At 37.5% G+C, this 72,089-nt stretch overlaps 3 protein-coding genes across 5 annotated transcripts; all 3 read left to right on the top strand.

Annotated features, from left to right (window-relative positions):
- The first annotated feature begins 32,779 nt into the window (after positions 1 to 32,779).
- LOC127806253 (LEAF RUST 10 DISEASE-RESISTANCE LOCUS RECEPTOR-LIKE PROTEIN KINASE-like 1.1) lies at positions 32,780 to 66,911 on the top strand. Of its 3 annotated transcripts, none has more exons than XR_008024378.1 (5): positions 32,780 to 33,809; positions 34,024 to 34,053; positions 34,153 to 34,398; positions 34,516 to 35,854; positions 66,774 to 66,911. XR_008024378.1 is itself a non-coding variant. In XM_052343433.1 (4 exons), the coding sequence occupies exons 1-4, from the start codon at positions 33,038 to 33,040 to the stop codon at positions 35,487 to 35,489; spliced, it is 1,878 nt and encodes a 625-aa protein (XP_052199393.1). In that variant the 5' UTR covers positions 32,781 to 33,037; the 3' UTR covers positions 35,490 to 35,705. The 3 variants fall into 3 exon arrangements, 1 of the variants encoding a protein (XP_052199393.1); XR_008024379.1 differs by lacking the exon at positions 66,774 to 66,911 and having other exon boundaries at positions 34,516 to 35,555; positions 35,672 to 35,705; XM_052343433.1 differs by lacking the exon at positions 66,774 to 66,911 and having other exon boundaries at positions 32,781 to 33,665; positions 34,516 to 35,705.
- On the top strand, positions 50,323 to 51,698 carry LOC127805529 (uncharacterized). The gene is made up of 3 exons (XM_052342291.1): positions 50,323 to 50,466; positions 50,605 to 50,725; positions 51,094 to 51,698. The coding sequence occupies exons 1-3, from the start codon at positions 50,323 to 50,325 to the stop codon at positions 51,696 to 51,698; spliced, it is 870 nt and encodes a 289-aa protein (XP_052198251.1).
- On the top strand, positions 63,744 to 66,623 carry LOC127806252 (LEAF RUST 10 DISEASE-RESISTANCE LOCUS RECEPTOR-LIKE PROTEIN KINASE-like 1.1). The gene is made up of 4 exons (XM_052343432.1): positions 63,744 to 64,757; positions 64,936 to 64,965; positions 65,071 to 65,316; positions 65,434 to 66,623. The coding sequence occupies exons 1-4, from the start codon at positions 63,983 to 63,985 to the stop codon at positions 66,405 to 66,407; spliced, it is 2,025 nt and encodes a 674-aa protein (XP_052199392.1). The 5' UTR covers positions 63,744 to 63,982; the 3' UTR covers positions 66,408 to 66,623.
- Positions 66,912 to 72,089: the final 5,178 nt, after the last annotated feature.

Raw genomic sequence — 72,089 nt, 5'->3', positions numbered from 1 at the left:
GGATAAATTATACTTAGCACCCCAAGATTTTAGGTAAATTATACTTTTACCCGAACTTCAGTATTTATGATTTTGCCACTGGTTCAGAAATTGAACCTTTGTCTCAAGGCTTCTATAATCCCTTGAAAGAACCTATTTCCTCAAGTATTAGAACCTAATAACCTCAGGTATTACATCATATTTGAGTTTGAAAATCCGGGATATTACATCCTCCCCCCCTTAAAAATAAATTTCGTCCTCGAAATTCCACCTCATTCTTTAACATTATGGTGTCCCCAGAACACCTTCCTCAAGAGATATCATCTCACTCCTCAAGACTCAATTTGGTGTGACTTATCCAACATGGTTGCCCAAACTTCAGGCCTTAGGCTCCTGAATTCAACTTAGAAATCAAAGTATTTCTTCAAACAAAAACGACGTCAGTGTTTTTGACCCATTCCCAATTGACTCCCTTCATAAGTCTTATCACGAACACTACTATTCTTGGGAATCCCTTCGCCTGGAACTATGAAAATATGGTGGGAATAAACCCAAACGTGATGCCACATGGTCTTATCAGTCGTCATAGGTCTCCTCTTCTGACGAACTGCTTATGGTTGGGATCAATATTCAGTCTATGTGGCATCACGTTTGGGTTTATTCCCACCATATCTTCATGGTTCCAGGCAAATACGTCTAAATTAGCCTTAAGAAAATTAATCAATTGGGACTTTACCTCGAGGGAAAGACCCTTGCCCAACTTGAGGCATCTTTCAACATCGATGTCACTGACCACAATGTCTTCCAACTCATCTATCGAGCTGGCAGCTCGGTCATAGTCCACCTCGGGTGGGTTCAGGTCGTGATTAACTCCTTTGCTATTGATGACTCGTTCTTCCCCTCCAAAGACCATATTGATCTTTTTTCCTTTGAGTCTTATTTTCAATGCCTCCTCATAGCAGCGTCTTGCCTAATACTACTTGCCCCTTACGCATCCGGTCCCATTTGAAGTCGGGAACTTTAATGCCAGGGCTCTAGTTGAGATAACTAGATTCAAGTCGTTCATGGCAAGCCTCCCTATGATGACGTTGTATGCAGAGGGGCTATCGATGACAAGGAAGTCTGCCCTTATTGTGGCCTGAGAATCTGATTCACCAACTGTGAGTGGGAGTCTTATACGTCCCATCGAAATTACTGCATCACCGGTGAAACCATAAAGTGGCTCTGGGGATGGCATCAGCTAATCTATCCCCAATCCCATCTGGTCAAAACACCCCCTATACATGGCGTTCACCGAGTTGCTCGTATCCACTATAACCCTTTGCATTTTCATGTTACCAATTTGAGCTCAGATCACGAGGGTATCATTGTGTGGCTAGTGCACATCTCTAGAATTTTCCTTGGTGAAAACATCATCGTCTGAGACCACTCTAGCTCTCTTGGATGGTACTTCTTGGTCGCCACACCCAACGAGTAGAAGGTGATCAGCTTCCCGAACATACCGTTCATGAGATCTATTAGAAGTCCCTGCGATATGAGGATTTGGATGTGCTGGATGCTAGGGCTGCTAATTTCTTGGCCACACCACATAATCATGCAAGCGCCCCTTCCTGATTAACTCTTCAATCGCGTGTTTTAATGTCCAACATTCAGAGGTGACGTGCCCTGCCTCATTATGATAGGCGCAGAACTTATCCCTATTTTTGAATTTGCTAGGGGTCTTTATGGGGCTAGGCTTCCCAAAATCTTCCTTGTTCCTTTCAGTGGCGAAAATCCAATCCTGAGAATCAGATGGGGCATTATAAATTTCATATCAACTTTAGTGTGGAGGTCGTTCCCCTCCCCGCTCATTCATGGCCTTCTTAGCAACCTAATCATTGGGACTCCGCCCTTGGTCTCCTTTATGACCATCGCCATTACCTCTCTTCTTGTTCTGGTTGGTGCCTTCTACTATTTTTTTTTTTTATCACTTGACTTTTTTGAACCAAAGGCTTCCTCCCACCTATCCTCCTTCACAGCTCGCTTGTAGAATTCGCTCAGGTCCCCTACGAGGGACTTATAGATGCTCTCGTAAAGCTTCCCATCTTTTTGAAGTCCAGCAGAGATTGCAGTTGAGATACTCTCGTCCAAGAGATTTTCCACTTTATTGACCTCGCGTTTGAACCTCTCTATGTAATCCTTCAAGGACTCGTCGGACTGCTAAAACACTGTAGCGAGGTGACATGTTGGGGAGAGCTGTCTCCGGAGCAATCTATATTGGTTGATGAATTTCCTCTAACACTCCTCCTAACTATAGATACTGCGAGGATGGAGCCTTCTCAACCATGCCTGAGACATGTCTCCTTAGGTTGCGGGGAAACTCGACATTTTGCCAATGAACTAGAAGTCTGCAGGTTCATCTGGACATTGAAAGCATCCAGGTGGTCATATGGGTCTCTATCCCCATTATACTGAGGGATGCTGGGGACCTTAAATCTACAGGGGAAAGGCTCATGTTCTATTTCCCTGGAGAATGGCATCCTTTATTCGCAGCCTCCTCTTCGATCATGCGCCCCATGTCTCGCCTCCAGCAGTTGGATCCTCCATAGTAATTCCTCCACTGTGGGATCCTGATTCGTAGATCACCCCATGAGATTGCCTCTCCCATATAGCGTATTGCTCTGGCGAATAACGATCTCACAGAAGAGGTAGTCTCCTCATCTCACGATCTGGCGAGTTGCGGTGGGCGGCGCAACTTGGATTAACCCCGACTAAGCTATCCCCTCGATGTGGATCCCCACGTCTTCGACTTCCTTCATAAACCTCTTCACGACGATATCTGCAAGGACTCACGCCTGCCCTTCGTTCAGTGGGATGCACCCCCAATTCATCATCATAATGTTATTGTTCTTCCAACCTTTGAGACTGCAAGTTTGAGGAGCAAACCGATCCAGCTTGCCGTAAGTCTCTTCTGGATTCTCTTTCGTCTAGAGAAAGTCTTCCACTCAGAGGTCGAGGGGCTCCTACAGGTGGCATAACCTCCACTTGCATCTGGGCTGCTTGAACTTGCGTTTGGGCTCGTGCTCTAACCGCATCAACGAGTTGGATGATGGTATTCTCCAATGCTTCTTGACGCTACTGCCAGGCCTGCGTTGCCTTTAACCCAGAGGTAGGGGCCGTAGATGGGCAGGGAACCCATGCGGGGATGCCAAGGATGGATCCAGCCAGTGAGGGTATAGAAGCGGATGCAACTGTGCCCCCAACTTGCAGAACTTCCAGCAACCGGTTAGCGTGGTTCGTAAGTTGGTTAGTCAATACTTCGGAACCTTTTGTATTTCTCATTCTCGACATTGACATTGATTAGAGTGGCCCCTTCCTCTAGCACCAAAATATCGATATTTGGAATTGGTCAACCGTGATTCGTTGGTCCGCACTGATGTAATGAATCCGAAAGGGAGAAGGATGTGATTTGGTTTTTATTGATCCGCCGGTCGATTAGCCCCTGCAAAATACTCTAACGCTCAAGTGAGTAAGCAAGTAAAAAGGTGTAGAGTTTCAGCAAGTTGGCAGAGAGAGCATACTTTGGCTCTGAAAAGAGTTGGCTGATATATAGGAGGATGAGATGTCCTCCTGCATGCGTCATATGTTTACAGGTGATGGGATTGAATATCCGGTGCCGGCGCCGGTACCTAGACAGCAGCATGGTGCCGACAGGACCCTCATTAATGTGGATGGAATCTGCCAATAATGAGGATGGGATCTGAGGTCAGTGCATGAAAACCCAGAAGTGGCTACAGTGATGCTATTGCAAAGACCGGGATGGGACTGGTATGGCCCAAACAAATGGGCCGAGAGGATGGGACCAGGTTGGGCCTGGAAGGCCCAGCTAGGACAATACCTAGTCCACCATTGTTCTCTAGTTACTCCGTGGTCTTCTTGTTACGTGAGCTGATCATTTACGCCAACGAACTGGAAGTATTGTTGGGAGCTCACTGGAAGCATAGCCGAGAGCTCGCTTAATCCTGCAATCTGAGCTAGGGTTTCAGTGATGTGTGAGCCTACCTCAACGAGCTCATCTTTGAGCCCACTGGGCCTTAAGCGATTGGGTCAGGCTACCGGGTTGAGTCTAGCCCATAAGGAATAGTGCAGGAAATACTCGTAACAGAGATAATTTAAAATAGGTAAATCCTGCATTCAATACACTTACAATGGTCACACTTATGTATTCTTATTTACTATCAGAATCAGCTTTGGTTTGTCAAAGGAGAGTATTCTTCAAGGTAATTTGGTTTCCTAAACATGAACAAGGTGGGCACCTACGACAAGGTTGGAGCTCACGGCCAAGGGTTTGCGACATGAGCTCGCGGCAAGGGCTTGTGGTAAGAGTTTGTAGAAAGAACTCACAAAAAGGGCTGAAGCCAGAGCTTGCAAGAGAGCTCGCAGTAATTAATCATGGCAAGAGCTTGTAGGAAAGAGCTTGTAGCAAAGCTAGCGGAAAGCTTAAGGTAAGAGCTCGCACAAAAGCTTACAGCAAAGGATGGCGACAAGAGCTTGCGAAAAGACTTGTGGCTAGAGCTCGAAGAAAAAGCTCGCCGAAAGGCTTGAGGTTAGGACTCGAAGAAAGAGCTCGCAGAAAGAGTTCAGCAAAGGGTTGAGGCGAGAGCTCGTGAAAAACATGAGACAAGGGTTCGCGGTATGAGTTTAAGGAAGGAGCTTGCAGACAGAGTTCGCAGGGGTTGATTTGAATAGATATACATAGGCTATTTAAAACAGGGGTATCTATACCAAGCTGTTTGTCTCGAATACATGTATATATATATATAAGGAGCTATTCGAATGGGACTTATATATGTTATTATTCGGATGCATCATTTAGGCTTCTTCGAGCTGTATTTGGCCATATACATACTCGATTAAGCTCAAGAAGATATAGAAGCGAATAGGACCTTGTATCTATATCTAGACAAATAAATTACCATTCATGAATGAAACTTGGGGTGAGAACAAACCCCATTTTGAGACCACAAGGAGATCCACGAAGAGATACAGAAATAGAAGTTGAACATAGTGAGCTAAAATGAATACAGTGAGCTAATATGAACACAATAATTGTAACAGTAGAAAAAAGATATAGGCTAGCTCACACAAGGATATAAGATGATGTATAAGAGAACTTGCATTGAAAATCAAAGGAAAGTGCAAGAAGAACTTCTCTAATGACTTCGCTACGCAGAAGAAGCCTCTCTTCCTGAAGCTGTTATCGACCAACACTCCCTAATGAGCAGCCAAGAGGGAAAAAGAAGAAATAAGAAGAAGAAGTTTCAGATGAGAAAGGAGAGTATGCATAAGAGAAAGGTCACCGATGCAGGCGCAACACAAAGAGGGAAATGCACAGTCTACACCTGCAATTTGGTCAAAATGACCTAATTACCCTTCACCTTTACAATGGTCAAAAGGAAGACCAAGGGTACTATTGACATTTGCTGGCCAATTTAATTCATTATGATTTTCTTTTAAAAATTTCAAATTTCATTTCTCAATTGGGTTGAGCTCATGCCGTGGGCCATTCCATGGCCCAACTCACTAACCCAAATAATTCTCAACATCTAAGCTCATTCATAATATAATTAAAATTCTAAACGCAACTCAATGGCCCAATTCACTTGGACTTTCACCACAAATTATGGATTCCATTTAGATAGGCTACCAAATTCTCATTTCCACTTACTCTATAATATTCCATAAGCAAAGAAAGATATTTTCAACCCTCAATTAATTAAAGCAAAAATTTTTGAGCCCAAAATAAATACCCAAAAACGCCTAGACCCCCTAATGGGTCGGTACAAATGAACTATCTCATGTTTAACCCTCCAACTTAACACAATCCACAATCTTATTCTCACTCAACATCTCTTTAATTGCACACAAATTAATTAGATAATTAGATATGCAATTCAATTTATTGGGACAAATAATATATAAAATAATTTAAAAATCTTAAACTTATAATGAATTTTGAATTCAATACAAAAATCCTATTTCAATTTGAATTTAAGACAATCTAACACTATAAAGATACTAATAGCATTTTTCATAAAAACAAATATTCATTATACCAATGGAAGTCATAAATTTGCCCCTTGATAATAAGTAAATTTCTAGCATGGTTAGGGATGGACGCAGGTCGAATTTGTTGCAATTTTTAAGATAAGTGTAACCTAAATTATAGCATAATATTCGTAACCATATCCCATAGTTATAGATTTCCTAACCATACTAAATAAATAAAATTATAGCAATAGTTATAAATAAGTCAAACAACAACTTAAATAGATGAATAAAATAATCCAAGCAAAAAATGAATACCTTATAAATACCTCTATATTATATCACAAAATAGCCTTATGAAATATCATAGATATTGTTAAGTTATATTAGGGTATACTATGGATATATATCCCTATATTATCCCTATGTTATACCACAAAAAAAAATTATGTTATATTATAGATACATTAAAGTTGTACGCTGACTATGCCTATGTTATACCACAAATACTCATGTTATACTCCAAATACACGTATATTATATGACGAATAGCCCTACGTTATAACAGAATGCACCTACATTACACCACAAATACCCATATGTTATTCAATAAATACCCTTATATTATACCACTAATATTCCTAAGTCATACTGCAAATACTCATATGTTATTGTTGTGGGGTAGTCCTTGGGACAAATGTCGATAATTCTCAGGAAGTAAGCTCATAATTTTCTGGAAGCATGCCATGATCCTCGAGAAGCGTGCTCGTAGTCCTTGACAAGTGTGCCCATGACTAGACATTTGTCCTCCGGGATACCACCCTTCGAAGCCAAGGGAAAAAGCCAAAAATATCATATATATATATATATATATATACATAAGGGAAGAGAAAGGAATGGCAAGGTGGTTGGCCCTATAAAAAGGGTCAGTAGTGCCCCAGCACCTCTTTTTTGGACCTCTAGGGCCCTACGTGCACTAGCCAACATGCATGTCTTCTAGATGTCTGGGATACTGCCTCTCCTGGGTGCCACAAAGACCCTCCCAGTGCCCAGCCTTAGCCATATGTGGCCCCGCAGATCTATCCAGCCTTGAAGCCTCCCAGCCTTTTGACCCCAAAAACTTGGCGATTAGTGCATCCATCTTGGCCATACGTGGCAATGCAGGGCCCTAAAGACTCTTTCAACCCCAAAAACTCTTCTTGGGTCCCCTGAAAACCCATCCAGGTCACCCAAAGACCCATCTTGGTCATCCGGGGACCCGACCCCAGAGAGTCCCTAGCAAACTGAACCATGCTGCGCCCTATGCAGCCATGCACGACCATGTGTGGCCTCGTGTGCACCCCAATGCACTAGCCACGCCTTTACCTTGCTCGGCCAAACTCCATACACCATGCGACGCCCCCACACTCTAACCGTGCCCACATGCGTGATAATAACATTTTTCACTATTAAGATACTAATAGCATTTTTCATAAAAAAAAAATATTCATTATACCAACGGAAGTTATAAATTTGCCCCGTGGTAAAATGTAAATTTCTAGCATGGTTAGGGATGGACACAGGTCGAATTTGTTACATTTTTTAAGATAAGTGTAATCTAAATTTGGTGTAATATTCATATCCATTCCACATAGTTATAGATTTCCTAACCATACTAAATAAATAAAATTATAACAATAGTTATAAATGAGTCAAACAACAACTTAAATAGATAAATAAAGTAATTCAAGCAAAACATGAATACCTTATATAATTTACGTGCGCCTGAAGCCTCCTAACCTTTTGGCCCCAAAGACTTGGCCATTAGTGTGCCTGCCTTGGCCAACCTTGGCCATACATGGCCATGTAGGGCCCTGAAGACCCATCCAGGTCCCTCGAAGTCCCATATGGGTCATCCAAGGACTCGACCCCCTGAATAGTTCCCTTCAGACTTAGCCATGTTGTGGCCCTGTGTGCACCAACCACACCTCTACCTCGCTCAACCAGCCTCCACGCACCATGTAACGCCTATGCACACCGCCACGAGCTAACTGTGCCCACATACGACCCCTGTGCGCCCCCGTGAGCTAACTATTAGACCGGGAGGAGCTATGGCACACACCAAGAGAGGGGTGAATTGGTTATTTTAAAAACTTAATTGAACTTGAAAAACTTTTTGATGGAAAATTTGATGCAAGTAAGGATTATTAAATGCTTGAAATAATAAATGAAACAAAAAGTACAAGCAAGAGATGAACATAAGGATTTATAGTGGTTCGGTTTAACCCAAACCTAATCCACTACCACTACCTTAGCTCATCACTAAGGATTTTTCAAACAATCCACTAAAATCTCCTACTTAACCAAGTAGGCCCTCTAGTCCAAGATTAGGAAATTACAAATCTCTTGCTTATACAAGCAAGCCCTCTAACACCTAGCTAGGTATTATAACCCCTTGCTTCAACGAGCAAGTCCTCTAGCACATCAAATTAAGAAAATAAGAGTGATACAAATGAAAAAGAGAAGGTAAGAGTTAACACTCTTAGTTACAAGTTCTCTCACAATGAAAACAAATCTTAAAAATAAATTTACAATGATAGAACGAAACCTTGGAGAGAAAAATATAACAATGAAAACACAGACTCTTGTAAAGCTCGAATAAAATGATTTGTAATCTCTAGATCAATTCATTTCCATCCATTAGTCTCTTCTTGATCGCCTTGATTTGTATTTATAGGCTTCCCAAAAGTTTTGCTCGAAACTAGCCCTTTTTTTGAGCCGTTGGAGAACAAGAAAGTAGCCGTTGAAGACTGCAAGACACAAACTATCGACAGACTAAAGAGGTTAGTCGACTAATTATATGAACAAAAATAAGACATAGTCGATAAAGCCAGACCAATAGTCGACAGAACAAAAATATGAAGGAACTTCTTCTAAAAATACATACTGATAGTCGATAAATCAATTTTAACAGTCAACAAAACAAAACATAGTTGACAGATGAAAAGCATAGTTGATAGATGCATGGCACATAGTCGATAGATTGAAATATGTAGTCGACAAATGGAAGGGTTAGTCAACAGTTTGAAGGCACTCATTCGACAGATGAAGACTTCGAAAATACAATACATTACAACAACATATTTACAACAAAACATAGTCGACAGATGAAGTAAATGTCCTCATTTTCTTTAATTTATATTTTACCTTCCATTTACTTTAATACATAAATGTAAATAAGAAAGTATCCCCTATTTGGATTCAATAAAAATATCTAAAAAATCAAAATCCATAACTATAAGAAAATAGAATTTTAGTTTCAGTACAAACTCGAGATTTAGCAAATTTGTCACTCTCAAAATTCATACCTTCTATTTATTGAAAAATTCAATAAAAATCATTTTAATAGCAATGAATACTAGCTATCAAAATACCGGGAGATAGTTTTTCAAAATAAAAACATTTTCTTATATGACTCCTTATAATGCACTAATCTTCTAAACTTAGAAAAATTATATTAAAAGTAAAAACATCCACTATCCAATTATTCAAAACCAACTTGGTGAAATCATTTAGGAGATTCTTTTAGATCTTAAAGCTTGTTTGTGCAAATCTCCATCTTAAGGAATAAATTGATTTTGTTTTTCATCATCAAAACCAAATACAAGTGTAAGGGCCCACTTTTGAATATTCCCATTTAACATAGGATATTCGAAAGAATGTCATTACAGAGATGATATAGAATAAAACTGAACTCAATTAATAACTCATTTCATTTATAGCAGCAGAATTTAAATTAAGGTTCAATTACATTTTCAGAATCTCATAACCCTAGACTCGATGGCCATACAAAATAATAAGAGGCTCAAATGCCAATAACATAATAGATTCTCATCACTATAAAACCTTACCAAATCACTAACTAGGATCTTTGAAGTTAGGACGCGTCTCCATACACCACTATCCTTGGGCTGCAGTCCTACTGGACTTGCCCCCAACAACAATCTTTCCTTTACTAGAATGGCAAAGAAGATTAAGTGAGCCACAAGGCTCAGCAAGTTCAAGAAACAATGGACAATATATAGGATCCAAGAACATGATGACACCAAGAAGAGTAATCAAGGACTTCACAATTATATACAAGATTCATAATTCATGAATTTATCAATTCAACTTAATATATCATGTCACCATGTATCAGTATGCAAATGTGAATAAAATTTCAATATCATTATCAATTCTCATAAGCTCATAAGCCATCAATCAATACATGCAAGAGTGCATTATTTCATTATCAATATCAATTTTTTCGGATCTCAAGCCATAAATCGATGCATGCAAAAGTGCATAAGTTCCATAAAATCTCACAAAGAAATATGGAGCCAACCTTCCGGGCTATGGCCACCTCGTCCCGCACCAGGTGCTCTAGGGTACCTTTTCTCCCTCCGCACAAAATAATAGGTGCGCAAAACATATATATATGTAACATGTACATGTATGCATCATGTATGCATTTGACAACCATATGTATTTCAAGTCTTGTTTCTGCGATATTCATAGTTTCAACATCACTTACCCATACCGGGCATTTTTCCATCATCAGATAAATTCAACATATCTTACTTCATAACGTTTTCCACGTTTAAGATGTAAATTATAACCTAGAAGTAATTTTGGGAGATGCTATTTAAGGTTAAAGCTTGATTCAACATTTGGAGAGTATTAAAGATTTAATATGTTATTTTTCTCTTCATATAATTTCCTTGAATTCATTTAACTGGATCCAATATACAACTACTTGCATTTATGCTCATATCTCAATCATAATAAAGAATGGCAACCCAAAAATATTTTCATCTCACAAGCTATTGCCATACTTATATATATTTTATGCCCATCTCACAATACTGGATAGCTGTTCACTCATCTCAAGTATGCACACGCTACTGTAATTATTTCAAAAATTCATTAAATCAATTGATATTTTACTCTTGAAAAATAAAATAGTTTTGATAATGACTATATGAAAACCAATCTTCAAATTTATACATGAGTTTGAAGCAAAGTTATGAAAATCAGTCTTTCTTGAATTTTATAGGAAGTAAGGTTGAGTGTTAAGATTCAAAATTAATAACCTTTTGATAATCTCAACTTGCTTTCAAAAGAAACGAAACTAGGAAATGTTAAGTGTTCAGATTTTCCAAATGGATAATTGACTATGGGATTATGGTCTGTCGACTATGCCTATGGATAATTGATTATGGGATTATGGATAGTTGACTATGGCTTATGGTCTGTCGACTATGCCTATGGATAGTCGACTATGTATGTGGGCTTTGAATATATATAAGTGAATGTAAATGGGTTTGCTTTGAGCAGAGAGCATCTAGTAACTTGGGTGTGGGTAATTATATGTACATATATATATGTGTGTGTGTGTGTGTGCTTCCAAATATGCACAGGGGCTGGGTATGCAAACTGGGTGTGTGCGTATATATATATAAATATATATATAGGTATATGAGGTTGGTTGGAACAGGGGAAACAGAATAGTGGTGTGCGTATATACATATATATACATGAAAGTAGGTCACTGGTTTAGCTGGTACAGGAGATCCAAAAGAAGTTGAAAGTGTATATATATATATAAATACATATAAGTGTTACTCGGCTGGGACAGCGATGAAGCTGATCGCATGTATATATACATATGTACATAGGTGGGTCGCTCGGCTAAAACAGGGGAGCCATTTATGTTCGTATATATATATATATATGGGTTTGCTTAGAATAGGGCCCCCATGGCCAAACAGATACAACTTAATATATATACAAGTGGGTCTGCTCTTCTGGCTGATGCATTCGTAGAGGTGGTGCGTATATAAACATATGTATATATATATATATAACTTAGTTACTACGGATACAATGAACGAAGGTTTGCATCTTTATCTACCAAGATGCCATTCATTGGAAAGAAATGGGGACGATGTGAGTCCCCACTACAAAATCAATAAAAATTGTATGTATATATAATTTACTAACAGAGGGCTTACAGCAAGTTAAAGAGGATGCGTGGAAAGCTTGCAGAATGTAAATAGGTTGAGTAAGAAACTTGCATTGGAATAAAAATGGGTAAGAGAACTTGCATGAATGAGAAGAAAGGAGGGTCAAGGAAACTTGCCTGACGAAGATTCAAAAAATCTAGAAAGCTCCCTCAGCGTAATGCAAACAACACAACGCAGCACAACAAATGAACCATGAAGAAGAAGAAGAAGGATGTTGAACAAGAAGATGTAAACTAAGAAAGAGAGAGGGCAAGTGAAAAAGTTGGACGTTGGCAAGGTTACATGGAAGAGGAAAGGCTCGACGCATCAGAGGGAAAAAGGAGAGGGCTGCAGGCCTACACGCTGCATCCCTACGAAATTACCTGATTGCCCCTCACCTTACAACAGTCAAATGAAGGTCCAAAGGCACTATTGACATTTGTCATTTTCTTTATTTCTTTTCTCACATTCTTTATTCAACCCAATTGGAATTACACACTTGCCCTTACCTTTTTATCATGCATAATCATTCATTAACCCATTTTAGACATTTTACATTTCATTTCAATTTCATATTAAATTTCGATCATTAATTGCAAACGGGCTCAAGCCTAACCCAATTATCCATCTCAAATAAACTAGGCCCAACGGTTCTTCTCTCAACCTTCACTTATTTGCATCAACTTTACACTTGGGCCTAACTCAATTCCGAAGCCCAATTCTCCTTCCTTCACAATTAAAATTCTAACACATCTCAATGGTTCAATTCATTTGAACTTTTGCCACATCTTTAAATCCCATTTGAATGGGCTCCCAAATTTTTATTTCCACTTACACTTTATTTCAAATATATATATATATATATATCAAATTTTCAATTAACTAAAGCAAAAATTTTGAGCCTAAAATAAAATACCCGAAAACGTCTAAACCCCTTGACGGGTCGTTACAACAAGAGTAAAATATCACTAACAACTCCCATACGCGACACCAGTTGCTCCCATCCCCACACTAATTGCACCTACACACTCCATGTGCGCCCCGTACCCTAGGTCACCCACGCGGCCTTCGCTCTCCTCCTCCCCCGCGGCCTCGCATCACACACTGCACCGTGCCATGAGCCTCCTATTAACAGATATCCGTAGATGGCCCTCCCAAGCATCCACGCACATATCCAGTTAAGCCTTAGCATGCGAAGACTCTTCAGACATACTCGGAAGATACTCTGTAACACCCCCTCTCCTAGAACTGCCCGAGAAGAGGTGTTACAGGGAAAATAAAATAAAATAACTGATAAACTGAAATCTGATACCATGACTGAACATCTCAATCAACTGGAATAAAAACTCTAAGTCAATTCAGACTGAAAAGCATAAACTTTGTCTAAGGGATAATCCCTTAACTGAAATATAAAATAGATCTAAACTGAGAAAACATTATAAAACTCAACAGACTCCCAAACATCTTTTATTTTGAGCGGCTCCACGTACACACACTATAGACTACTTCAGCTAGGCCTCACTTCTGATACTCCTCTGCTAGAACCTGGAGGGGTGAAGAGTACAAGGTGAGCTAAAAAGCTCAGCAAGTAATAAGCTGGAAAGAATACTAAAGATGAATCGAAGAATATCGATACTGATAAATAACTCACTGAACTTGTACTATATAATTACTGTCTGTTTGCACTAATAAAAATGTAATGCACATAAACTATAAATTAAATGCACGTATGCAACTTTGGCTCATAGGCCCACATAATCAGATAATACATACCTGTCTGATCTGAAACCTGCATACATAAAAACTATAAGCACATACTATGGGCAATATGCCCCTAGCCCCCTGGTGGCCCCTAGGCGGGCAACTCATAAACTAAGTTGAAACTGAAACTTATGGGATCCCCGCAGACAAGCCGCCTGGCGCGCATAATGCAATGTAATGCTCACATAAATGCTAGCACACGATATGTAGTGCTCCATATAAAGTCATGCTCAATGCTCATACCAAAATATATGCACATAATCTCACAAAATAATGCTGATCATGTTCTAATAATGCTAAACACGATATGATCTTCATCTATATATTAGAATACAAAGATTCAATGAACTATGATTTAGGGTATGGGTATGATTAACTTGTCATGTTTTGGCTTATGAATTCAATGTTGGAAGGTATTGAATACATTAATTGAATTAAACTTGAATTAGGACTCACTGGAAACTAAATTAGATTTCTGGAAAAGTCATTCGGATATTAGGAAGGATATCCGGATATGAAGAAGGCTCATCCGGATACATTGACATTCAAAGCAGAAGCTATTCGGATATGTTGAGATGTATTCGGATATGAACTAAGACATCCAAATATGATTCTGGTCATCCGAATATCTCACTGATGCATTCGGATATAACTGGGGACTATTCGAATGAAAAATTCAACTTTTGAGGGAGGCATCCGGATATCAGGCGAGACATCTGGATATTATCTTGACCTTTCTGGATGTATAAACAAACCATCCGGATATCATACTTGAAGAACTTTAGATACATCCGGATACGATATAAGGTATCCGGATATTAGAACTTAGAGTAATAGAACTTGCAATCCAAAATGAATAAGCATTAATGGAACTTGCAATCCAAAATGGATGAGGATTAATCGAACTTGCAATTCAAAATAGATAAGGATTAATAGAACTTGCAATCCAAAATGGATAAGGATTAATGGAACTTGCTCATAACTTCACTGTTATACGCAAATATATATATATATACGTCTCTGCTTATTGATATAAATCTAAAAACTACAACGAAGAACTGGAATAATCTGAAATCAAAACTGATATGAACCTGTAATGGAAGGGATTACAAAAAGAATACTTGCCTGATAGAACTCTTTGATCGAACCCTGGAGTCATCCTGAAGACTCTAGCAAGCCTCTACTATCTCTTGGCCTTTCTGTTCTTCACATGGCGTGAAGAAAAGCTAAGTTAATGGGCTCTATATATAGACATAAAGTCCTAGATCTCTTTCCTTTTATAACTTGGAATCCCTCTCCCAATTGAACTTGGAGACTCTCAAAACTTCTCCTATTGGGACTAGGAGACTCTTAATCCAAATCCATCTCATACATGGATTCTCATTATTCTTTAAATACATAGTCCCACTTAATTAATAATAATACAAAATTATTATTAAAACTCTCAAATAATAATAAAACTCTAAAATTACCTTCATGCCCATGCATTTAATCTACAAAATAAATGCCATTTAAATGTTATTTAAATACTATTATCTCAATTAAAAATTAATAGTTTGCCACCTTGGCAAATTTTTTAACTCCAAAATTAAAAAGAAATAAATGCTATTCTTTTCCTTCAAAATCTTTAAATTGCCACATTAAATAATTAATTGGTAAAATCGCTTAATCTATATTTCAACAATTAATTAAATCATTCTTGAATAAATACTAGGCCCTCTAATGGGTCGTTACAATTTCTCCCCTCCTTAAAAGAATTTGGTCCTCCAAATTCGTACTTGGTTACTCAAATAATGAGGGGTAAAGATGCCTCATCTCTTTGTCTAATTCCCACGTCGCCTCTTCTGACGAGTGTCGTTGCCATTGCACTTTTACAAGAGGGATTGATCGGTTCCTCAAAATCTTTTCTTTTCACTCTAGAATACAGGTAGGCATCTCTTCATAAGACACATCTTCTCTGACTTCAAGATTCTAAAAATCAATCACATGCTGAGGATCTGGCACATACTTCCTCAACATGGAAACATGAAACACGTTATGCACATGGGATAACTGAGTGGCAAAGCTAACTCACATGCCAAAGTCCCTATCCGTCTCAAAATCTCAAACGGACCAATGTAACAAGGACTAAGCTTCCCTGTTACGCCCAAATCTACGAACTCCTTTAATAGGCATGACTCTCAACCAAACATGGTCGCCTACCTCAAACTTGAGGTCTCAACGTCACTTGTCTTCATAGTTCTTTTGTCTATATTGGGCTGTTTTCATTCTTACTTTGATCACTTAGATCTTTTCTGTCATTTGCTCAACAATTTCAGGACCTAATAAAGCCCTATCTCCAATCTCTTCCCAACATATAGGCTATCGACACGATCGTCCATACAAAGCCTCATACGGACATTCCAATACTTGAATGAAAACTATTATTGTAGACAAATTCTACTAAAGGTAGATACTCATCACAACTACCTTGGAAGTTTAAAACAAAAGCTCTCAACATGTTCTCGAGAGTCCTAATAGTCCTTTCTGATTGACCATCTGTCTACGGATGAAATTTTGTACTAAACTTCAACTAAGATCCTAATGCATCATGCAAAGCTTCCCAAAAGTGAGAAGTAAAACAAGGATCTCAATTTGATACAATACTGGATGGAGCACCATATAACTTCACGATCTCCACAATATAAATCTTGCAAATCTATTTAATGGGAAAGTCTTCTTAATAGGCAAATAAATGGGCTGATTTAATTAAACGATCAACAATCACCCATATAGCATCATAGCCCCTAATAGTCCTGGGTAAACCTATCACAAAATTCATAGCAGCATTATCCCACTTCCACTTTGGAATAGGTAATGGAAGTAATAAACCTGCGGCTTTCTAACGTTCCACTTTAACTTGTTGGCATATTGAACATTATGAAATATATCCGGCTACATCTTTCTTCATACCACTTCACCAATATTGTCGCTTAAGGTCGTGGTACATCTTCGCAACATCTAAATGGTATAACAACTTTTAAGTGCCAAAATCTCTTGCCTAAGCTTTCCATCATCGGGTATATAAATACGTCCTTGAAATAAAAGTATACTATCACTCCGTAGAGTAATCCCAAAAGAGAAAATTTCTCAATATCTGCTTAAATATGTGCCAACTTTTCATCTTCTGATTGCTGGTTCTTGAGTAAATCAAATAACTCGGGTTGTATTCTCATATAAGCACAACTCACCACTGTACTATCCTCTGGGACTGAAATAGATAGAGCACTTAATTTCTCCAATAACTTCCATTCTTGAACCATCATCGTAGCCATAGAAGCTACTCGTCGACTCAAATCATCAGCTACTACGTTAGGCTTTTTTAGATGGTATAGAATCTCACAGTCAAAGTCCTTAAATAACTCGTCCCAACGTCTTTTCCTCATGTTCAATTCTTTCTGGGATAAGAGATAATGTAGGCTCTTGTGATCTGTATAAATCTCAATCTTCTCACCATATAAATAGTGTCGCCATATCTTCAATGCAAATACTACCGTTGTCAACTCTAAATCATGAGTAGGGTAGTTCACCTCATGTTTCTTCAATTGTCTGGAAGCATAAGCATTAACTCGACCTTCTTACGTCAATACACATCCCAATCCTAATGGGAAGCATTACTGTAAATGAAATATTTCTCTCCACTTCTTGGTATAGTTAAAACTGGTGCAATAGTCAACTTCTGCTTCAATTCTTGGAAGGCACATTCATTCGCGACATTCCATTCAAACTCTCTCATTTTCTTGTTAGCTTAGTCATAGGGGCAGATAAATGAGCAAATCCCTCAATGAACCGCCTATAATAACCTGCACTACGTATCTCTTTCACTGTCATCGGTCTCGGCTAATTCATAACTGCTTTAGTCTTGTCTGGATCTACTGAAATACCATCTCCAGAAACCACATGGCCTAGAAATCCAATCTGAGAGAGCCAAAACTCACACTTACTAAACTTGACATATAATTGCTTCTCTCTAAGCCTCTGCAATACTATAGCAAGATGCTTCGTATGCTCCTCTACATTCGGCGAGTAATTAGAACTCGATTCATTCAATCCATGAAAACAGCTAGAGCATTCGTTAACCCAAATGGCATCACCACAAACTCATAGTGTCCATAGCAAGTCCTGAAGGCAGTCTTCTGAATATCATAATCTCTGACTCGCACCTGGTGATATCTCGATCTCAAATCTATCTTCTAGAATACCTTAGCTCCTCGTAGCTGATCTAATATATAAGTCATCCACTAGAGGTAAAGGATACTTGTTTTCACTGTCACTTGATTCAACTAGTGATTATCTATGCACAACCTCAAAGATCCATCTTTCTTCCTCACAAACCATTATGGTGCGCTCCATAGGGATGAACTAGGTTGGATAAAACCTTTTTCTATTAATTCTTCTAACTGGGCTTTCAACTCCTTTAGCTCATTAGGTGACATTTGATATGGAGCCTTAGAGATAGGCTGCATACCAAGCAATAACTCAATAGTAAACTTTGCTCCTCTTTAAGGAGCTAATCTTGATAATTCATTAAGGAAACATCTGAGAAATCTCATACTACTGGCACCTCAAACAACTTCCTCTTGCTTCCCTTATCTAAGGTAATAAAAGCTAAGTAAACTTCACATCCATCACGCATCAGCTTCTTTACTTTCATCATTGAGATCATAGGAATCGTAGCCATAGGCTTAACTCCTTTATATATCTGAACCGGCTGTCGAGGTAGATCAAATTCAATAATCTTCTGTTGATGGTAAACTCTTGCATAATGCCGTGACAACCAATCCATGTCAAGGATCAAATCAAAATTCCTAACATCAAGAATTTCTAAGTCTCCAAATAACTTCTTATCATATACCTGCTCCCTTCTTGGCTGCTTTTTTCGTCTTCCACTCATTACTATCTCTCTCAATAGCATATGCTCACTGAACTATCATGGCATAATCCACACTCTAAGCTCTTCCAAAAGCGTGGAAAATATTAGCACGCAATCCTCTCTGAAATTTAACAGTCTTCTTTGCTTCAGTGGACACCAACTCTAAGGCCTATTTAGTCAAAACTGTAAACTCTACCTCACATTGGACCACTGTCTTGGTACCTTACACCAACTCAATGAACTCAAAAACTTCCTAGTCCTTGACCCATGCTGGGCAATAAGCGTATTTGAATACTTGTTGAAATTTAACCCATGTGGGTTCTTGATTACCAATCTTCTGGTGGGCAGTCTTCCACCATCTCTCGGCATCATCTCTGCATAAAAATGTGCTAAGTCCCACTTAGCGATCGTCTGTATAATCGATAGCATCCAATTCTCAACCACTGCTGCATATGTGCCTCCCTAGAACGTTGATGGTTGGAAAGCCATGAAATCCTTTAATAACTGACTCCCTATATCTGTCTCCACAACTAGAGCTATTGGAGCAGCTGGCTTATCGCCTGTACTACCTCCTACTTCTTGGGGAACTTCTGATTCCCTTACCTGATTAGTAACCAGGGTATCTATTACCCTCATCAATCCTGCTAACATACTTCACATCTCGGTCATTCCCTACCGTAGATCATGACTAGACTCTCCTGGTGAGCCTATTGTGGACACTGGAACCTCATCTTCCATAGAAGCAGCCTAACTGTGAGTACGGGTTCGTCCTCTTCTATTACTCATCTTCCTACATCACCACTTAGGATTAGAATACTGCTAATTGGGCCAATCTTATCTACCTGATGGACACAAGTCCTAACTCTACCCAACATCCTATGTGTGTATTGGAGACTCCTCAAAACACTACTCTGATACCAATACTATAACACCCCCTCTCCTAGAATTGCCCGAGAAAAGGTGCTACGGGGAAAATAAAATAAAATAACTGATAAACTAAAATCTGATACCATGACTGAACATCTCAATCAACTGGAATAAAAACTCTGAGTCAATTTAGACTGAAAAGCACAAACTCTGTCTAAGGGACAATTCCTCAATTGAAATATAAAATAAATCTAAACTGAGAAAACACTATAAAACTCAACAGACTCCCAGACATCTTTTATCTTGAGTGGCTCCACGTACACACACTATAGACCACTACAGCTAGGCCCCACTTCTGGTACTCCCCTGCCAGAACCTGGAGGGGTGAAGAGTACAAGGTGAGCTAAAAAGCTCAGCAAGTAATAAGCTAGAAAGAATACTAAAGCTGAATCGAAGAATATCGATACTGATAAATAACTCACTGAACTTGTACTGTATAATCACTATCTGTTTGCATTAATAAAAATGTAATGCACATAAACTATAAATTAAATGCAGGTATGCAACTTTGGCTCATAGGCCCACATAATCAGATAATACATACCTATCTGATCTGAAACCTACATACATAAAAACTGTAAGCATATACTGTGGGCAATATGCCCCTAGCCCCCTGGTGGCTCCTAGACGGGCAACTCATAAACTGAGTTGAAACTGAAATTGATGGGATCCCTGCGAAGAAGCCGCCTGGCGCGCAAAATGCAATGCAGTACTCATAAATGCTAGCACATGATATGTAGTGCTCCATATAAAGTCATGCTCAATGCTCATACCAAAATGTATGCACATAATCTCACAAAATAATGTTGATCATGTTATAATAATGCTAAACATGATATGATCTTCATCTATATATTAGAATACAAAGATTCAATGAACTATGATTTAGGGTATGGGTATGATTAACTTGTCATGTTTTGGCTTATGAATTCAATGTTGGAAGGTATTGAATACATTAATTGAATTAAACTTGAATTAGGACTCACTGGAAGCCAAATTAGATTTCTGGAAAAGTCATCCGAATATCAGGAAGGATATCCGGATATGATGAAAGACATCCGGATATGAATAAGGCTCATTCGGATATACTGATATTCAAAGCATAAGCTATTCGGATATGCTGGGATGTATTCGGATATGAACTAGGACATCCGGATATGATTCTGGTCATCCAGATATCTCACTGATGCATTCGAATATAACTGGGGACTATTTGAATGAAAAATTCAACTTTTGAGGGAGGCATCCGGATATCAGGCGAGACATCCGGATATTATCTTGACCTTTCCGGATGTATAAACAAACCATCCAGATATCATACTCGAAGAACTTTAGATACATCCAGATACGATACAAGGTATTCGGATATTAGAACTTAGAGTAATAGAACTTGCAATCCAAAATAGATAAGGATTAATGGAACTTGGAGGATTAATCGAACTTGCAATCCAAAATGGATGAGGATTAATGGAACTTGCAATCCAAAATGGATGAGGATTAATCGAACTTGCAATCTAAAACGGATGAGGATTAATAGAACTTGCAATCCAAAATGGATAAGGATTAATAGAACTTGCTCATAACTTCACTGTTATACGCATATATATATACGTCTCTGCTTACTGATATAAATCTAAAAACTACAACGAAGAACTGGAATAATCTGAAATCAAAACTGATATGACCCTGTAATGGAAGGAATTACAGGAAGAATACTTGCCTGATAGAACTCTTTGATCGAACCCTGGAGTGATCCTGAAGACTCTAGCAAGCCTCTACTATCTCTTGGCGTTTTTGTTCGTCACACGGCATGAAGAAAAGCTAAGCTAATGGGCTCTATATATAGACATAAAGTCCTAGATCTCTTTCCTTTTATAACTTGGAATCCCTCTCCCAATTGAACTTGAAGACTCTCAAAACCTTCTCCTATTGGGACTAGGAGACTCTTAATCCAAATCCATCTCATACATGGATTCTCATTCTTCTTTAAATACATAGTCCCACTTAATTAATAATAATACAAAAATTATTATTAAAACTATCAAATAATAATAAAACTCCAGAATTACCTTCATGCCCTTGCGTTTAATCCACAAAATAAATGCCATTTAAATGCTATTTAAATACTATTATCTCAATTAAAAATCACTAGTTTGCCACCTTGGCAAATTCTTTAACTCCAAAATTAAAAAGAAATAAATGCTATTCTTTTCCTTCAAAATCTCTAAATTGCCACATTAAATAATTAATTGGCAAAATCGCTTAATCAATATTTCAACAATTAATTATATCATTCTTGAATAAATACTAGGCCTTCTAACGGGTCGTTACATACTCATTGGGACTTTTTCACCTCAAACATACCTCCAAGTCCTCCGGTCTCATCAGGAACCTATTCTCCCAAAGGCTTATATTGGACACATCATACATACACACATTTATATACATCTGCATTTATCTTCACATCATTTCCAAATATTAGTATTTGACTTAGGCATCGGAGGGCCCGCTTGGGAAAAATCCCCACGTGCCCCCTAACTGTTTTCTATCTTGCAGACCCTACAGGTCCCATGATGTTTCTACCCCTTAGCTCCCCTGGATATTGGGTCAAGCCCTTTCCCACCCATTTCCTCCGGTGGTATCTGAGCTCCGCCTTCTTACTTGGACTCTACTTTTGCTATTTCCAAGACAAACAAATGTAATTTTGTAGGTTGGCCACAACAGTTATAGTACGGATGTCCTTGTGTTACACCACATATACCGCTATGTCATATCATGAATACCCTACATTATAACACATAGAACTCTATGTTATAACAAAAATACCTTTACGTTATATTACAAATACCCCTATGTTATATTATGGATATTCCTACCTTATACCATAAATACCACTAAGTTATATTATGGATATCATTATATTATACCATGGATAACACTATTTTATATCACCAATACATTTATATTATATAATAGACATACCTAAGTTATATATACTATTAATACACTAATGTGATTCACATTATACCTTGAATACTCCAGTGTTATATCACGAGTATCTTTATGTTATAATACAAATACTCCTATATTATACTACAAATGGTCTTATATTATACCATAAATATACTTATTTTATATCATAAATACTTTTATATTATATCACAAATACATGTACACTATTCCACAGATATACCAATGTTACACAATGAAAACTCTTATGTTATACCATAGTTACACTTATTTTATATCATGAATACCTATATATTATACCATAAATACACATGGTACATAGTGGATGCCTTTATATTATATCACAAATACAGTAACAATTGAAAATTTTATAAAATTTTGGATTGTTAATTTATGGGAAAAATCACCAAAATAGATGTGATTAATGAATAAATCAAAACTTTTGATACTAGTCGAACTATTCAAAACTTATTAAAAAAATTTAGTATCAAAATTTGAAAGTTTGGAGTGGTAGTTTAATTATTGAGTTTCTTTATAACATTTGGAATATTGATTTTTGAAGAAAAATTGTAAAAAAAAAAAAATTAGTTTAATGTACAATTATTTATTATTTCAAATTATTAGTGTAATTATTCAAAATTTTGATGCTTGAGTTATTTCAAAAATAACTCTTCTTATCAATAATTTTTAAAATTATTTTCTAAATAAAGGTTGCAAAAATTGGAGTTGAGATAAATCTAAATAAAAATCAAATACTACACTACAAAAAAAAGGGTTTTAGCGAGGGGGAAACTGATTATTAAAAGTTGATTTTTGATCATTAAAGAGTTTTAATGATGGGAAAAATCCCATCATCGCTCCTTATTAAAGCTTCCACTGTTAAAAGTATTAACAATGGGAAGAAAAATACTCTCATTAATATAAGTAGTGAGAGGCATGAGTCCTATCATTAAAAATAATAATAATGACGAATATTTCCTTCGCTATAACAATGCGCATGATTGTTGAAAATAATATCACAATAGATATTCCCATCATTATTGCAATATTCACTTGTTACTAAACATAATATCAACGATAGATTTTCCTATTGTTACTACAATATTTACCGATCACTAAACATAAATCAGCAATGAATATTCCTGTCATTATTATAATATTTACCAATCACTAAACATAATATCAATGATAAATATTTCGGGCGTTATTGCAATATTTACTGGTCACTAAATATAATCTGAATGATGAATAGTCCCATCGTTATAAGTATATTTACCAATCACTAAATGTAATATTAAGGATGAATATTTCTATTGTTATTGTTGGTCCTAATGATGACAAATATATCCTAAGAGGGGGGGTGAATTGGGATTTGTATAAATTTTTTGATAATTAAAACAATGGTTGATGGCAGAAAATTATGTTTCGAAATATCGGGTATATGTTTCGAAATAAACCTTTCTGATAAGTAGGTTTTGAAACCTATTATATATGTTTTGAAATATACCTCACTATTTTGCTAGTTTTGAAATATAGATTGTATATTTCGAAATATACTTTTCTGTTTTGTTTGATTCTAAATCTTTTGGCTTGTATTTCAAAATAATGATCTTTGGCAAAGATCATTTACATAAGTAAGAATATACCAAAAGTGTTTGTATATCAAAGATATGTTTATATGAATATGCATAAGTTTATGCTCAAGAAAAACTATTTTAGTCTTTGATAACAAAACTTATGAAAGCATGAGCAATAAGCAATAACGATAAGTAAAAATGAAAGATTAGCTGCACACAAGATATATAGTAGTTCAGCACCCTGCATTGTCCACTACCTTCAAGCTTACCCACTTGAAGAATTTTTCAATCCCAATCATTTTTACTAGTGAAAGAATCACAACAAGGGTTATACCACGGTTCACCCTAAAACCTTGTATAATGAGTTTTTACGGGCTCAACTCAAACCTAGAATCAAGTGAGTTTTAAGTCTAAACTCGAACCTTTGACACGATGAGTTTTAGGCTCAACTCAAACCTTTACACCACAATGAGTTTTAGACTAAACTCAAACCTTACAACATTAACAAGATAAATAGAATTTTATCTTTACAGCCCAATGAATTTATAGCAATGAAATGCCTTACCAAATTGCTATACAAACCTCTTGATTTGAGGTGAGGAGAGTTAGAATGATGATACTTCGGATTTCAGCTTGCTTCTCTTTTTCACACCACAATGCACATCAAGGATTGTATATATGGATCTTCTTTGAAAACTTGAATACATGTTTTGATCTCCACTTGTTCTTGTCTGTGTGTCTCTAGTACGTGTTCACTTGTTTTTTTTTTTTTTTTTTTGTCTTCAAACACCTGTTATTTATATCAAGAGATAGAAATCTAGCTGTTTTATAACCATTAGAGACGACAGAAAAGTAGGTTTCAAAACATAGCATACATGTTTTGAAACATTACAAATTTACACTAAGGTTTCGAAACATATAGCATTTCCAGCTATACTTGCACTTAGAGATAGCATTGAGTGTGAGACAAAGTCTTATGCCCACTATGATTAATAATGATCTCCAATTCAAATTTGAATTTGAATCCTTAGAGCATGGAGAAAGCATTAAACAAATGATTTTGATAAAAATAAAATTGCAAAACAAATATATCTCGATTTTTTAAATGATCTGCTAAAAAAATGTCATAGGTTTCGAAATATGATATATATATGTTTTGAAACATACATCTCTAGAAATGAGGTTTCGAAATATGATATATAGGTTTCGAAACATAGTCCAAAACCTAAAACAAATTCTAATACATAGATGTTTCAAAATAGCATACACACTTTAGAAAACATGAAAATCATTTCAAAGAGGTTTCGAAACATGCACATAAACATAACAAAGTTTCAAAATGATTTACTTGAAAGCACAATCCATGGCATGTATACATCACAACATATTTATATTTCTTTAGTTTAAGTAAATGTCCACATTTTCTTTTATTTATATTTTACTTTCCATTTACTTTAATACACAAATGTAAATAACAAAGTACCCTGTATTTGAATTCAATAAAAATATCCAAAAAAATCAAAATCCATAACAATAAGAAAGTAGAATTTGGGTTTTAGTACAAACTCAGGATTTTGCAATTTCACCACCTCCAAAATATATACTTTCTATTTCTTGAAAAATTCATTAAAAATCATTTTAACACCAATGGATATTAGCTATCGAAATACCGGGAGATAGTTTTCCAAAAAGAAAATATTTTCTTATATGTCTCTTTATAAGGTGCTAACCTTCCAGACTTAGAAAAAATAAGGTTTTGCAAATCTCGATACTTGGAATTCATTTGGTTTTTATTTTCACAAAGTAATACTTGATATTGAAATTGATATATGTTGAAAACCAGAGCCTTGACTCATGACTTGGGGAATAAGCCAATAGATGTTTTTCATCATCAAAACTAATACACAAAAAGGTGCAACATCAATTATATCTATATTTCTCTTTTATAATTATTATTATTACAATTCTAATGACTATTTTTACTATTATATAAAAATTTATTTTGTACCTATTAATTTTGACAAGAGAGATACTATTAATAAAAATGTAGTTCTCAATTAATTTAGTAAAAACAAGATATATGCAAAATACGATTATTGACATTGATTATGTAATAATTACAATTATCTTAAGGGCTTCCATATGATCCACAATCATAAAAAATGAGAAAAAAAACTATGGGTTTCATATGATCCTAATATCTCACTATAATCAAAATTAAAAAATTGTTACAAGTGTCACTAGATGTAAGGCCCGCTTCCGAATATTCCCTCTAGTATAGGATATTCGAATGAAGGTCATCACAATGATAGTATTGAACAAACCATATTAAAACAAACAACACATTTCATTAATAGCACCGGAAACTAAATTAAGATTCAATTACATTTCCAATACCTCATAAGTCTAGGCTCGAAGGCCATACAAAATAAATAGAGGCTCTAGTGTGAATTAACAAAATAAACTCATTTCATTACAAGCCTCTCCAAAATGCTACTAAGGATCTTCAAGTTAGGACGCGTCTTCGTACACCACTAACCCTGGGCTAAAGTTATATTGGACTCACCCCCTAATAACAGTCTTTCCTTTACTTGGAATGGCAAAAAAGATCAAGTGAACCACAAGGCTCAGCAAGTTCGAGAACAATAAATAATGAATAGGATCCAAGAACATGGTGACACCAAAAAGAGTAATCAAGGATTCAACAATTATGTACAAGATTCATTGCTTATGAATTTATCAATTCAAAGTTAAATATATCATGCCACCATGTACCACTGTGCAATTTTGCATGAAATTTCAATGTCAGTATCAAATCTCGCAGGCTCACAAGCCATCAATCAATACATGCAAAAGTGCATCATTTCAATGTTAATATCAAATCTCCCCAGCTCTCAAGCCATTAATCAATGCATGCAAAAGTGCATCATTTCAATAGAATCTCACAAATAAATATAGAGTCAACCTCCCGAGCTATGGCCACCTCGTCCCGCACCAGGTGCTCTAGGGTACCATTTTCCTCCGCACAAAATAATAGGTGTGCAATATATATATATATATATATGTAACATGTATATGTATGCATTTTCCAACCAAATGCATTTAAATTCTTATTCCTCAATATTCATACTTTCAACACCATTTACCCACACCGAGTATTTTACCACCATCAGATAATTCATCATATCTTCATATCATTTACCATGTTCAAGATGTAAATTATAACACAGAGATAATTTTGGGAGATGCTATTTAAAGTTAAAGCTTGATTCAACATATGAGGAGTATTATAAATTTAATATGCTATTTTTCTCATCTTATAATTTTCTTGAATTCATTTAAATGGTTCTAGTATACAACTACTTACATTCATGCTCATAGCTCAATCATAAGAAAGAATGGCAACCCAAAAGAATTTTATATCAATGATTCTTTAAATTTTGGATTTGTTTTGGGGTGATATCAAAGGACTAATTCGGGTTCGATATTTGATCAATTGCCCCCCAAAAAAATTTGAAATTTAAGTTCAAGAACTCTGGTTTCGGGAACATCAAATGGATTCACAATCGGAATTACCCACCAAAAGTTATTCCACAAAAACTACAACAATGCAGATATCAAAGTAGTAAGATTCCAGATTCTTTTCCAAGATTGAAGGGACCATTATGGACTCAATATGAAGCCAAATAATGCGGGAAATATATCAAAATGAAGCCTAGGATGTCTAGTTTACATCCCAACAAATAGATCTCAATTCGGAGATGGGACCAGAAAGTTATATGCCAAAGAACACAAGGTGGTCAGATTACATGAAAATAGTATGCTACGAATTTTCTTGGCAGAAATTAATCGGGTTGTTACGGGTCCAAACATAACCAAATTATTCAAATAATACATTGAATCGAAGGCTATGAATTCTAGTTTCCAATGCATCAAACAAATCTTAAATCGGATATCATCACAAGGAGATATACCTAAAAGAATGAAACATGGTCAGAACTGTTATAATAAATAATGAATTTGAATGACACATTCGGATGATTTCTAGCACATTCGAATGATAGGGAAATTCATTCAAATGAGAGAAATTTTGCATTCGAATGTTGGGAAAAAATCAGCATAGTTTGATCAAATTTCATGAAATTCATTTGGATGTAGGAGGCATTCATTTGAATGAGGCTATTTTGGCAGTTTTGACATTGTTTGGTAATTTAGTCATAACTCTCACGTCCAAGCTCCGATCTAGGTGAATCAAGATTCTATAGAAATTCAAGACAAAGATCTACAACTTTTGTGTTTTGAGTTGTAAGAGATTCGGGCTTCATCAAGGTCGAAATCGGGTTTGTACTTGTTGTTATTGCGATACATTCGAATGTGACTATACAGTTTCGATAATATTTGGTATTCTAGGCATAACTCCCTCGTTTGAGCTCTGATTTATCTGATTCAAGATGATATAGAAATCCAAGAAAAATATCTTCAACTTTTGTGTTTTGAGTTTTCAGAGATTCGGAATGAATAGAGGTCTAAACTGGGCTTGAAGCTGCTGCTATTGTGATTTATACGGATATGGTTATCATTGAGTGTAGCATTCGAATGGGTGGTATATATATTCGGATGTGTGGATTAATAAGCTAAGGCATTCGAATGGGTTTATGAGCCATTCGAATGAATTTGAGTGATTTGGATGAATTTACAACATTTTCAAAGGCATTCGGATGGAACAGTGGGCTCATTCGAATATGATATACACGTATATATATTTAACACTACTCATTCGAATGCAGAACGAGCAAAGGTTCTCATCCTTCCCAGCTATATAAAATGCCATTCACGAAGGAGACTTGGGATGATTCAAACCCCAAAAAGACATCGATAAGATCACGAGAAAACAAGTAGAGAAATCCAAAGACATAACAGTAGAGGGGGGAACACATACAACAACAGACATATATATATAAGCATATATAATCCCTCACAGCGACTAAAATGAGAAAGCTAACAAGGAGACTCGCACGAGAACAAGAAATAAAGAAAACTTGCACTGAAAATAAGAAGGAAGCGTAAGAAAAACTTACCTGGAAAGAAGAAGAAATCCAAGAAGAACACCACCAGTCTTTATCCATTGAACTTACTCGGCCACGGTAATGAAGACGAAGAAAAACAACAGCAACGTAGCAGCAACAATGAATAGAAGTAAAAGAAGGAGATGAAGAAGATTATATAGCAGCTGAAGAAAGTGATGGCCAATGGAACAGGAGACAGAATCAGCAATAAATCATTGCAAAGGTATAGAAGGATCAACGCAAATAAAAAGGAGAACAAAAGGGAGAGGAAAAGGCTGCACGCTCCAAGCTGCGCCTGCATTAAAAATTGATAGATCTGCCCCAATTTAGGGCATTTTTGACATTTGACATTTATTTTTATTTAAGTTTTCTTTTTCTTATTTCACATAATAAAACCTAAATTTTCTTTACCATTAGGCCCAAGCCCAACTCACAATTTATTGGTCCACCTGAAAGCCCACGAACTCCTTAACTAATTAATTGTGGCCCATTCATTTAAATTCATGATCTCATGACCAGAAGAAAGTTTCATACTAATCCAACATTATTTTTATGCCATCAAAACAAATTATGATCAGTATTAAAATACTTAAACCCACATTTAGAATGCCATTACATTAACATTAAATATTAAAAACACCTAGACCCAATTTAGGGTCGCTACACTAGAATCCATATATTAGTTACAACCAATACCAATTAAGTGTTCTCAACTTGACTTATATCTTCAAGTACCTACAAATTGCGAAAAGATAAAATCTTATTAAAATGTGCATAATATATATATATATATATATATATTCAAACATGTTTTTCTTTTTCTCCCTCAAACTAACTATGAAACAAAGTAAAACAAGGCAAAATAGATAAAATCAACCATAATGTCAATCGAACAACTAAACAAAAATAACCATTCACAAAAAAGATTTAGAATCCATTGTTCTTAAGACCAAACATCAATGCTGGCTCAAAGATTTAGAATTTTTTTATTTTATATCTCATTTTACATCAACTTGTTACAAGAATTGTGTACAAAATTTCATTTCAAACTCATTCACAAAAAATAATCAATCACTAACTAAACATTTGAATCCTCTAATTCTTTCATTTATTCTATCTCCGTAACCACACCAAAAGTGACAAAAGAATTAAGAAAAAATATATCAACAAACAAAAATATAAAAAGAAACAAAATAAACTCCATAAAAATATGAATACATTAATCTCATGATTAACACTATCTCTAATCAATAATTAATATTATTAGCAATTAATTAGGTTCATCACCATGAATCTCATGTAGGAGGTTTAAGAATGTAATACCTATTTAATAAAAAAATGTTAAAAAACTTTCATATGATCTAGCTTTGAACATTGTACTGCAAAAATTTAAAACCATTCAGTTAAAGAAAAACAAAACTTTAGGATCAAAAGTAATCATGTATCTAAAAATAGTCTTATATCAAAGTCATGAAAAAATAAATAAATCTGTTGTTGCCAAAATACAACAATTAAAATTTGTGATGTGGGGTCCACTCGAGCTTGTTGTCGGGTGAGGTTAGGTTGCCGTTAGAGATGATGCCAGGAGGGAGTTTGCTGTTAGGATGTTCGCCACAAGGATTCGTCTCAAGTCTTCGCCACTAGCTTTTGCCACTACCCTTTGCCACTAGCCTTTGCCACTAGCCTTGGCCACGAGCTTCGCCACAAACTTTTGCCACTAGCCTTCGCCCCTAGCTTTCGCTACTAGCCTTGGCCGTTAGCTTTTGCCACTAGACTTTGCCACTAGCCTTGGCCACTAGCTTCGCCATAAGCTTTCGCCGCTAGCTTTTGCCACTAGCCTTCGCCACTAGCTTCGTCACAAGGTTTTGCCACAAGCTTCGCCGCTAGGTTCGCCGCAAGACTATACTTTCGCCGCTAGGTCCGCCGCAAGGATTTGACCTCTGTTGATGCTCAAAAAATGTGTTAGAAAGCTCACGGGAATCTTCCCCGCGAAGACCCTCCAATGCCAAAGTCAGTCTCGGATCCCAATGATTATTCACGAAAATAGTAAAAGTGTATTCAAAGTGACAAGTTTTACGGAAGTTGGAAGTCCCCATTAATGTCCTATAGCTGGGTATTTATAGGGCACAGATCTCAAGGGTGTCTGGTGCCGACAGGTGGCGTTTTCTCAGTGGGTTAAAGCCAAAGAAAATAGGAGGGTTGCTACGATGTAGCTGCGGGCAGCTAAGCCTCGCGGCAAGGGCTGCCGTGAGGTAACTTATGCCTCACGGCAGATTTTGCCGCAAGGCAATTGAGCCTTGCGGCAAATGCTGCCGCAAGGCAATGGGGCCTTGCGGCTGAGTGCCGCAAGGCGACTCGCGGCTTGCGACTCGCGGCTGCATGCCGCGAGCCTCTCTCTCACGGCTAATAGCCGCGAGGCCGCTTCTCGCAGGCCACGCGGCCGCGAGGCTCGCGGCTAGCAGCCAATAGGCTGCGCCTCGCGGCATGGTGCCGCGAGGTGGGCCCTTGTGGCCAGACTTGCGGCTCTCTTGCCGCGAGTCTTTTACTGATGGGGCTAGCCCTTGCGGCCAGCCCTTGGCCATTATATATATATAATATACATTATATTATATATATAATATATATATTTTTTATTATTTTCATTTTTATTTTTCCCTCAAAATTGATGGCACAACAAAATCCCTATAAAACTATGAAGTGAATAGAACCTCATGGGCATGCCAAACTAACTTTCTATTATTCTTTGAAGTTTCAAAAAAGATCTTTTTCAGATCAGGTGGATTATCTTTTTTTTTCTCCCTTTTGGCAATTATATATAAAATTATAAAAAAAAATTATATTGGACGATAAATATCATAAATAAATAAATTGATATTTATTACAATTTTATAAATAATCTCTCTACGAGGCTTACTACTCGTGCGATAAGGCATTGAAGATTTAGCTCTATTTTGAGAGCTTTGAGAGATTATTTTTTATATGAGAACCAAAAGATAATTATCATTTAAGACATGTAATAGTAAAGAATCACAATGTCTTGATCGCAAATTCGACCACAAGACATTGATATATATGTTTCAAGGTGTGGTCACGATACAACTCTATGTCGGGATTCTCAAATGTATCCTAATAAAAATTATGTATGAAAGTACGAGCCGCATTCTTAACCATATGTGATATTTAATTTCATTACTTCTCATAAAACTCTAAGGTTCCTCTAAACCCCCCAAAAAGAGGACAATGTTTTGAGTAAATTAATATAAAAAATGCAGTAAAAAGGATAATTTCCCTTAACTGCTTCTTGCATGTGATTTTTTTTTAATTTCTCCAATTTTTTTCCAAACTTTTTACTTATATAGCACAAATGATTTGATCATGCACAATTCTTTCCTAGTGTCTTGACCATAATTGATGATTCTCTCCCAGTGCTTGAGTGTTGTAGGATATAATTGGAAGTCTTTCACAACTTTTGAGCCCAACTATTTTTTTGTTCTAATTTTTTCCTTAACTTTCTATATTTTTTAGTATGCATTTCACCTTTAAAATAATCAAACTCCACCTCCCCAATTGGATTGGATTTTCTAGCGTAGCTAGGCAATGGGACGCTTTCTGGTGATTGGGACGAATTCTTCGGGGTCAATTCACTGCCGTGCTTGAGCTGCAAATTCCTTCATTATTTCATCATCTCAAACATCCATATTTAGCGATTCTTGTATTGTAATTCTCATCCCCTTTTGCCCAATTAAATAGCAGTGAACAGTTGGCGTTTGGCTGCCTAGAAAGTTCAGATCGATGGCGGCTGTTTCTTTCTTTCCGTTTGTGGCCTTGTATTTCCTGTCTCATCCCGCTGTTTCTGCTCATGATAACAGCAACAATAATACCAAGATTAGCTGTCCCAAGTCGTCTCGCTGCGGAAATTCCGGACCACTTTATTTTCCTTTCTCCAATCTGTTCAATCCCCAGTGCGGGCTGTGCACTGTGTTTTGCAATCATAGCGAACATCGTGTAAAAGGAATCTCTTTCGGAAGTGAAAAAGAAACCTACTTTCCGATAACTGAAATCTCATCCTGGCCCAGCGGTAACGGCAGTGTTAAAGTCCATGACCCAGAGTTCACAAAACGTTTACGTGCCGGCGATTGCAGTGGCTTCAGGAATTTGAGCTTACCCAATTCTCCTTCTCTTTCCTTCACTATCCCTCACAATCTCACCCTCTTCAAGTGCAGGAAAAGCTCTCTACCTAGCCCTCCCGCACACGATGAGTATTTCAACTACACAGGCTGTCATGAGTTCTGTTTGTACTACAACAAGCATCCACTTGATGTTCATCACAACGTTTCTGCTTCTGGCGATTCTTTTCATGGCTGCGACACCATTCTTCTGCCTTTGACTTCGACGCCATCTAAAAATAAAACTGAACCTGGTGAGAACGCTGACCATCTATTAAAACTATTGACCGGTACCTATTATATCGAATTGCAAGCGTCCGACGATTGTCTCAAATGTCACGGGAGAGGAGGCCAATGCCTGACCATCAACAAAAAATTTAACTGCACAGAAAAAAACGGTACTTCTCTACTACACCTGCACATGAATCTTGCAGCTATGCCTGCTGTTACTTCTCTGTCTTCAGCAGTATCATGGTGCCTCTTTCTCCCAAAAAGCTTGAGCCAATCAGAGAGAGTCTGCAATAATATGTATCATACTATTACCTAATAATGTTTCTATTTTTAAGGTTTTAGAATGTCAATTACATTCGTTTAACCTGCTGTTTATTGCAGGGCCAAACCTCAAATTGATCCTTCCCTTAGGTAAAGAAACCTTCTAAACTCTCTATTTGTTCTTTCATTGTTCTATTTCTGCCCTGATTCTTTCTTGTTGGTGTTGACCACCACCTGTTTGTTCTTTAGTCACTGCCGGAGCCCTTGCCATTAGCTTGACTATTGTATTGATTATCCGTCGATGCAAAAGACGGAAGTATGTCTCTTCACATCTGTTGTCAAGGAACATTTCCGCCGATCCTTCAGCTGAGATTGAATTCAGCGGTGTCTTCTTCGGAGTTCCTGTCTTCAAATATGCTGAACTTGAACAAGCGACAGACAATTTCCATCCTTCCACTGAACTCGGAGATGGAGGTTTCGGCACTGTCTACCATGGTAAGATGGTTTAAAGTTGTTCATATTTGTCACCGCATTACCATACTAACAATATCAAATCTGAGAATCTGCATATGAATTATGTCCAATCACAATTGTTGATCTCTTCTCAACCAGGGATACTTCAGGATGGAAGGGAAGTGGCAGTTAAACGCCTATACGAACACAACTCGAGACGCGTGATGCAATTCCTGAATGAAGTCGAAATCCTAACCTGCCTGCGCCATCCCAATCTTGTTTCCCTTTACGGCTGCACTTCACGCCACAGCCGGGAACTGTTGCTTGTTTATGAGTACATTCCTAATGGCACTCTGGCCGATCACATCCATGGCGACCGAGCCAAGGATGGCTTGCTCACATGGCCTATTCGGATGAGCATAGCCGTGGAAACTGCCAGTGCATTGGCTTACCTCCACGCTACTGATGTCATCCACCGTGATGTCAAGACTGACAACATATTACTTGACAACAATTTTTCTGTCAAAGTTGCTGATTTCGGGCTTTCAAGACTCCTCCCAACCGATGTAACACACATCTCGACAGCTCCTCAGGGGACTCCCGGCTATGTTGATCCGGAATATTACCAATCTTACCAACTTACTGATAGGAGTGACGTTTATAGCTTTGGAGTTGTGCTCATTGAGCTCATATCATCCATGCCTGCCGTTGACGTTAGCAGACATAGGCATGAGATTAATTTGGCTAACTTAGCAATAAACAGAATCCAGAACCGTGCATTCAATGAGCTGATTGACCCTTCTCTTAGGTTTGAGTCAAACACTTCAGTCGAAAGGATGGCTACATCAATGGCAGAGGTGGGTTTCCGATGCCTACTACTCGAAAAGGAAATGAGGCCAAGCATGAATGAAGTTTTGGAGGCTTTGAAGGAAATTCAAGATTACAAAGACGAGGAGAACAATAGGGAACAAATTGACAATTCAGAGCCCTTAAATCATAGATGGCCTCATCCTTCCCCTGAGGGTGAGGATGCTGTGTTGTTGAAGAGTGGCAAGGTGCAACCTTCACCCGATTCTGTAACCAATGCTCACAGATGGGTTAGTGGCTCTACCACATCCATGTCCAGTGGATAAGGCTTCATTTTCAAACACCGAAAAAAGATGTCTCCAGTGCACAAGGATCGGGCTCGTGGTTCACCAGTGAGTTGTTTGATTTTGTTTTCTTCTCTTCTCCTTGTTTTGATATTGACAAATATGATACCAAGAAATTATACTGGCTGATGTATATTGTATGGAGCTCCCATTTGTACATGCAGAGTTTTGTTTGAAGATTACGGAAGTTTTATCTCATCTTTGATTGCGTTTCCTTTTCCTGCTGGCGAAGGGAAATAGATGAAAATGAAGGGGGAAAACACTGAAATTGGATTTATTTTTTAAATACTGATATGAATGTTGCAGTGAATAATTGATTCCCAAGGCGAAACCAGAAAATTGCGAAGGTTTTGGGTCTTGCGTTCAAGGAATTGGCACCTGTAATGTTACTGTTCAAATAAATACTATAAGAGCTTAGTAGAAGATGAACAGAAAATGAGGCTTTAGAATTTATGAAGAATGGTGTTGGTGGCACCTAGAGCTTACGGTTGTATGTAAACCGAAGCTGTTGTGCTAAATTTGGGTTTGGACGAGTTGAATTGGAGAAACAAAGAGGAGAACAGTAAGGTTAAATGATATAAATAGCAAGGTAGCATGAATACCATAAGAAGTTTGCATTTATGCTGTGCGCGCATTTGAGAGAACAACAATTTCTGAGAAGGGTTGTGTATAGCTTTGCTTCAAGTTAAATATATTGATGTATCTAAATTTTTTAAGTGGATATTGTATATTTCATATCAATAAAAAGAAGAATTGAATTTTGTGTGAGAAGGATGTGATATGGAACACAAAAAGGTCTGGCCAAATATTCTGGAGATTTGCATTTTGTGTGAAATTGTTGAACACTTGAACTAACCTGTATCGTGTGCAGTGTGCTTGATGCAATGGCATGCGTTTGCGGGTGGTGTCAATGGTCTGTATTTTCTGCCAAGTTTCATGGTTCATGAGTGTTCTGTTAGACTGTTACACCTCTCTCTCTCTCTCTCTCTCTCTCTCACACACACACACACACACACACATATATTATTAGTTTGGGGAGCTGGTTGTTGATGAAGAATTGCTCCAATTCATTTCGTTTCACAAATTGTAAAGATTGTATGAGCTTGTAATATAGGTGTAGCGTCTGATGATATCCAGTCTTGTGAGCAAATCATGTTGCAAGTATATTTAGAGACAAGACCATGTTCTTGGATTTTCTTGGTTTAAAGGGAATGTGTATATCTGAGATATGTGTGATGAAGAATTTTAAATGGGAAAGTGGAATTATTGAAAGACCAAAATGCCATAGGTAAGGAGGGGTCTATAAAATGGTACTTAGCCTCTTCTTGAAGCATTTGACCAAATTCAAAAAAGTGCGTGACAAAAAGAGATGAAAGGCACTTGTGAGGTAAACTAAATAATTAAAAGGATCAGAGAAAAATAGAGAATTAAAGAGCTGAGAAAAAAGGAGATTGTGTAAGTATTTAGAAAATGAGGAAGAAATAAACTTAAACGATCATCAAAGGAATCATTATGTTTCTAAACATCAAGATGACATTGAGGTTAGGTCCAACCATATGCTTTCATTTACTAGTTAAGTTATTTGAGAAATTAATTGTTATTTTGAGTTGAAATCTTGTTAATGTAATTAATTTTTATTTTTTAAACAGGATACATAAGAGTATTTTGGAAAACCATTTTATTGATAAGGACTTCATAATACCAACACATAATATTTGTTTATATAATGGTATAGATGAATTCAAGGAATTGGTTAACTCTAGCTAAGATCCAATAAAGATGTATAAAAGAGAATTAAATAAGAATTTATAAATAAAAAGTTAATTGACCTCTAGTCGAGTGCCAAATGGTGAAGGAGATATCGATGCAAAAAATAAAAATTTTAAAATGTCATAACTTATACAACAAAAATAAAATTAACTATAGTTATAAAAAAAGTGAAAATTGTTCTCAAATTTCATGTGGTTTAATTTTATATCTTATATTTGTATTTTTGGTTATATATGTTTGATTTAAATTTAATTTATTAGAATAATTTAACTTAATTAAAATTTAATTAACATTATTAGTAATGGAGGAAATATTTTTTAAAAAATCAAATCAGTGTAACTTCTAGACTTACTTTTATACTGTAGGGAGTGTTTATGTAAATAATTTAATGGACAAAAAGTATAAGGGCAATATATACTTATAAAAATGTCAAAGTTGTATTATTATCACCATATTTTATGATATAAATTATACAATTAGTCGTTAAAATTTTATACCCCGTAACAAACTGGTCATTATACTTTAATTCTGTCATCATCATAGCCACTAAACTTTAGTTTTTCTTATAATTCAGTCTAATTTTTAATTTTTTATCACATTCTGTTAATAAAAATCAATGTAATTACATTAATATAGATCCAAAAGTACTTAATGTTAAAATTAAGCATAAATCTTACAATCAAATGATTTTTAAATTTATATTAATGTTTACTATGTTAGTTTTTGTTAAAAGAATTTGACAAAAGTCAGAAGAAGAATTGAATTATAACAAAAATTAAATTTTAATAGTTATGGTAACAAAAATTAAATTACAAAATTTAAGAACTAACCGTGTAATTTATTCATATTTTGTAATTTCCATAGATATATATATATATATATGAATGTGCAACTATTACTTATTTTTATCTATATTATTTATTGGGCACACCAAATAATTCACAAATAAAATACACTAAACAAACACACACATAAATTAAAGCAATTGAATGTAGGAGAGAGCAAAACTTGGGCTTACCCAAATTAACTAAATTGAATCGACCAAATTTATTATCTTGGTTCAATTTTTTTTCCTTGCATTAGTTTGATTTGATTAATTTTTTTCCAAAAATTGATTTTTAGTTTTTGGTTTGAAGAATCGACCTAACCAAACCAATCAAACTTTAAAATAATATTGTTTTGATATTTATAAAATAATATCATTTTCTTTAATTTTGTGTATTTTCTATCAATTATTTCAATTTTTTTGTGTTTCTTCAATTTAATCAGTTTGGTTCGGTTTATATAGTTTGGGTTCAATTTTTTTAATTATCAATTAGTTCAACTTTTTTACCTTAATTAATTGATTTAGTTCGATTTTACTCCTCAATTCAATTTAATTAGTTATTAAATCGACTATATACACACCCCTAATTGAATGCCTTGGGAGCAAAAATGTCTATTCTGGAATAGAATTTCAAGTCAACTATCGTGTCCACCAAACTTAGTGGAAGTGACAAATGGTGTATAATCAGCATTTCCTTTGACAAATGTTTCTGCTTCGGTTTAATTTTCTTTTATGCACATTTGTTGTGTTCCCTTTACAAATACTATTAGTTGTAAACAATTATAATATCACCGGCTAGGTATTAATATACCAATTGATGTGGTAAATTCCTTTTTATAAAAAGGTTTGTTAGGTAAATAATAATGGATATATATAAAAGAGTTAAACATTGAACTATCTCATGTTTAACTCTCCAACTTAACACAATCCAAAATCTTATTCTGACTCAACATCTCTTTAATTGCACACAAATTAATTAGATAATTAGATATGCAATTCCATTTATTGGGACAAATAATTTAAAAATCTTAAACTTATAACTGAATTTTGAATTGAATACAAAACTCCTATTTCAATTTGAATTTAAGACAATCTAACACTATTAAGATACTAATAACATTTTTCATAAAAAAAATATTCATTATACCAAGGGAAGTCATAAATTTTTCCCATAATAATATGTAAATTTCTAGCATGGTTAGGGATGGAAGCAGGTTGAATTTGTTGCAGTTTTTAAGATAAGTGTAATCTAAATTATGGTGTAATACTCGTATCCATACCACTTAAATAATAAAATTATAGCAATAGTTATAAATAAGTCAAACAACAACTTAAATAGATAAATAAAGTAATCCAAACAAAAAATGAATACCTTATATATACCTTTATATTATATCAGAAATATCACATATACTCTTTAAGTTATATTAGGGTATACTATGGATATCCCTATATTATAATCATGATTGTCAAAATCCCAATTTAATTTCTACAATTTTACGTGTCAGGAATCTCTAAACAACTCAATGCCCAGATAAAATCTAAATTGTAATAGAATCGAAGTAAATATTGATTCAACTCAGTAAAATTGGTAGAATCTCGAGTAGGATAACGATTTTACCGATTTCAACTTTCATGTATAAAAATGTTAGAGATGGAATTATTTTCATCTCTAACTAGCATGGTATTAATTATGATTCGAGGGATGCCTTCTGCCTCTACGAACCCTTATCTCTCTCAAACACTTTCATCACAATCTTTCGTCATTCTCCCCTGTCACATTGTTGCTCGGTCTTTAGTGTCGTCGTCGATTCACAACTTCAATTGCTCAGTGTCACTATCGATTCACAAACACAAATTGTTGGTTGAACCGTCGTTGTTTGACAAACACAAATTGATATTTTCATGCCCACTTGCTTAATGCCGCCATTTTCGTGCAATACAAATCAATTCACAACTCTAATTGCTCGGTGTCGTCGTCAATTCAACTAAAAAGGGTATACAACTTCATTTGTTTCTTCTTTTGCAATTTCTTGGTCTGATTCAATGATTCTTGTCTGCCACAACTTTATTTGTTTTTCTCCATCTGCCTTCATTAATTTGATTATTGTTGGTTTTCTTAATTTGAAAATGAATTTTTATTGGTTTCCTTAAATAATTGAATATTTATTAAAAATTTTATTATAATTATTGCTTGTAATGTAGAAGTCTACCAATGTATGTTGTTTTTATTTATATTAGATTGTGATTCATATGACTTATGAAAATTTACATTATATGAACTAATATTTGAAATTTTTATTATGAATTGATGAATGATGAAAAATGGACTTAATATTTAGAAATTTCATATTATTTAGTATTTTTGAAATTGATAGATAAAATTATTTTGAAATAGACAACATGTATTTCATTTTTAATAAGGAATAAGGTTGAAATAATCATGTTATTAAGTAATATTAATTTATTTTTATAAAATCATGTCATTATAATAAGTTTATATTTATATAGATTAACGAATATTTTTAATTATCTCTAAAATCTTACAATTTTAAGATCCAAGTTTACAATTCAATTTTATGGTCCATTTTTCGATCTCATTTAAAATCTCAATTTTAACAACCTTGATTATAACACAAAGTTATATTATGTTATACCACAAATACCTCTACATTATACCATAAAATTTTTTATGTTATATTATAGATACACTAACATTGTACCCTGACGATGTCTATGTTATACCACAAATACTCCTATGTTATACTATAAACACACATATTATATGACGAATATTCCTGCGTTATAGCAAAATACACCTATATTAATTGTACCATAGATGCTCATATATATGTTTTGCAATAAATACCCCTATGCTATACCATTGATATTCCTAAGTGATGTGCCCTGCCAAAAGACCCATGAAAGCAAGCCGATTAAATCAATTTCAATTATTTGAGGAAGTTGAACTTGAAGCTTGACAATTTAAATAATTAAATAATTGAACTTCCAATGCTAGGAGATCAATTGACAATTGAATATTCAGGAGATTGCGCAGCAAGATAATTAATTAATTGGCCGAAGCTTTCAGCCCAATTAATTAAACTCAACAAGGCCACACCCAGCAATTTAAAGAGGCAGCAATTGGTGGGGAGCAAATCTCGGCCCCCACTCGGTTCAAATTTGGCCACCTTTGGGTGGAGCGGGTCTCGGTTATAATTAGGGGAGCCGAGAGGCTCCCCTCTCTGATTTTAGCCCCCCAATCGGTTTTATTAATCGCCCCCCAGTCGGTTCTCGGCTCCCCTCTCTGATTTTAGCCCCCCAATCAGTTTTATTAATCGCCCCCCAGTCGGTTTAATTAAGGGGAGGCCGAGAGCCTCCCCTCTTAATTAATTAAGGGGGCCGATATTTTAAATAGAACCGAGACCCACTTGGTTGAACTGACTCAGTTCAACCAAGTGGGTCTCGGTTTCAAGCAGGAGGCTAATCGAGTCCCACTCGGTTCTTAGCTCGTGCTTCTTCAAAATTATGGAGCTGAATACATTGAGAATATGCCATTCGGGAAGCTCCCGATGGTTGTCACATGTCCCCCGGGAAGCCCAAGATGATTTCCACGTGTCCCTCGCTCCCTCATCTATAAATAGGAGGCTTGCCTCTTCGTAAGGGAGATTTATTTTTGGAGAGACAAGGGGTCTATTTCGCTATCAAGCCTTTTAAGGGTAGTCGTTTCTTTAGAGCCAATCGGTTCTTTAGAGGCACTCGATTCTCGAGGCACTCGGTTCTTAGGCCAATCAGTTTTAATCAAGACCCAATCGATTCTAATAAAAACCCACTCAGTTCTTGGGCCAATCGGTTTTAACCAAGACCCATTCGGTTATAATCAGCAACCAGTCAGTTCTTCAAACAGTCGATTATAATCAGCAACCAGTCGATTATAATTAGTAGCCACTCGGTTCTTAGGCCAATCGATTTTAACCAAGACCCAATCGGTTATAATCAGTAGCCAGTCGATTCTTCAGCCAATCGATTATAATCAGCAACCAGTCGATTATTTGAATAGTATTATTCTTGAAAGAACAATTATTCATCCGCAACTATTCATCAGCATAAACATGAACATTTATCCACATATCAGTAATGTCATGCATAATTTATGCGACATGCATTGGACATATTTCTCAGAATATTGTCTGACTTGGCCGTCAGAGGGCCCGCGCGAGAAATTCCCCCGCGTGGCCTTCTAACTGTTGTTGTGCCTGTAGGCTAAATTCTGGACGACTTTACCTTAGCCTTGGAAGACCAATCTATTGAAAGCCACGCTAGGGTCCTACGTCGCTTGTCACATGAAGACCCTTTTCGGGTACTACCTGGCAGAGAGGATTCTAAAGACTATTCCCGGCCCAAGCCTTGTTGAATTCCAACTCCGACCCAATCCAGACCCGTTGAAGTCTCGCGAATGACACCCTGGACCCTTGACGTTGATGGATACTTTTGCTCAAGTTGATCCCTAGATAAATAAATATTATTGTTGTAACTTGGCTACAACACTAAGTAATACCGCAAATACTCATATATTATACTACATATATTCTTATGTTACACCATAGATATTATTATATTATATCATGAATACCCTATATTATAACACAAAACACTCTATGTTATAACAAAAATACCCTTATATTATACTACAAATTCCCCTATGTTATATTATGGATATTCCTACCTTACATCGTAAATACCACTAAGATATATTAAGGATATCATTGTATTATATCATGGATAACATTATGTTATATCACGAATACATTTATATTATATAGCAGAAACACAAATTATACTATTAATACACTAATGTGATTCACATTATACCATAAATATTCTTATGTTATAACACAAATACTTCTATATTATACTACAAATGCTACTATATTATACCACGAATACCACAAAATTATACCATAGATACACTTATTTTATATCATAAATACTTTTATATTATATCACGAATAGCTCTACATTATGTCACGGATATACCAATGTTACACAATGAAAACTGTTGTGTTAATACCATAGATCACCAACATTATACAATGAATATCTTTAGGTTATAGCATGTAAACGTTGGTGTTATACCATAGTTACAGTTATTTTATATTATGAATACCCATATGTTATATCATAAATACACTTGTTACATAGTAGATGCCTTTATATTATATCACAAATACACTATTGATACTTTGAAATTTTATAAAATTTTGGATTGTTAATTTATGTGAGAAATCACCAAAATAGATGTGATTAATGATTAAATCAAAACTTTAGATACTAGTCGAACTATTCAAAACTTCTTAAAATTTTTTAGTATCAAATTTTGAAAGTTTGGAGTGGTAGTTTAATTATTGAATTTCTTTATAACATTTGGAATATTGATTTTTGAAGAAAAATTGTAAAAAAATTTAGTTTAATGGATAATTATTTAATATTTCAAAGTATTAGTGTAATTATTCAAAATTTTGATGCTTGAGTTATTTGAAAAATAATTCTTCTGATCAATAATTTTTAAAATTATTTTCTAAATAAAGGTTGCAAAAATTGGAGTTGAGATAAATCTAAATAAAAATCAAATACTACACTACAAAATAAAAAGGTTTTAACAAGGGGAAAACTACTCATTGAAAGTCGATTTCCCATCGTTAAAGAGTTTTAATTAATGATAAGAAAAATCTCGTCGTCGCTCGTTGTTAAAGCTTCTGCCGTTAAAAGTATTTACAACGGAAAGAAAAGTATCGTAGTTAATATAAGTAGTGAGGGGCGAGTTGATGTGGCATAAGTCCCATCATTAAAAATAATAATAACAACGAATATTTGTTTCGCTATAACAATGTGTATGGTTGTTGAAAATAATATCAATGATAGATATTCTCATTATTGCAATATTTACCTGTTATTAAACATAATATTAATGATAGATATTCTCGTTGTTATTATAATATTTACCGGTCATTAAACATAAATCAAGGATAAATATTCTTGTTGTTATTGCAATGTTTATCGATCACTAAATATAATATCAATGATGAATATTTTTGTCGTTATTGCAATATTTATCGATCACTAAACATAATCTGAACGATGAATAGTCCTGTCGTTATAGCTATATTTACCGGTCACTAAACATAATATCAATGATAAATATTTTCATTGTTATATCTATATTTCTCTATTATTATTACTATTATTACAATTCTAATGACTATTTTTACTATTATATAAGAATTTATTTTGTATCTATTAATTTTGGCAAGAGAGATATTAATAATAAAAATGTGGTTCTCAATTAATTTAGTAAAAACAAGATATATACAAAATACAATCATTGACATTGATTATATACTAATTACAATTATCTTAAGAGCTTCCATATGATCCGCAATCATAAAAAATGAAAAAAAAAATTATGGGTTTCATGTTATCCTAATATTTCCCTATAATCAAAATAAAAAAATTGTTACAAATTTTACTAGAATCCATATATTAGTCACAACCAGTACCAAGACTTGTATCTTTAAGTATCTATAAATTGCGAAGAGAAAAAATCATATTAAAATGTGCATAACACACACGCGCACATATATATATATATGTATTCAAACATGTTTTTCTTTTTTACCTCAAACTAACTATGAAACAAAGTAAAACAAGGCAAAATAGATAAAATCAACCATAATGTCAATCGAACAACTAAACAAAAATAACCATTCACAAAAAAGATTTAGAATCCGTTGTTCTTAAAGACCAAACATCAATGTTGGCTCAAAGATTTAGAAATTTTTTATTTTATATCTCATTTTCATCAACTTGTTAGAAGAATTGTGTACAAAATCTCATTTCAAACTCATTCACAAAAAAGTAATTAATCACTAACTAAACATTAGAATCCTCTAATTCTTTCATTTATTCAATCTTCCTAACCACTCCAAAAGTGACAAAAGAATTATGAAAAAATTTATCGACAAACAAAATTATACAAAGAAACAAAATAAACTCCAAAAAAATATGAATACATTAATTGCATGATTAACATCATCTCTAAATCAATAATCAATATTATTAGCAATTAATTAGGTTCATCACCATGAATCTCATGTAGATGGTTTAAGAATGTAATACCGATTTAATAAAAAGTTGTTAAAAAACTTTTTGGACCGTCCGAGCCCAATCTCGGTCCTCTCCTTAAGCTCAATCTCGGCCCTCTCCTTGGGCCCAATCTTGGTCCTCCCCCTAGACCCAACCTCGACCTAGCGCCAACCTGTTACTGCATCATTGCATCTCCCACTGGGTATCCGCGCGGTCGTCTCAGATCCCATCCTCATTAATAGTGGATCTTATCCACATTAATGAGGGTCCTGTCTCCACCATGCTACCGCCTAGGAACCTCTACCTGTAACGCCTTGTATTCCGAGCGCGTTAAAACTCAAGACAATTCTGGGATATTTTTTTTTTATACCACTAAAACTAAGACTAAACCATATCATTGCTCTTATACATCCCAAAATTTTCATTCATTTATCTCCAAGGAGAATTATCATAAACATTAAATGCGGAAGCTAGAATCGAACTTAATATCATAATATTAATAAAAAACAGCTCTTACATCACTAAAACATAAATTTTTCTGCATAACTTAATCATAAGTTCTCAACTAACATTAACCCTAAATAGAGTTTTATATCATCATTTCTAAAACATTTAGAATTCGAAGTAGCAAAACTTAAATACATGAGTAACATAACATACATTCAACTGATCATACAACTCATCATGCACTTTGTTAAGTGCCATTACATGCCTCATTCATCCTCGTTTCTGCTACTATCTTCATTTAGAATGTTTGAATATTCCAGGGGCAAATCCCAGATTAGATGATGAATCATCTAAGTAAGGATATAAAACATTTAATGCTCATGTATGTATGTAATGCATATAACATCATAACTCTCATGTTTGAGTCGACTGCACCTTAAGATTACCCGTCATTTTTTCGGTCTCCCTGCCAGACCAAGGTGTATGGGTGCACTCTTGGCAAAGTAACGGAGCCAGTACCTAATCCCAAACCCATGCAACGTATGACCGTGAATCTCATCATGCTCATATGCATACTTTGTCATCAATACATGTAAATGCAATCCACATGACATGTTCACATCAAGACATGATAACATGATGAAAATATTTACATAAAATCAGGTTTTGGTAGAACCACTTACAAGCCATTTTCATAAATTAAATCCAGTTGAATAGTATCACTTATCTTGCAAAAAGACAATTTTGCCCCTAATTTAATTTTGCCTCAGAATTCGCGTCGGACTTCCAATCATACTCAATTATGAACCTTGATGTATCCTGGGCATCATAATTACTTAAGAAAATCAGATTTATAATTTTCTCTAATTTTCCTAATTTCTCCCATTTTCTTCTATTATTTCCTCCAGATTATGAAATAAATAGCTTCTCATGAAATTTTCTCAATTTTTCTTCACAATAATTCCTAAAACAATATTCCTAAACCCCATAAATTTCCTCATAATTTTCAAAATCCATATTCTATTTATTTCTCATTTTCTCTTTGATTTTCAAGCATCTATTGCCTCAAAAATTCATAATAACTACCAATCATGCATTTCTCTTCCAATTTCATCATCAAAAAATCTAAAATATCATTATCATATTTTTGAAATTTTTCAAGAAATTTTTAAAGATAACTCACTTTCCCATGGAGCGATTCGGTATTCTTTTATATTGTTACGAATCCTCGATTTATGCATCTAATAACGCCTTCTATTACAAACTTTCACACAAACTACTAAACCCAGTCTATAGGATTTTTCTAGAAATCTTTTGGTATTTTTTCTCTCTTTCCCTTTCTATTTTTTTTCTTCATCTTTTTCAAATCTCTTTCTCATTCTCAAATTTTTCTTTCAACTTTTCTCCTTCTAATTTAAGTCCTCAAACCTTTCAAGTTTCCTCTATTTATAGGAGATTGAATTAAGTTTAACATAATTGTAGTGACCCACTATTTTTAATTATTTTGTCACATTTCTTAATTATTTTTCACTAAATCTCATTAAAATTTTTAATTATTTATCCACATTTTACTTTGTCTCCCACATTTCTCAATTATTTCACCCATTATTTTTTATTATTTGTCCACACCTTACTTTGTCTCCCACATTTCTCAATTATTTCACTCATCATCTTTAATTATTTTGTCATATTTCTTAATTATTTTCCACTAAATCTCACTCATAATCTTTAATTATTTGTCCACACCCTACTTTGTCTCCAACATTTCTTAATTATTTCATTCATTATCTTTAATTATTTGTCCACACCTTAATTTGTCTCTCACATTTCTCAATTATTTTACCCATTATCTTTAATTATTTTATCATTTTTCTTAATTATTTTCCACTAAATCTCACTCATAATATTTAATTATTTGTCCACACCCTACTTTATCTCCAACATTTCTTAAATATTTCACTCATTATCTTTGATTATTTGTCCACACCTTAATTTGTCTCCCACATTTCTCAATTATTTCACCCATCATCTTTAATTATTTTGTCATCTTTCTTAATTATTTTCCACTAAATCTCACTCATAATCTTTAATTATTTATCCACACCCTACTTTATCTCCAACATTTCTCAATTATTTCACCCATCATCTTTAATTATTTTGTCATATTTCTTAATTATTTTCCACTAAATCTCACTCATAATCTTTAATTATTTATCCACACCCTACTTTGTCTCCAACATTTCTCAATTATCTTTAATTATTTTGTCACCTTAATTATTTTTCACTAAATCTTCTTCTAAATAGATTATTTTTTTATTTAATTCATTAATTTTAAACCTATTTTCTTAATTTACTAATTAGCCCATTTACTTAACCTTTTATTTTTTTCAACTTAGCCCACTAACTCTAAGCCCATTTACTTAGTCTTTATTTTTCCAATTTAGCCCATTAACTCTAAGCCCATTTACTTAGTCTTTATTTTTCCAACTTAACCCACTAACTCTAAACCCATTAATTTTTTTTTTCAATTATAATCTCTAATTGATGTTAAAAATATTTTAAATACAAAATTAATTATTATTATTATTATTATTATTATTATTATTATTATTATTATTATTATTATTATCAAAATGCTAGGATATTACACCACCAGCTTCGGACAGTAAGTCCCATCATTTGCAAACGCACAACGCATGCATGCAGGAGGACGTCTCCTCCTCCTATATCAGCCAGCTTTTCTCAGAGCCAAGGTATGTTCTGACCTCTGACCTACTGATACATGGCATTTTTCTTACTCTCTTACTCACTCGAGTGTCGGAGTGTTTGTAGATGCCAGTCGCCCTCGGACGGACCTGTCGCTGGAGCTCGTGCCCTGCCGTTGTGATCCCACCTCCGATCTTCCCCTTTTTAGTCAGGAAGGAACATCTGACTTTCACCGTGGGGCTCGATAAAACTTACCTACCCCATAACGTCACTAGAGCCTTTCAAACCAACCTCTTCATTGCCATACCGTGGCACGAACGGGAAACGCCTATACCCAAGGATCGAGCGATGCCCGCCACCACCTAACTACCCACACCCATACCCACATCAATCCACCCCCAGCTGATCGGATAATCGGAGTCGCTGACACCATTTTCGGAGGTTTTGCTAACGAAGTGCCAAGCTCGGCACAAGAGCAATACCCTTACGCAGTCATGTTAATAGATGATACCAAGAGGAAACCAAGAAGAATGGCTCAACACCCCACGATCTGCTTCATAGACAAAGACTTCGAAGGAGTTGATCCGCACCCCTATGATCCCATGGTAATCTTGGTCGTCGTAGTGGGCTTTTGGTAAAAAAAGGTCCTAGTAGACCAAGGTAGCTCAGCTGACTTGTTGTACCAACCCACTCTAAGAAGGATGGGCATCCTCGAAAAAAAGCTAGGACCATTCCACGAAAACCTAATTAGCTTCTTAGGAGAACAGGTAGGCGTCAGGGGTTACATGGACCCGTCGACCTTGTTCGGGACAGCTCCGTTAGTCAAGGTCATCACTATCCGGTACCTAGTCATGGATTGTCAAGCGCCATACAATGCGCTCCTCATTCGACCATCCCTCAACGCTTTGGGTGCAATAGTATCAACCTTCCATTTGGCCATGAAATTTCAGGTATCAAACACCAAGGTCGAGGTCGTCCACGCCGACCAAAAGGAGGCCTGATAGTGTTATCGCGATAGCCTTAAAACCCGGGGCCCCAAGCCTAGCAAGGGTGAGAAGGGAAGTGAAGCCTCCAATGGCAACCAAGCAACGAGCGTCAACAACCAAGGCCAGCAGCACTATGTACATATGGTCAAGTTGGATCAGCGAAGTGAACTCTCAGACAAGCGCCCCCAACACACAAAGAAGCTCCACCCTGTAAACTTGGGCCTTCACCCCCAACAGGTCATCCGCATTGGCTTTACGTTACCAAGTGAGCCGAAAGAAAGACTCATCAACCTACTTTGACAGAACGTCGACCTTTTCACTTGGACCCCCGTTGACATGCCCGAGATAGATCCACTTGTCATTTGCTGTAAGCTGGCACTGGATCCAAAGGTCAGACTCGTTGCCCAGAGAAAAAAGAAGATTGGGAGAAGAAAGATGGCGTGCAACCGCCGAGGAAACAACCAAACTCTTGAAGGTTGGATTCATCAGAAATGTTCCATACACAACGTGGCTCGCCAACGTAGTCATGGTAAAAAAGTCCTCAGGAAAATGGAGAATGTGTGTCGACTTCATCGACTTAAATAGATCGTACCTAAACAGAGACTACCCAACATCGATCGCCTTGTAGATGCGGCCTCTGGGTACAGGTACTTAAGTTTATGGATGCTTACTCTGGTTATAATCAGATCCGGATGCACCCCAAAGATGAAGAAAAAATAGCATTCATCACAAAGAATGCCAACTTTTGTTATCGGGTCATGCCATTGAACTAAAGAATGCAGGCACAACATATCAACGACTGATGAACAAAGTATTCGCCAAATAGATTGGCCAGAACATCGAAGTCTATATACATGACATGGTGGTAAAGACTTCAGAAAAATAGGACCACTTCTCGGACCTAATTGAAATCTTCACACAACTCCGGTAGCACAACATGAGGCTTAACCCGTATAAGTGTGCCTTCGCAGTGCAAGCCGGCAAGTTCCTGGGATTCATGTTAACCAGCCGAGGAATTCAAGCTAACCCTGAAAAATGTGAAGCCATTCTCACAATGCGTAGTCCTGCCAGCCTAAAAAAGGTCTAACAACTAACAGGTCGAATAACGGCTTTATCCCGCTTCCTCTTAAAATCGGCCGACCGAGAGAAACCATTCTTCCAATGCCTAAAAAAGTCAGTCGAGTTCCAGTAGACGAAAGAGTGCGGAATCGCCTTTCAGGAGCTAAAAACCTTCCTAGCAGCCCCCTCCACCCTTTCAAGACCAGAGCCTAGAGAGGAACTTTCACTCTACCTCTCCGTCACCGCTAATGCCCTTAGTGCAGTACTGGTCAGGGAGGAAGGTAAAACACAACAGCCAGTATACTTCATCAACAAAACCTTTCAAGGAGTCGAATTACACTACCAAAAGATCGAGAAGTTAGTGCTAGCATTGGTGATGGCGGCCCGAAAGCTCATGGTGTATTTCCAAAGCTATCAGATCATGGTCCAGACTGATTAACCGATCCGACAAATACTCTAGAAGCCAGAGCTTTCAGGAAGGATGATCGCATGGTCAGTCGAGCTCTCCGAGTTCGGCATACAATACTAGCCACGTAAGCACATCAAATTCCAAGCACTCTCTGATTTCTGTACTGAACTTTCTCTCCTTGATCAAAACCCGAAGCCAGCCCTTGGATATTGTTTGTCGATGGAGCCTCTAACATAAAAGGAAGCAGAGCTGGGATCATCTTAGAAGGACCCAGCAGGTTGATACTCGAACAGTCACTTCGCTTCAACTTCAAAGCAACCAACAACCAAGCAGAGTATGAGGCCCTTATAGCCGGATTAAGCCCGGCAAAGGAAATCGGGGCATCTCGATTAATCGCTAAAAGCGATTCCCAACTGGTGACCAATCAAGTCAAGGGCGAATTCCAGACAAAAGAGCCACAGCTTGGCCGATACCTCCACAAGGTTAGAACCCTGGGTAAATCTTTCGACTATTTTCAAATTGAATATATCCCTAGAGAACAAAACGCCCGAGCAAATCTGCTCTCAAAACTTGCTAGCACCAAGAAACCTGGAAACAACCAGTCAGTCATACAGAAAGCCTTGGATTTACCCACCGTCGATCTTCCTAACATACAAATAGTAGAGGCGGCGCCGAAATTCTGGGGAACCCTATCATCTGATTCCTACAAAATGGGACGCTCCCTGCTAACGCTGAAAGAAGCCAAGAAACTCAGAAGAACAGCTTGCTACTTTACCTTACTCAAGAACCAACTATACCGAAGAGGTTACTCCATGCCACTTCTCAAATGTGTCAACCTCGACTAGTACACCTACATCATGGCCGAGATTCACGAAGGGGTATGTGGAGGCCACATCGACAAGCGATCCTTGGCAGCAAAAATACTGAGAGACGGATACTATTGGCCAATGATGAGGAACGACTGCCTGGCCTATCTAAAACATTGTGACAAGTGCCAGAGGTTCGCAAACGCGCATTGTTCAAAGCCTAAAGAACTTCACAACCTCGGCAACCCTTGGCCATTTTACAAATGGGGGATAGACATCCTCGAACCCTTTTGAACAGCAGCATGACAACTTAAGTTTATGGTAGTAGCAATCGACTGCTTCACAAAATGGATTGAAGCCAAGCCCATGGCTACAATCACTGTCGAAAGAATCTAAAAATTGATTTGAAAGAATATCGTTTGCCGATACGGCCTCCCTGGGGTGCTCAGCTTAGACAACAACATTAAATTCACCAATGACAAGCTCCAGGACTTTTGCCGGCGCTAAATGAGCCTGGCTAGGAGAACTCTCCATAGTATTATGGTCGTACCACACCACCGCACAGATCTTGATCGAGGAAATGCCTTTTGTAATACCCCATATTACATGGTAGTGAAAATAAATAATTTCATGTGATTTTGAAAGGACCTCGGGTGGTCCGGGAAGCCCAAGGGTCAATTTCAAGAAATTAATTAATTAAATTTGCTAAATTGGCGGTAGGGAGTGCTCCGGGAGTTGGATGTTCAAGGAAGAGGGAAAGAGATTGGTGAGTGTCTCAAAGTGAGGATAATGATGTTGGAAGCAGTCCGATCGGAAATAATTTTTGAAATAAATTCTATATAAACCTGAATGAGTGCTAATACCGAATAGTCATAAGAGACTTTTGGGAAGCTGAGGGGATCCTAGGGGTGGTCCGATTTTGCGAATAAGGCAACCCTGAAGTGTTTTCGGGTAGAATAAAAGTCCCGTGTAGTCACATGGACGAAATCTATGTTCCTGAGTAAGTGCCAGCAATTAATTTTTGATAAATCGATATTTTGAATGGCTTAAGGGTAATTAAATTAAGGTATTGGAGGGTCCAAGTGTAATTAATAGATCCTTAAGTTAAATTATCAAATTCCTTAAGTGAAATTAAGAAATTTTCAAGTGCAATTAATGAGAATTAGAGGGATTAAGTGTGATATTTATATATATATGTACGTAAGAAACTTGGTGGCCAAGTGTGAATCAGTGGCCAATTAATTTGAAAAAATTATTTCTTCATTTTGAAAGCTCGGGCAGAGCATTGGAGGGAGAAAGAGAGAATCAGGGAGTAAGATTGAAAGAGAGAGATTGGTGTGAGCGAGATGGCCGATGGTGGCCGACGAAGTAGCAGCTAGCGTTGGTGGCCGAGAGTGGCGGCAGCTCGGAAGGCTGCCATGGCTGACGATCTGAGTCAGGGGCCAAGCAGCAGCAATGGCCAAGTAATGGCGCTTGGCGGTTCCAGAGCCGTGGGTGCAGCTGGAGGCGTCGATGAGCGTCGGTGGGAGGCCGTTTGGGCCGGGGATCGTGGCTAGTTGCAGCGGCGAGGGCGACGCTGGAAGCAACAGCCGCGACCATTGGCGCTCGCGGTGGAAGGCTTCGGTGACGGCGGAGGTGCTGCAGTCGGCAGTGTCGGCCGGCGATGGCGTGGTGACCCGTAGCAGCGGCCATGCTCGGTTGCAGGCGGGCCAGACGCACAAAGGAAGAAGAAGGAGCGTGCACGGGAGAAGGGAGAAGAAGGTGAAGAGAAAAGAAAAAAAATAAAAGAAAAAGAAAAATAAGAAAAGAAAATAAAAAAAATTGAGGAAAAATAGGAAAAAATAGCCAAAATTTCCTGAAAATTAATTTGGGGCTCGAGGAGCGTGCTAGAGACTCTAAAATGGGATTTTGGATACAAGTGGCTGCTCAAGGGGCAAGGCCGGTGTGGTCGTTTAGTTAGTTTTCTTCTCAAATGACTCGAGGTAAATTAATATTTCTTCCCAAATTACCCGCATTAAGCAAGTTATTGAAGAATAATTATTTGTTGGATTAAACCCTTGGGTGGGGTTGTTTGGAAATTTGTTGATGGCTAGTTTATGTCATGGTTGGTGTTGTTTGGATGTAGTGTTGATGAATGATTTTGCGGTGTGTGTCAAAATCATAGGCTTTGAATTAATGCCTAATGTGAATGGGTTTGTGTGGCATCTGGAGTTAACCGGGAAGGCGGTGATCTTAGAAGAGTTCGAGGTTCAGGTTAGAGTTCGTGCCAAGGCAGGAGAGTCTTTGAGCTAGGTAAGGGATGATCCCAAGTGGTGGGATTTTGCTTGAATTTGTAAGTGTTTATTTATGAGTTGCATGTAGTGGTCACATTTGCATGATATGTGTTCTCGTGTACCTATGGCCATATGGAAGACTAGTGGTGGGAAAGGTTGGTCGATGCCTTAACCTATGAAGGTTATGAGGGCACAGAAGATTACCCATTTGCATTGCATTTTGTATTACATGCTCTCTTATGTTCCATTTACTTATACATTGCACCCTTACTAAGTTTTTATGACTCATGAGGTTTACCTTATGTTGTAGATGTTGCAAGTCCAGAGGCAAGTAGGGATGGCATAGCGAGGATGATGTGGCAACTAGCATTGTTGCCCGAGATGTTGGTTGTATAATCTCTTGTAATTGTATGTGGTATATTCATGTATGCAATACTGTGATTAAATGTAATTGTTGATGAGTGCCAAATGTATCTAGTTGTTGTATTCATCGTAGTGTGAGAGGTGTTTGTGAGATTGCGTGATGTATATGGCTTTAGTTAGTAGAGCCAAGTTTCAGATCGAGTAAAGATAAAAAAAGGTATCTTCGCGTAAATTCCCAGTACTCATTGGATGTTTGTTGTGCTAGCTTTGTGCTTGGGTCACCTTTAGCTTGCGATGAGGCGAGCTGGTGAAAGGTGAAACTCACTCGAGTTTCGAGTCCCGATCCGCTGTGTTTTCTTGTCTGTGTTGGGGACCGATTCCTCGAGTGGAGCAAGGGGAAGGACGAAGCCTAGTTCTCACCTAGGGCATTTCCTATTGAAACATAGTCCAACCCTTTAGTTGTGGTTTATCGGGTGAGTAATCAGGGCAATTATTCACCGGTGACGCCTTATAGTGAGCGGGTCGTTACACCTTTTCGACTCACTTACGGGTCATAAGCTATGATCCCGGTCAAGATTAAGGAACCCAGCCCCAGGCGGTCGTATTTTCAAGAAGACACCAACAATGAAGAATAACGAGTCAACCTCAACCTTGTCCAGGAAATCTGAGATCGGGCCCAAATTTGTGAACAGGCCGTCAAGCAAAAGGCAGCTCGAAAATATAACAAAAGAGTTCATCTGAGACGATTCTAGGAAGGAGACTTGGTCCTAAGGAAGATTGAAGGCCTAAGAAAACAACCTTCCCAAGGAAAACTCAGCGCCAACTGGAAGGGTCCTTACCGAGTTACCAACAACCTTGGTGCAGGAGCCTACCACTTGGTCGAACTCTCAAGAAGACCCTTGACCAGATCATGGAACGCTGCCAGCCGACAGAAGTATTATAGCTAAGCGGCTATTTTCTTATATCACTCAGATAAATATACTTTCTTCTATTACTCATTAAATCCTTATAGGGGTCCAGACCCAAAGTTTTTCTCTTTTATCATTGATCTTGAGTTACCTCAGTCTGCCACCTTTGGCCTTGAGTTACCTCGGCCTATCTCTATCAAAGCTTTATAACAAACAAGCCCCAACGGACCTCGAGTTACCTCGGTCTGCCACCTTTGGCCTTGAGTTACCTCGGCCTATCTCCAACGAAGCTTTGTAACAAACAAGCCCTGACAGACCTCGAGTTATCTCGGTTTGCCGCCTTTGGCCTTGAGTTACCTCGGCCTATCTCCAACAAGGCTTTGTAACAAACAAGCCCCGGCGTATCTCGAGTTACCTCGATCTTTCGCCTTTGGCCTTGAGTTACCTTAGCCTATCTCTAACAAGGCTTTGTAACAAACAAGCCTCGGCGAACCTTGAGTTACCTTGGTTTATCGCCTTTAGCCTTGAGTTACTTCGGCCTATCACTAACAAACAAGCCCCAATGGACCTCGAGTTACCTCGATTTGTCGCCTTTGGCCTTGAGTTACCTCGGCTTATCTCTAACAAAGCTTTGTAACAAACGAGCCCTGACAGATCTCGAGTTACCTTAGTCTGCCATCTTTGGCCTGGAGTTACCTTGACCTATCTCCAACAAGGCTTTGTAACAAACAAGCCCCCGCGTACCTCGAGTTACCTCGGTTTTCCACTTTTAGCCTCGAGTTACCTCGGCCTATCTCCAACAAAGCTTTGTAACAAACAAGCCCAGTGGATCTTGAGTTACCTCGGCCTATCTCCTTCAAAGCTTTGTAATAAACAAGCCCCCATGAACCTCGAGTTACCTCGGTCTGCCGCCTTTGGCCTCGAGTTAATTTGGCCTATCTTTAACAAATCTTTGTAACAAACAAGCCTCGGCGGACCTCAAGTTACCTCGGTTTGTCGCCTTTGGCCTCGAGTTACCTCGGCCTATCTCCAACAAGGCTTTGTAACAAATAAGCCCCGATGGACCTCGAGTTACCTCGGTCTGTTGCCTTTGGCCTCGAGTTACCTTGGCCTATCTCTAACAAGGCTTTGTAACAAACAAGCCCCAGCGACCCTCGAGTTACCTCGGTTTGCCGCCTTTGGCCTCGAGTTACCTCAGCCTATCCCCAACAAAGCTTTATAAGAAACAAGCCCTGGCGGACCTCGAGTTACCTTGGTCTGCTTTGCGAGTCACCTTAGTATTTCCCTTTCTTTATTACTTAAAAACAACATGGAGCCTCTTCAAATAAAAGCAAATCAAAAGCTTTGTCGGTCTCGCCAAAGCCCACAGCAAAGTAGGAGGATGCAGCAACCCTAAATTGTTTGATACTCACAACAATTAGGCGGTCAAGCATTGCAGCAAACAAAAGCAAAGGAAAAGTGCAAGGTACTCATACTCGGAAAACTTTCATTTCATTACTCCATTCCATTACAAAGCATGTCCACAATACAAGATCTTTTATTACACTTTCAGTGGTCCACTTACGATAAAAATGCAACCAAAACTAGCTTAATATTTTACACTAATCAAGTCTTAGTACAATAAGACTAACACACCTAATCAAGCCTTAGCACAACAAGGTTGACCCAACTGTCGAACGCCCATCCTTCATAGAGCCCCTAGCAGCTTTCCAGCACGAGCCCCCAAAAGACTGACATTAATAGCATGACTGGTGCTAGAGTTGATAACTCGGGGCAGATATCGGCTAGAGGCCCCCTCGGCCATGCTCTGGCTAAATGACACCCCAGCAAGCCATACTTTAGTGATGCAAACCCACACAAGTGAAGGCATGAGCAAGAACTCTGTAGTGAGGTCCAAGAAATGTGACAACACTAGCGTGATTATCGTTGACCCCAGAGAACCCGAAATTAGAGGGAAGGAAGGAAGGCGAAGGCGATAAAGGGCGACCTCTTCAAGGCTAAGGAGTAAATCAGCCCTCGTATCGCGACCACCTAGAACTACCAACCGTTAGCACATCGCCTGAATCGGCCACGTTGCCGCCAGAGATAGTATTGTGGACCGACAAAATCTCGACTTGATTTGACATCACCAGCCATCAGACCCCAAGATATCCAACTAAAAGAAAGATGCTCAGGCACTAAGTAGAGGATACACAAAAGGAAGCAGAAACAACCCCTTTTTATAGGCGAAATAAGGAATGCCAAGCGTCATCCACCTCGCCTATGATAACGCCACTCGTTTCAACATTAATGCCCCTCATTCACCGATAGAAAAGCCACCATTGAAATAGAGCCACGTACCCAAGCAGTCAATACCTTGCCCCAGGGAACCGACGCATCTCCCAGAGAAACACCTCATCTCTATTAAAGCGCTCCGAACTTCGTGTCCTGCACGTTCTCCCAACATGACGCCCAAACAGCCGCATTTGGGCATCCCAAAGAAAATCAAGGATAGGATAGAGTCACCCCGCATCCCGTTAACCCATAGGTATCGATCAACCTCAGCGCCCCAATACCGGGCCTATAGCGACAACAAGGAAAAGCAAGGCGAAAAGAAAGAAGGGTAAGCCGAGTCATATTCGAAAATATCTCATTTATTTAAACAAAGCTAGGGTCACAATGTTAGCCAGTTACATAGAATGAAATCAAAAGAAGTAAGAGCCTCCCTAAGGATCGACGGTAGGCTGATCCAACTAAGTAGAATCCAGAGCCCCACCTTATTGCTTGGCACCTCCCTCTGCTCGATCGGCCACCCCCCGAACCTCCTCTAAAGCTTCGCCCTAAACAACTGGATCCTCCGAGCCCAGATCCACAAGTCGACCAGTTTGACCAATTCCCCCCGAGCCTCGTCCCTCTAGCCGGCCACTCTCAAATACCTAGACGCTAGCTTCTCCACCTCTTCATCGACTGAAGTAGCCAGTCCATAAAGGCTGTTAGAGTCAGCTTTAGCCTTAGCTTTCTTTAGTTTTGACTCCATACATAACAAGTGAGTGGCACTGACAGTGCGCAGTTGCAACATCTCTACCTGTCGATACAACCCCTCTTCCCCAAGAGAGGCGAGCCTTTTCCGATCGGTGTCCATGAGGAGTTGGTCCTGGATAAATTTCCCCTGTTAAAAGACATGGCTCTAGAGACTCCGAGGATCATCCTAGGAGTCATCACAACCCCACAAGCCTGGCCTCAGAGCACGCACCAATAGGGAAATTATCGCCTTGCTATCAACCCGATCCGAGCTTGACTAGCTTGAGGCACTAGTAAGTGGATTTGAACCTGAAGGGCTTGTAGCATCGATAGTCGGCTCAGGACCTGAAGAGCTTGGTGCATTAGAAACTTGGCTCAGAGAGCTCGACGCGTTGGGAGCTTGATTAGAAAACCCCAATTCGACAGCTACTCGACATCTTTTTCACTAGAAAGGCATCTTCTTGACCTCCTGTGGGGAAGGGATGTCAGCGGCAACTGCGGCAATCGGTCGAGCATGAATGAGACTCCTTGACTTCGTAGCAGTGGCTTTTGCCTTACTTACAAGTGCCCCAGACGACACCCCGGCACCTTTTTCCTTCGTGCTCCTCTCCACTTCCTTCGTCGTTAAACCCGACCCCCTTTGCCCTGAAACACAAAGTCTCGATAAGAGCCATCATTGAAATAAAGCAAAACGCAGACACACAACGACAATGTACCCATATACTAGGCCAAAGCCCGAGGATCCTCTCCCAGTTCCATGAGCTTTGTAGATTCGAGCTGGGGGGAAAGCATGAAAGCATCCGCCAAGGCTTGGTCCTCTAGATCGAGACTTCCATACTCCACCTTTAAAGGAGGATTTGGTTTCGACTTCCAGAACAATGGGTATTTCTCCTTACCATCCTTGTCTAGGAAAAAACTAAGCTCTTCCTCGCTCAAGCCCACCTTGAAGAAGCCATCCTTAAAATGCTTGAAGGACGTAGTAAAGGCCTTCAGCACTGATTTCACCATACGGCTGGTTAGAGAAATCCAACCACTCTGGTAGGCCTCTTTCCAGTGATAGTAGTGGAAGAAGACCGCCTTGTTAAGTTTGCGACCAAGAAACTCCGTCAGTACCATAAAATCGTGGATGAAGCCCCAACTGTTTGGGTGCAGCTGCGTCAGGGTAACATTCATCACCTCCAATACCAAACTTTGAAACTCGGTCAGAGGAAGCCACAACTGTAGCCTCATAAATAGCACCTCGTACATATATAGAAACCTGGAGTTCGGGGCCAAATGACAGACACGCTCCTCTTGGCCACAAGGGAGGCAGACAAACTTTTTCCCCCGAACCTCATTTTCCGCACCCTTCTCATTTCCCTCTCCGCTCAAGGAGGCGACCTTCCCCCTTACCGCGCCCAAAGATAAATTAATAGAGAACTTTGACACGATTCGAGCAACCTTCTCGTTTACCCAATCATACGGGCGGGCGGAACTCGAAGTGGAGATAGCCATCTACGAGTAGACTAACCGATTAGGTGGAGCAATCGAATGTCGAAATAAGAATCCCAAGACAGAGGATGGGTTCTAAAATGAAAGTAAAGGACGTGCACACACAGGGACATTGCATATAAATAGGCATCGCATGAGGCACCTAATAGCTGACCGATGGCTAACGAAATCCCTCGTGTCCCGTAGTGAGCAACCTGACGGACCTGCCCTGCCCAGGGCAATGGACCCTTTCATGCCTATAGGCGACATCTCGATTCCTGGAGCCCATGGAGCCCCGCCAAATAAATAAGGCCGCTAAAGAAAAAACCCAAAAGGCAAGGTGTCGAACCCCTCGACGAAGTGGCAGCTCGACCCTATCCCACGGACCAAAGTTACAGGCACGAAAAACTAGTCAGGACACCAAAACCGCAAGGACCAAGCAAGATATACATGAAGAGAAAGACAGGAACAAAGCCTCATGATAGGGAAAGAAGCGCGATTTGTTATTAACCAAGAAGCACTCAACAAAATTACAAGATGAACTCCAAAAACCTATGTTACCACACAAAATTACAGCTTGAATAGACTTTCCTTGAGAAAACCAAAACCCGAAAGATCTAACTCTAGGAAAGCAGCTCGGTCATCAAATAGGGCATTTTCATACCCTTCCTTTCTCGACTCCTCCGCTTCCGTCTTTGCCCTTGCCATCTCGAACTGAGCAATAGCCACCTCGGCCCTCGCTCTCATCCTCGTCGTCGTCACCTCAGATTTGGCTAACGCCACCTCCGCCTCCAGCTTCTTCAGTTTCACGCTAGCAGCATCCAACTGAACCTGGAGAACACCAACTGTATGATCGACCTCATCAATCTGCTTTTTTTCCTAGACAGTAGACGTCTCCATTGCCCTCTTAACCTTTCCACTTATTGACTCCTGAGCCTAGCACAATTCTTCTTTGTAATTCACCTTGATCTCGAAAAAAGTGAGTCGCCACCCTCACCTCGAGCAGATGACAATCCGTGCCAAGTTGGAACGCCTGGTGCTCGACCTGATGAAATGCGACCGGCGAACCAACACCTGGGAATCTCCCCCTGTTTCAACAACAGATCAAGATAGGTGTTAATGAAGATGTCACTTCAAACTATGGGTCCTCAAATAAAACCAAACGGCTACCACTCCTGGCAAGATTCGAACCACTGGGTGATTGAGCTTCCCCGTCACCACCATTTTGATGCTTCTTATACCGAGCCAGCTCTTCAGAAATGTTAGGCTCCCCGGAGCCAACGCCCGAAGCCATGGTAGTAGCCACCATAGCAGCGGGTTACGTAGTAGAAGCAACAGGTACCGGCACAGCTAAGGCCCTTCCAACTGCTTTATCCTTCGGAGCGAGACCCGACGCAACCTTATCTCCTTCCTTGCGAAGCAAGTCCATCTCTTCCCTAATATCTTTCTTGTGATACGCAGAAGCCATTCGCCCTACAAAGTAAGCAGGTCCAAGAGCAATTGAGTAGGCTATCGCTCACAAAGTCTACCAAAACCCCCCGTGCCTGCCTCCTTCGTCCTATCACTAAGAAAGCTAGGAAACCCTCACCTAAAAAGGGATCTTTATAAGGATCGTCGAAGAGTGCCTATGACACATCCCACGGATCTATCGTCACAAAGCTTCCACCTGTCACACATCGAAAGAATCGACAGTTATTACCCAGATAACACCCTCATTCCATAGGTGGAACGCCTTGAATCTCGAAGCCAACCATATTACGGGTCAGCACACGGATAAAACCACTTCGCTTTCGAGGTCAGGTCGACCTCGAATGACTCCAGGGTCACCATTTAAGCAAAGTTGAGGTTAGCTCGGTCGACTGCCTCGGTCACATTTTGATCCAACTCTCCAAACTAGTACATGCAGCAAAAATCGCCCAGGCCTTCCTTTTCTAGCTCGAACGCTCGTTACTCGAACATCTGACCTGGGGGGCTATGGACCGTCCGGGCCCAGTCTCGGCCCTCTTCTTAGGCCCAATCTCTACCCTCTCATTGGGCTCAATCTTGGTCCTCCCCCTGGACCCAACCTCGGCCTAGTGCCAGCCTTCCACGGCATCATTGCAATCCCTACTGGGTATCCGCGCGGCCTCCTCAAATCCCATCCTCATTAATGGCGGATCCCGTCCCACCATGCTTCCACTTGGGAACCTCCACCAGCGCTGAATAGTTAGTCCCATCACCTACAAATGCACGATGCATGCATACAAAATGACGTCTCTTCCCCCTATATCAACCAGCTTTTCTCAGAGCCAACGTATGTTCTGACCTCTAACCTACTGATACACGGGCTTTTCCTTACTCTCTTACTCACTTGAGCATCAGAGTGCTTGCAGGTGCCAGCCATCCCCCGCACAAACCTATCGTCAGAGCCCGCACCCTGCCGCTGCAATCCTGCCTCCGATCGTTTTCTTTTGGTCAGGAAGGAACACTTTCATATGGTCTAGCTTTGAACATTGTACTGCAAAAATTTAAAACTATTCAATAAAAGAAAAAAAAAAAACTTTAGGACCAAAAGTAATCATGCATCTAAAAATAGTTTTATGTCAAAGTCATAAAAAAAAAAAAATCCCTACAAAACTATGAAGTGAATAGAATCTCATGGACATCTTCGTCAAGAGTAGATGGGGGAAATTCAGTTGAAACATTTGGATTTTGTTGCATGAAATATTCAACCCTTCGCAATCTCTCTACAAACTCTACAATGTGTCTCTTTAGGGTGCAATTTTCTTCATCCTTGTCATTAAGTTTAGTTTGAAGCTCTTCCATCTTCTTTTTACTAGGATCTTTGAAGTTTTTCCATTTGATTCCACCCCCATAGCCAAACACATGGCTGTGACGTTGCACTCCAAAATATTTTTCAATTACCTCAATATTAGAAAGTATTGGCTTTTCTTAAATGATCTCTAATATTTGATCCTACAAAATTTAAAGACTTAAAATTCAATGAGAGAATACTGCTCAAAGAAACTTTAATAAAATTTAAAGTAGTAGAACATGCATGTTTTTATTTAGTTTCAGGCTGAACCAACTTTTCATTCTTCTTTCGAGTTTCAAAAAAGGTTTTCTCCATATCAGGTGGATTACATTATTTTCCTCCCTTTTGGAAATTATATATAAAATTATCAAAAAAATTATATTGGACAATAAACATCAAAAATAAATAAATTGATATTTATTACAATTTTATAAATAATATCTCTATGAGACTTACTACTCGTGCAATGAGGCATCGAAGATTTAACTCTATTTTGAGAGCCTTGATAGATTATTTTCGATATGAGAATAAAAAAAAATTATCATTTGAGACATGTAACCGTAAAGAATCACAACATTAAAACTACTTTACACTTGTATTTTAAAATTAGATCATACTTGAAAATCTTCAGTTAAAAAGTGTGTAGTCAGAAGCCATTTACAATCCTCCTTATTCATATTTTCTGGCTTATTTTTCAAAGCTTGAGCTATAATTTTACAAGATTTAACATATATAATATTTAAATTTGATCTCGAATTTGACCACAAGACATTGATACATTTCAAGGTGTGGTCCCGATACAACTCTATGTCGGGATTCTGAAATTTATCCTATTAAAATTGATGCATAATTGATAAAATTTATAAAACAAAAAAGACTATCCTAATTTTATAATCTAAACTCATTCTATCAAAGTAAAGAGTCGCATCCTTATCCATATATGATATTTAATTTCATTACTTCTAGTAAAACTCTAAGGTTCCTCTAAACCCCCAAAAGGAGGACAACGTTTTGAGTAAGCAATTAAAATAAAAGATAAGAGTAAAAAAGATAATTTATCTTAACTATTTCTCACACGTGATTTATTTTAATTTTTCTAAATTATTTTCAAATTTTTACTTGTATAGCACAAATAGTTTGACCAGGCACGATTCTTCCCAAGTACCTTGACCATAATTGATGACCAATGCTAGGTTGTTGTAGAATATAATTGGAAGCTTTTCTCCACATTTGAGTTCTTTTTTTTAGTATGAATTTCTCCTTTAAAATACTCAAACTCCTGCTCCCCCGTTGGATTGGATTTTCTAGCGTAGCTAGGCAATGGGATGCTTTATGGTGATTGGGACGAAGTCTTCGGGGTCAATTCACTGCCGTGCTTGAGCTGCAAATTCCTTCATTATTTCATCATCTCAAACATGCATATTTAGCGATTCTTGTATTCTAATTCCCATCCTCCTTTGCCCAATTAAATTGCAGTGAACAGTTGGCGTTTGGCTGCCTAGAAAGTTCAGATCGATGGCGGCTGTTTCTTTCTTTCCGTTTGTGGCCTTGTATTTCCTGTCTCATCCCGCTGTTTCTGCTCTTGATAACAACAACAATAATATCAAGATTACCTGTCCCGAGTCGTTTCCCTGCGGAAATTCAGGACCACCGCTTTATTTTCCTTTCTCCAATATCTCCAATCCCCAGTGCGGGCTGTGCACTGTGTTTTGCTCTGATCACGAAGATCGTAAATCATTTATCAATTTTGGAAGTGAAGAAAAATTTACGATAACTGACATCTTATCCAGGCACAGCGGTTACGGCCGTGTTACAGTCGTCCATGACCCAGAGTTCACAAAACGTTTACGTGCCGGCGATTGCAGTGGCTTAAGGAATTTCAGCTTACCCGACTCTCCTTTTATTTCCTTCACTATCCCTCACAATCTCACCGTCTTCAAGTGCAGGAAAAGCTCTCCACTTAGCCCTCCAGCACATGCTGAGTATTTCAACTACACAGCCTGTGATGATTTCTATTTGTACTACAACAAGCATCCAATAGATGATCATCACAACTTTTCTGCTTCTGCCAATTCTTTTCATGGCTGCGACACCATTCAGCTGCCTTTGACTCCGGGGCTATATAAAAGTGAAACTGAACCTGGTGAGAACGATGAAGATCTATTAGAACTATTGAAAGGTACCTATTATATCGACTTGCTAGTGTCCGAGGATTGTCGCAAATGTCACAGGAGAGGAGGCCTATGCCAGACCATCAACCGAGGATTTCACTGCACAGCAAAAAAAAAGGGTACTTCTCTACTACACCTGCACATGAATCTTACAGCTATGCCAACTGTTACTTCTCCGTCTTCAGCAATATCATGGTGCCTCTTTCTCCCAAAAAGCTTGAGCCAATCAGGGAGAGTCTGCAATAATATGTATCAGACTATTACCTAAAAATTCGTTTAAACTGCTGTTTCTTGCAGGGCCAAACCTCAAACTGATCCTTCCCTTAGGTAAAGAAAACCTTCTAAAATAACTTCTCTATTTGTTCTTTCATTGTTCTGTTTCTGCCCTGAATCTTTCTTGTTGGTGATGACCACCACCTGTTTGTTCTTTAGTCACTTCCGGAGTCCTTGCCATTTGCTTGATTATTGTATTGATTATCCGTCGATGCAAAAGACGGAAGTATGTCTCTTCACATCTGTTGTCAAGGAACATTTCCGCCGATCCTTCAGCTGAAATTGAATTCAGCCGTGTCTTCTTTGGAGTTCCTGTCTTCAAATATGCTGAACTTGAACAAGCGACAGACAATTTCCATCCTTCCACTGAACTCGGAGATGGAGGTTTTGGCACTGTCTACCATGGTAAGATGGTTTAAAGTTGTTCATATTTGTCACCGCATTACCAAACTTACAATATCAAATCTGAGAATCTGCATATGAATTATGTCCAATCACAATTGTTGATCTCTTCTCAACCAGGGATACTTCAGGATGGAAGAGAAGTGGCAGTTAAACGCCTATACGAACACAACTCGAGGCGCGTGATGCAATTCCTGAATGAAGTCGAAATCCTAACCTGCCTGCGCCATCCCAATCTTGTTTCCCTTTACGGCTGCACTTCACGCCACAGCCGGGAACTGTTGCTTGTTTATGAGTACATTCCTAATGGCACTCTGGCCGATCACATCCAGGGCGACCGAGCCAAGGATGGCTTGCTCACATGGCCTATTCGGATGAGCATAGCCGTGGAAACTGCCAGTGCATTGGCTTACCTCCACGCTAAAGATATCATCCACCGCGATGTCAAGACTGACAACATACTACTCGACAACAATTTTTCTGTCAAAGTTGCTGATTTTGGGCTTTCAAGACTCCTTCCAACCGATGTGACACACGTCTCTACAGCTCCACAGGGGACTCCCGGCTATGTTGATCCGGACTATTACCAATCTTACCAACTTACTGATAGGAGTGACGTTTATAGCTTTGGAGTTGTGCTCGTTGAGCTCATATCATCCATGCCTGCCGTTGACATTAGCAGACATAGGCATGAGATTAATTTGGCTAACTTAGCAATAAACCGAATCCAGAACCGTGCATTCAATGAGCTGATTGATCCTTCTCTTGGGTATGAGTCAAACACTTCATTCGAAAGGATGACTACATCAGTGGCAGAGGTGGCTTTTCGATGCCTACAACTCGAAAAGGAAATGAGGCCAAGCGTGAATGAAGTTCTGGAGGCTTTGAAGGAAATTCAAGATTACAAAGACGAGGTGAACAATGGGGAACAAATTTACAATTCAGAGCCCTTAAATCATAGATGGCCTCATCCTTCTCCTGAGGGTGATGATGCTGTGTTGTTGAAGAGTGGCAAGGTGCCACCTTCACCCGATTCTGTAACCAATGCTCACAGATGGGTTAGTGGCTCTTCCATATCCATTTGCAGTGTCTAAGGCTTCATTTTCAAACACCGAAAAAAGATGTCTTCAGTGCACAAGGATCGGGCTCGTGGTTCACCAGTGAGTTGTTTGATTTTGTTTTCTCCTCATCTACTTGTTTTGATATTGACACATATGATATCAAGAAATTATAGTGGCTGATGTATATAGTATGGAGCTCCCATTTGTACATGCAGAGTTTTGTTTGAAGATTACGGAAGTTTTATGTCATCTTTGATTGCGTTTCCCTTTCTTGCTGGCGAAGGGAAATAGATGAAAATGAAGGGGGAAAACACTGAAATTGGATTTATTTTTTAAATGCTGATATGAATGTTGCAGTGAATAATTGATTCCCAAGGCGAAACGAGGAAAATTGCGAAGGTTTTGGGTCCTGCGTTCAAGGAATTGGCACCTGTAATGTTACTGTTCAAATAAGTACTATAAGAGCTGTTAGGATATATGATTCAAAATGAATTTTCATATATTTAATTATGTGCTTTCTGTTTGCATTTTAATGTATGTATTTGGGTTTCATCTTACTTACATTTAATTGAAATTTAAATGTGTATATGATCTGCTGATTATTTTGTGGGCCATTAGCCATTGGGCCGAGATCTTTTTTATGAGCCAAGCCCATATTCGTGTGGCCCATGCGATTTGCCTCAGCCCATCCCAGTTGCCTACTGCTATATAAGGGCAGCTTCATGCCCTAATTGTAACAGATCTGCTATTCATCTCATCTTGAAACCCTATGTTTGGCACACTCAAAGTGAGACTCTTTCTCGCTTGAAAATCCTTCTCTTGTTCGATTGATTGACTTATTGGTAAGATCTATTGGTAAGTGTTGATATTGTTTAATCTATGTTGGAAATCGCTTGAGGCATGAGGGATTGAAACTGATAAGAACGCAGATACTTGTCTTGATCACAACATCAGGTTAAATAGATTCTCTCTTGTTCTTGAAAGTGTATTTGTTTTCAATATTATATTCTATACTGTTGTACTTATATATTGATATTGATTTCTTTATTGTAAGCCGATGTAAAATCTTGTAATCGAAAACATTCATAGTGGATTAACTAGAGGCGGAGCTTCTACCGTGAGTAGGATCTATTGATCCGAACACGTAAAAGCTTTGTGTTCTTGTGTTTTTTACTTTTCTCGATTTATGCTTGCTCTTGGTTGGTTTGGCCGATTAAACAAGGTTAATACATTAACAAGTGGTATCAGAGCCCTGTCAAGATCTTGAGGATCGAATATGATCTTGTGGATTTGGGAAGAACGAAAGAACGAAAGGGAGGTTTGCGAACTCGAAGGCAGAACGAAGGTGTTTTGTATCTTGGCCTTGAACGATCTGAGGAAAGATCGCGATTCCGATGTGAAGTCTGAAGGGGACATTTGCGCCAGATCCGACCGAAAGCAATATTGGAAATAGGTAACTTAGATCGGTGTTCGATCTTGATCACCGACTGACTGTAAGTTCACTATTTTTTTTTTGATTCGGTGCCTTAATTTTTCTCGCCTTGCTCTATGTATCGCGATCATATCTGTTGTGTGTGTTCTGTGTCTGCGTTTATTCTGATTACTTGCTAATTGAGTTATTGTTGCGATTAAATGCAAGTTAGGCTACAACAAGCATATCTATCTTGAATACTATGCAGTGTATATCTTGAATGCACAATTTTGATAATCTGATTATTAATCTTGTTCCACTGGTTTGCTAAATTCTTGAGTTTTTGTTGTTAATACCAAGATTAGGGCTGAATTGAACTTCCAGTGAGTGATTCATTGCTTTGTTTAGTTGTTAATTTTTCTGTTTGGCTAATATTGTATTGAATTCTTGATTTTGTTTTAAATCCAAAATTGTTTTTCCTTTAAAATCAGTGTTTAAAATCTGATTTGTCTAAAAGATTTAGAGCTTGTGTAATAGGACTGCTTATCTTGTTTGATTCTTGATTAACCTATTTTTAGCCTGCTTATATTTTTTTTTTCTATATGGCCCCATCTAAATTGGAAGTAGATAAATTTGATGGCCATGGCGATTTTAGCATGTGGCAGAAAAAGATGAAGGCAGTGCTTGTCCAACACCGGTGCGCGAAGGCTCTGGTGAAAATAAAGGAGGAAAAGGATAAGTAACTCTCCATGACCTCCCAAGAAAGGCAGGACATGGATGAGATGGTTTTTTCCTTGATCATCCTCAGCCTAGCAGACAATGTCCTGCGCCAGGTAAATGAAGAAGAATCAATTGCAAAGGTATGGTCTAAGTTGAAGTCCTTGTACATGACTAAGTCTCTAACTAATAAAATATTTTTGAAAGAACAGTTGTTTGGATTTAAAATGAACCCTGCAAAAACTCTAGAGGAAAATCTAGATGAATTTAAAGTGATTACAATAGAATTAGCTAATACTGATGAAAACATTTCTGATGAGAATCAAGCTATTATTTTGTTAAACTCTTTGCCAGAAGCTTATAAAGATATTAAAACAACAATTAAATATGGTAGATCTTCTTTGACTTTAGAAGATGTGTTGTTAGCTCTTAGATCTAGGGATCTTGAAGTTAAGAGGGATAATAGGTCAAGTCCTGCAGAGGGACTGCAGGATAGTGGTCATGCGGATAGAAATGCCACTAGGGATAAACCTATGACTGGAGAGTCAAGAAAAGGATCCTTAACAACAAAGACTTGCTGGTACTGTAAGAAAGAGGGTCACTTAAGGAAAAAGTGTTTCAAAAGGAAGAAAGATCTCGAGAAAAATAAAGCTAGAGAAGAATCAGCCAACCTGCTTGATGGTTATGAAAGTATAAAATCTCTGTAGGTTTGGAGTCTAGGCATTAAAAGGTTAGGGCACATTGGTCATAAGAAAACTGTTAGAGTTGAGCATGTTAGGCATGAATGGATTTGTTTAGGTTTGTAACCTAGAGGGCTATATAAATCCTATTTTATTGTATGGGGTAGAGTTTCCCATAGATGCCTGCGTTTTTTGATTCCCATGGGTTGTAAGTTGCTTTCTCTATTTCTGTATTGGGAGCTGTTCTGAGTTCCTGGTTTCTATCTAGGACCTGTATTTAAATTCTATTTTAGACTTGGATGTTCATGTGTGCCTGGTCTTATAGTATTTGATGGCCTTATAGAATTAGACTTGAACAAACTGATAATGTAGAGTTTGAGGTGAAAATTTGTCAGTCTTAAGGTGGAACCTTAGGAAATTTCTGTGTCTAATGGAAAGCTGAGTGTTAGCCCTGATGTCTTGTTTATAGAAGTCTTGATAGAGGTTTCTGTTGTTTTAAATGAGGCATGTATTAGTCGAGTCGGTCTCGAGGTTTTAAGTTTGAGCAAGTTGTGTCGTTGCTCAATGTGCTCCTGTTGTAGCTGGGAGAGTTTGTAGAGGTCTCTAGTCAAGTCTACTATTAATCCATTATTGAATCAAGGTGAAATTTGTTAGGATTTATGATTTAAAATGTATTTTCATATATTTGATTATGTGTTTTTTGTTTGCATTTTGATGTATGTATTTGGGTTTCATCTTACTTACATTTAATTGAAATTTAAATGTGTATATGATCTGCTGATTATTTTGTGAGCCATTAACCATTGGGATGACATCTTTTTTATGAGCCAAGCTCATATTCGTGTGGCCCATGCAATTTGCCTTAGCCCAGCCTGGTTACCTGCTGCTATATAAGGGCAACTTCATGCCCTAATTGTAACAGATCTGCTATTCATCTCATCTTGAAACCCTATGTTCGGCGCACTCGAAGTGAGACTCTCTCTCACTTGAAAATCCTTCTCTTGTTCGATTGATCGGCTTGTTGGTAAGATCTATTGGTAAGTGTTGGTATTGTTTAATCTCTGTTGGAAATCGCTTGAGGTGTGAGGGATTGAAACTGATAAGAACGCAGATACTTGTCTTGATCGCGAGATCAGGTTGAACATATTCTCTTTTGTTCTTCAAAGTTTATTTGTTTTCAGTATTATATTCAATACTGTTATACTTATATATTGATCTTGATTTCTTTATTGTAAGCTGATGTAAAATCTTGTAATCGAAAACATTCATAGTGGATTGATTAGAGGCGGAGTCTCTGCTGTGAGTAAAATCTATTGATCCGAACACGTAAAAGCTTTGTGTTCTTGTGTTCTTTACTTTTCTCGATTTATGCTTGTTCTTGGTTGGTTTGGCCGATTAAACAGAGTTAATACATTAACAAGAGCTTTGAAAAAGATGAACATAATTTATGAAGAATGGTGTTGGTAGCACCTAGAGCTTACATTTTTGTGGTAATCATCATAGGCACTAAACTTTAGTCTTTGTTGTAATTCAGTCCAATTTTTTATTTTTCATCACATTCTTTTTATAAAAACTAATGTAATATACATTAATATAGATCCAAAATCACTTAATGATAAAATTAAGCATAAATCTTACAATCAAACGATTTTTAAATTTATATTAATGTTTACCATGCTAGTTTTTGTTAAAAGAATTTGACAAAAATTAGAAGAAGAATTGAATTATAACAAAAATTAAATTATAATAGTTACGGTAACCAAAATTAAATTACAAAATTTAAGAACTAACAGTGTAATTTATCTTTTTTTTGTAATTTCCATAGATATATATTTTTGAGAATGTGCAATTACTACTTGTTTTTATCTATATTAGGTTATCTATTGAACACACCAAACAATTCACAAATAAAATACATTAAATAAACACACAAAAATTAAAGTGATTGAATGTAAGAGAGAGCAAAAGTTCGGTTTACCCGAACTAACTAAACTAAGTCGACCAAACTTGTCGATTCGATTTTATTTTTTATTTTTTATTTTTTTGCATCGGTTCGATTTGATTAAATTTTTCTCAAAAGTTCGATTTTCGATTTTTGGTTTGAAGAACCAAACCAGGTTTGAAGAACTGAACCAACTAAACTTTAAAACAATATTGTTTTGATATTTATAAAATAATGTCATTTTCTTCGATTTTTTGTGCTTTTTTAGTTTAATCGGTTTAGTTCGATTTATACAGTTTGAGTTTAATTTTTTCAATTATTGGTTAGTTCAAGTTTTCAATTTAATTAATCGATTTAGTTTGATTTTACTCTTCAATTCGATTTAATTAGTTATCAAATCGACTATTTACACACCCTTAATTGAATGACTTACGAGTAAAAATGTCCATTTTGAAATAGAATTTCAAGTCAACTATCGTGTCCACCAAACTTGGTGGAAGTGACAAATGGGGTAGAATAAGCATTTCCATTGACAAATGATTCTACTTTGGTTTAATTTTCTTTTATACACATTTGTTGTGTTCCCTTTACAAATACTATTAGTTATAAACAATTATAATATCACCGGTTAGGTATTAATATACCAATTGATGTGGTAAATTCCTTTTTATAACAAAGTTTATTAGGTAAATATATAATGATATAAAAGAGTTAAACATTGAACTATCTCATGTTTAACCCTCCAACTTAACACAATCCACAATCTTATTATGACTCAACATCTGTTTAATTGCACACAAATTAACTAGATAATTAGATATGCAATTCCATTTATTGGGACAAACAATGTATAAAATAATTTAAAAATCTTAAACTTATAACTGAATTTTGAATTGAATACGAAAATCCTATTTCAATTTGAATTTAAGACAATCTAACACTATTAAGATACTAATAGCATTTTT

Source organism: Diospyros lotus, chromosome 7 (assembly GCF_014633365.1).
Source record: "Diospyros lotus cultivar Yz01 chromosome 7, ASM1463336v1, whole genome shotgun sequence".
In the NCBI taxonomy this organism is placed as follows: domain Eukaryota; kingdom Viridiplantae; phylum Streptophyta; class Magnoliopsida; order Ericales; family Ebenaceae; genus Diospyros; species Diospyros lotus.
Note: the sequence above shows the minus strand (reverse complement) of the source record. Positions and strands in the feature narration are given on the sequence as shown.

Bases quoted from the DNA above. Each gene is read 5' to 3' on its own strand.
- LOC127806253 (XM_052343433.1), top strand. From the start codon at position 33,038: ATGGCGGCTGTTTCTTTCTTTCCGTTTGTGGCCTTGTATTTCCTGTCT. The intron at 33,666-34,023 runs GTGAGAACGCTG...TGTTTATTGCAG, and splicing joins TAAAAATAAAACTGAACCTG to GGCCAAACCTCAAATTGATC. The intron at 34,054-34,152 runs GTAAAGAAACCT...TTTGTTCTTTAG, and splicing joins CAAATTGATCCTTCCCTTAG to TCACTGCCGGAGCCCTTGCC.
- LOC127806252 (XM_052343432.1), top strand. From the start codon at position 63,983: ATGGCGGCTGTTTCTTTCTTTCCGTTTGTGGCCTTGTATTTCCTGTCT. The intron at 64,758-64,935 runs GTACTTCTCTAC...TGTTTCTTGCAG, and splicing joins CTGCACAGCAAAAAAAAAGG to GGCCAAACCTCAAACTGATC. The intron at 64,966-65,070 runs GTAAAGAAAACC...TTTGTTCTTTAG, and splicing joins CAAACTGATCCTTCCCTTAG to TCACTTCCGGAGTCCTTGCC.
- LOC127805529 (XM_052342291.1), top strand. From the start codon at position 50,323: ATGAGGCTTAACCCGTATAAGTGTGCCTTCGCAGTGCAAGCCGGCAAG. The intron at 50,467-50,604 runs GTCTAACAACTA...ATCGCCTTTCAG, and splicing joins GTCCTGCCAGCCTAAAAAAG to GAGCTAAAAACCTTCCTAGC. The intron at 50,726-51,093 runs GTAAAACACAAC...CTAACATAAAAG, and splicing joins AGTACTGGTCAGGGAGGAAG to GAAGCAGAGCTGGGATCATC.